The sequence below is a fragment of the Hypanus sabinus genome, unplaced genomic scaffold, assembly GCF_030144855.1.
Source record: "Hypanus sabinus isolate sHypSab1 unplaced genomic scaffold, sHypSab1.hap1 scaffold_154, whole genome shotgun sequence".
Lineage (NCBI taxonomy): Eukaryota > Metazoa > Chordata > Chondrichthyes > Myliobatiformes > Dasyatidae > Hypanus > Hypanus sabinus.
This window is the reverse complement of record NW_026779616.1, coordinates 91,371-163,459: the sequence shown is the minus strand read 5'-3', so window position 1 is coordinate 163,459 and position 72,089 is coordinate 91,371. Positions and strand designations below refer to the sequence as shown.

The 72,089-nt window shown below is 43.2% G+C and overlaps 1 long non-coding RNA gene across 1 annotated transcript; it reads right to left on the bottom strand.

Annotated features, from left to right (window-relative positions):
* Positions 1-36,029: 36,029 nt before the first annotated feature.
* On the bottom strand, positions 36,030-54,713 carry LOC132387113 (uncharacterized). The gene is made up of 3 exons (XR_009509769.1): positions 54,204-54,713; positions 43,542-43,634; positions 36,030-36,141 (listed from the first exon to the last, which is right to left on the bottom strand). It is a non-coding gene; the product is annotated as an uncharacterized LOC132387113 (long non-coding RNA).
* Positions 54,714-72,089: the final 17,376 nt, after the last annotated feature.

Genomic DNA, 72,089 nt, shown 5'->3' with positions numbered 1-72,089 from the left:
GAGACTTTCCCCTGCTTGGTAATTTGCACCCCTCTCCTCCCATCCAGAAGCATCCAAAGTGGTCTACCTGTTATTGAACGGATTGGCCGCAAGGGGTGTCTGCACTGGCTCTGGTCTAAAGTGGTCTAACGCATCTTTCCGCACATCTACCCTCATCCCATCCGCCCACCACCCCACTCGGGATGAAGTTTTGTCCATACAAACGATCGGCCTGTTCACACAGAATAGAGCAAAGGCTCAGAAACGAGAGATCAATATCCGTTTGAAGGGAGCTGGTTGGTGTAACACTGGACGTCACCTCTCCCCCTTCCTCGCCATACTTCTATATAAACAGTGAGAGGGGGACGTGTAAAGGAGGAAGACGGTTAATGGAAGCGGGGTGGACCTGCAGGGGATCAAGCAGATCAGGGAGACGTGGAGAGGTGTTGGAGAAGGAGGAGATGACGAAGACGGCACGCAGCGCAGTGAACGGAGGGTTGCTAGAGTCAAGAAGTGTGGAAGAAGAATGCGGTGGCGGAAACGGAGAGGGCTGCAGAGGAAGTCGTGGCGGACGGTGACAAGGATCGTCGTCTGGGAAGGAGGGTTGACGAGAAACAGGAGGCCGAAATCTCAATGATCCAGAAACACCTTCTTCCCTTCCGCTGGCATTTTCTTGAATGTATGAGCACCACCTCCACATTTTTTGCGGCATTTATTAGCTTGTTGCATTTGTCGGTAATTTTTACATATTAGCGCCCCACTGATCCTTCAAAAGAACAAATCTCAGGTGGTCTACGTCACAGATAATAAAACAGACCGTGAATCCGGTAGAGAAGATGCGATACTGGTGGACAGGATATTTGACACGCTGCCCTTCATCAGTCAGGGCACTGAGTACGGGAGTCGGAGGTCACGTTGCAGTTGCAAATGACGTCGGTCAGGCCGCACATGGAGTATGGAGTTTAGTTCTGCTTGCCTTGCTCTGAGAAAAATCTCAACGAACTGGAAAGATTACAGAGGGAGAATTCCGAAGTTTCTGCCAGGATTTTAGGAGCTGAGTTATGGTGCAGTCGGAAATTTTCAGGCTTTATTTTGTGACCATGTAGAGCTGTACAAAACTACAAGGGGGCACGGATAAGGCGAATACATGCACTCTTATTCCACAGGACTGGGGTATCGAGAACATTGACGCGCATGATTGAGGTGAGAGTAGCTGAAGACAGAAGCGGGAGAGCGAGTTGAGTTCGATAAAAGGGAAAGAGAGGGATTGGGAGAGTGTGTAGAGGGGGAATAGAGAATCGAGAGAGAGACAGGGATAGAAGAGGAAGAGTTCGGGGAAAGGGAGGCGAGATGCGGGAGGGAGAAAATGCGGATGAAATGGAAGAGGCGTGAGTGGAGTGGGATGAGAGAGAGTGTTCAGAGGAACGAAGGTGAAGAGTGGGCGAGATGGTGGGTAAGATTGCGATAGAGGGAAAGATAATAAGGCAAGGGTGAGAGGCAGAGCTGATGATGTAATGTGAGTCGGTGAGATAAAGACGGTTTTGCCACTTGTTTAAGTCGACCCTATTGACTGTTGACAGAGATCCTGGATCTTTTCAGAAAGATCTGAGCACAGAAGCGCCGACTTCTCGCAGATGAAGCAACGCTTATCCTCACTGCAATGTTCAAAGTGAGGGTACCATCCACATTCAATGCATTCGAAGACTCCAGCCTTCATTTGGAACACGATATTCGAGGCCACTCTCCTATCAAGAAGGGGTAAGCAATATCAGCGTACCTTCAGCAGGCAGCCGTGTGTTAGTCCCCAAAATCACTGACGCCCACTCTCGCCAACGACCTGCGGCACCCCAAAATTTCCCACAATCCCACTTTCCCAGCACAGCCCTATGTCAGTATCCAGAATTTTCACAATGGTCCACTTTCTCCCTGCAGCCCTTTGTCAGTCCCCAAAATATTCCCACAGCGTCAGTCTCTCCCAAGGCCCCATGTCAGTCCTCAAAATGCTGCCACATCTTCAATGTCTCCCCACAGGCCTGTGTTTTCTGCCTAAGTACTCAGACTCACCACTCCCACCACACAGATCAGTGTCAGTCCAAACTACACTGCCTGACTCTCTCCCCACAGCCCCGTGCCGGAACCCAAAATAATCCCACTGCTCAACCCTCTTCTTAGAGACCTGTGTCAATCACCAAAACACCTCCCGCTTCCCATGATCTCCCCACGGACGTGTCTCAGTCCCCAGAGTACTCCCACTGAACTATTCTCTCCCCTCAGATCTGTGTGTGTCCCCTATGTACACCCCTCCCTCATTCCCTCACCACAGACATGTGCTAGGCCCCAAAGTGTTCCCACTGCCTCACTCTCTCCTACAACCTGGGTCAGTTCCCAAAAGAGCTCTGCAGCTCCAGTCTCTCCCCACAGACCCGTGTTAGTCCCCAAAATACGTGTACATCCCACTTTCACTCCAAGACCCCGCGCGAGTCCCCACGATAAACCCAATGCCTAGCCTTCTCCCTAAAGATCTGTGGCAACCACCAAAACACTCCCACTTCGCACTCTCTTCCCACAGCCCATGTCAGTTCCCACATTAATTCAACTGCACACACTCTACAAAGCCAATTGCACACGCTCTCCATACAGCCCTTATCAGTCCGCAAACTAATATCACTGCCCACTCCTTCTAGCAAACAGCGTCAGTCCCCAAACTAATCTCACTGCCCACTCCCCTCTCGCAGTCTGTGTCAGTCCCCAAACTAATCTCACTGCCCACTCCCCTCTCGCAGACTGTGTCAGTCCCCAAACTAATCTCACTGCCCACTCCCCTCTCGCAGTCTGTGTCAGTCCCCAAACTAATCTCACTGCCCACTCCCCTCTCGCAGTCTGTGTCAGTCCCCAAACTAATCTCACTGCCCACTCCCCTCTCGCAGACTGTGTCAGTCCCCAAACTAAACACATTGCCCACTCCCTTCACTCAGCCTGCACCGATCCCCGACTCACTCTTTTCTCAGAAACTTACCATACCACAAATCTCACCCATAGTTGCATTTTCCAATCCAGTTTGAACTGCCTTGGTCGCGGACAGATTTCTCAACAAAATTCTGTGAAAATAAATTACTATCATTAAAGTTTGAATTTAAGGAGCGTCACGTTACGTCTGACAAAGGGAGAGCGCGAAGGGATGGTGTGGAAGGAACTCTGTATCTCACACCAGTAGAATGTGATGGCAAGATACAGGGAGCCTCACTCTGTGTCTGAACCGGGGAGTGTGTAATGCGACGGTGTGGAGGGAGATTCACTCTGTGCCTGACCCCGGGAGAGTGTGATAGGACGGTGTGGTGGGAGATCACTCTGTGTCTGACACCGGGAGTGTGTGATGGGACGTACTGGAGGGAGACTCACTCTGTGTCTGAACCGGGGAGTGTGTGATGCGACGGTGTGGAGTGAGCTTCACTTTGTGTCTGATCAAGGGAGTGTGAGTTGGGACGGTGATGCTGGAGCCTATCTCTGACTTTGAGCCCCGGAGTGTGTGATGAGACCGTACGGAGGGAGCTCTGTCTCTCTCTCTCTCTCTCTCTCTCTCTCTCTCTATCTATCTATCTATCTATCTATCTATCTATCTATATATATACTGCTCTTCAGTTCATCTGACAAATACCTCTTCCTGGCTTGAACTGATTTCAAGTAGATTCGATTTAGAGTTGCAGCAATGCAGATCGGCCTCAGTGTACGATCTTTCAATCGTGGATATGTAATAAAGCCGGTCTTCATTTCTTTTTTTTTAAACTTTTTTTATTGCATTTTTAAATGGTTACAAAGTAAAATATGAAAAAACAATGTATATAACCCTTACCCCCTCCACTTAACCCCTCCCCCCTAACTGCCCTATAGAAAAAAAAGAGAAAGAAAGAAAAAAAAGAAAGAAAGAAAGAATGCCTTGTTGTTGGAAGATCTCCACATGCTCCATGGAATTCGTAATAACTTTAATATGTATATTTATTTCTTTCCCCTAATAAGCAATTGTTTCATCTTCAGAGCATCTATAGATTTAATCCTGTCTTTTGTAAATAAGGGCTCCAAATTTTCAGAAATGTTTCATATTTATCTCTTAAATTATAAGTATTTTTTTCTAATGGAATACAACCATAGATTTCTTTCTTCCAAGAGTCTATACTTAAATGTGTATCCGATTTCCAAGTAACTGCAATAGCTTTTTTGGCTACTGCCAGTGCAATTTTTATAAATTCTTTCTGATACTTATTTAGTTTCGGTTTTATCCCTTCAATATCACCTAGTAAAAATAATATTGGATTATGAGGAAATGGTGTTCCTGTAATTTGTTCCAGTAAAAGTTTTAAATTTGTCCAAAAAGGTTGAATTTTAGAGCAAGACCATGTCGAATGTAAAAAAGTACCAGTTTCCTGGTTACATCGGAAACACTGATCCGATAAATTTTGATTTAATTTTTTTTATTTTTTTTGGTGTAATATATAATTGATGTAGAAAATTATACTGCGCTAATCTTAACCGAACATTTATTGTATTTGTCATACTATCAAGACACAGTCTTGACCAATTTGTTTCTTCAATTTTAATATTCAAATCACTTTCCCATTATTGTCTTGACTTATGGACTCCTTGTTTAAATACCTGTCTTTGAATCAAATTATACATACAAGATATATTTTTTTTATTATTTCCTTTTTGAATTAAAATTTCTATTTCATTAGATTTCGGCAATAACATTGTTTGACCTATTTTTTCTCTTAAATAAGCCCTTAATTGAAAGTAACAAAATAAAGTGTTATTTGATATTTTTTATTTATTCTTTAATTGATCAAATGACATTAATATACCTCCTTCAAAACAATTCCCTATATATCTAATCCCATTTTGAATCCAATTATATAAAAGTTGATTGTCCATTGTGAAAGGAATAAGTCTATTTTGAATTAAAGATCTCTTTGCTAATAAAGATTTTTTTGTCTCATCATCAACATTTATCTTATTCCATAAATCAATCAAATGTTTTAATATAGGAGATTCTTTCTTTTCCCGTATCCATTTAGATTCCCATTTGTATATAAAATCTTCTGGTACGTTTTCTCCTACTTTATCTAATTCTATTCTAATCCATGCCGCTTTTATCTTTCTCGAAAAAAGATGCAATAAATCTAAGTTGATTTGCTTTATAATAATTCCTAAAATTTGGAAGTGTAATCCTCCTGGATCAAATTTCCATGTCAATTTTTCCAACGATATTCTTGACATCTTACCTTTCCAGAGGAATTTCCTCACATATTTGTTTAACTCTTGAAAAAACTTCTGGGGTAATTGTATTGGTAATGATTGAAATAAATATTGTAATCTAGGGAATATATTCATTTTTATAGTATTTACTCTACCTACTAATGTTATTGGTAATGCCATCCATTTTTCAAGATCTTCCTGAATTTTTTTCAAAAGTGGTAAATAATTTAATTTGTATAAGTTTTTTATATCATTATCAACTCTTATACCTAAATATTTTATACCATTTGCTGGCCATCTAAATTGAGTTATTAATCGACATTGATTATAATCTCCTTTAGTAAGAGGTAAAATTTCACTTTTATCCCAATTTATTTTATAACCCGATATTTTCCCATATTTTTCTCATCTATAAGATAATTTGCGTAGTGAATGTAATGGATTTGTTAAATAAAGTAGAACATCATCAGCAAATAAGTTAATCTTGTATTCTTCCTGATTAACTCTGAAACCCTTAATATCTGGGTCCATTCTAATTAATTCAGCTAGTGGTTCTATTTCCAATCTATCAAATGCTTTTTCTGCATCTAAAGCAACTGCCACACTCATTTCCTCCCTCTTTTGTGCTAGATGGATTATACTAAATAACCGAGTTACATTATCTGCCGATTGTCTATTTTTGCTAAATCCTGTTTGATCCATATGCACTAATTTTGGTAAGCATTTAGATAATCTATTAGATAAGATTTTTGCTGTTATTTTATAATCGGTGTTTAATAAATAAGTAGGTCTATATGATGTTGGTTTTAAAAGGTCTCTATCTTTTTTTGGCAATTCTATTAAAATAGCTGTTGAAAAAGATTATGTAAGTTTATGCGTTCTTTCCACTTGATATATTAACTCCATAAAAGGAGGAATTAATAAATCTTTAAACTTTTTTATAAAATTCAGGTTGAAAACCATCTTCTCCTGGAGATTTATTACTTTGAAGTGATCCCAAAGCTTCTTCAACTTCCTTCAATGTAAAAGGCATACCTAATCCCTTCTGTTCTTCTGTATTTAATTTTGGAAGAGTTATTTGTGATAAAAATTCTTCTATCTTAACGTCATCATTCTTTGATTCTGAATGATACAACTCAGAATAAAAATTCTTAAAAGCCTCATTAATTTCTAGAGGTTTATAAGTAATTTCATTCACTTTTGTTCGAATTGCATTTATTGTTTTAGAAATCTGATCTGTTTTTAACTGCCATGCAAGAAATTCACCTAGTTCATAACATCTCTGTTTAGATCTCATAATTGCTTTTTCTGTTCGATATGTCTGGAGTGTATTATGTTTTAACTTCTTATTAATAAGTTGCCTTCGTTTTTCTTCTGTCATATTTCTTTGAGATTTTTTTTCTAATTTTATAATCTATTTTTCCAATTGATCTATTTCCATCTTATATTCCTTCTTAATTTTAGAAGTATAACATTATCTGGCCTCTCAAATATGCTATCATTGCTTCCCACAATATAAATTTATCATCAACTGAATGTAAATTTGTATCTAAAAAGAACTGTATCTGCTTTTTCATAAAATCACAAAAATCTTGACGTTTTAGTAGAATTGAATTAAATCTCCATCTATAAATTGATTCCTCTTTATCTATCATTATCATTGTCATTATTAAAGGAGAGTGATCAGACAATATTCTTGCTTTATATTCCACATTTTTCACTCTATCGAGTATTTGTTGATAATAGGAAAAAATCTATCCTTGAATATGTTTTATGTCTATTTGAATAAAATGAATAATCCCTTTCTTTTGGATTGATTCTTCTCCATATATCAATCAAATTTAAATCTTTCATCAATGATAGAGTTAATTTTGCTACTTTTGATTTTGTAATAGCCTTTGTTGATCTATCTAAAACTGGATCTAAACAAAATATTAAAATCTCCACCTATTAATATTTTATCATGTGCATTATCCAAATTCAAAAAGACCTCCTATATAAATTTTACATCATTTTCATTTGGTGCATAAATATTCATAAGAGTCCATAGTTCTGAAAAAAAATTGACAATGTATAATTAAATATCTTCCTGCCGAATCAATTAATATATTTTTTATTTTAATTGGTAAATTTTTATTAACCAAAATTGCAACTCCTCTTGCCTTTGAGTTAAGTGAAACTGCAATAACATTTCCAAGCCAGTCTCATTTTAATTTCTAATGTTCTATATCCGTTAAATGAGTTTCTTGTAAGAAAGCAATATCTATTTTCATTTTTTTATTATATGTTAAAATTCTTTTTCTTTTTATTGGTCCATTAAGCCCACTAACATTAAAACTTAAAAAAAAACAATAAATTAGTCATTATTTTTATTTATGTCACTCCAATCTATAATAATACCTAATCTTTCAACTTTCATTGCATCCTGGGAAATCTTTTTAGAAGTCACCATGTTGCTATGTGTGTCCCCACCAATCATCCAGGCAAAACAATAGAAGAAAAATAGAAAATAAAGAAAAAAACAAAATACCCCCTTACTAATGTTGTGAAAGAAAAAAAACACATTACCCCCCCCCCCTATTGTACGGGTCATGGCAATCGCCATGATTACACACGTGAATCCCGTAGTAACCGATTCAAAGCTCCGCAGCCCCCCGCAACATAAAAAGTATATATAAAAAAACATACTATTCTCAATTAATATTTCTAAAATTTTACTTTTCTCCCTTATATCGTCCTTAAATATCCATCAGTTCCATTTGCTTTCTCTGTCTTCGTCTTTAACCATTACATTTAGAAATCGCTACGTTTAATTAACGAAGAGATGGAAGTTTTTGTGCAAACACCGCCGCATCTTGATAATTAGAAAAAAATCTTTTTCCTTCCTCCAAAAAATTTATCAGTGTTGCTGGGTGACGCATTAAAAACTTATAACCTTTTCCCCATAAAACACTTTTAGCTGGATTAAATTCTTTCTTTCTCTTCAAAAGGTTATAACTTATATCAGGATAAAAAAGAACTGGTTTCCCTGCTATCATCAACGGACCATTTCTTCTTTTAGCACCCTGGACAGCCGCCCTCAAAATCTTTTCTTTATCCTGGTATCTTAAACATCTTATCAAAATTGATCGCGGATTTTGATCATCTTGAGATCTTGGTCTTAAGGCTCTGTGCACCCTTTCAATCTCAATTAAAGTTTCTTCTCCCATTTCCAATTTCTCAGGAATCCATTTTTGAAAAAAAAAATATTGGGTCTTCTCCTTCGGTACCTTCTTTAAGTCCAACAATTTTAATATTGTTGCGTCTACTAAAATTTTCAAGCTTATCAATTTTTCCCACGAGTTGTTTTCTTTCTGATGTCCAGGCATCATTATCATCTTACATCTTCTTCATTCTTCCATCCATTTCTTCCATTTTGACGTCCAAATCTGTAATTTTCTTTTCCATTTTTTCCTGTTTCTTTGTCATTTTATCAAACATAGCCTCCATATTTGTTATTGTTTTCTTTAATTACTTTTTGGTTACTTTTAATTACTTTTAATGCATTTAATTTATGCATTATTTGCCTCAACATCTTTTTTTGTATTTTCAGAGGAACTTTCATCTTCTTCTTCTTCTTCTCCATCTTCGTCTGATTTTTCCAGAGAGTCCGCCTCACTCTCAGACTCGATTCACTGTCGGTTTCAGTCGTTGCTGGATTTTGTAGTTCTGGTTGCTCTCTTTTGCGCATGCTCGTTCCTTTACGCTTGCGCAGTTCTCGTTGATCTTTTCCTTTAGAAATGGCCGATGCTGCCGCAGTCTCCTTTTCTGTTTCACCGGTGGTGTGTTGTACCCGAGTCCGCGGTTCTTCAGTAGAAGTAGGCCTTGATTCTGTTCCAACTTGAGCGGTCTTCGCGGTAGCAGTTTTCTTCGCCCTCTGTTTATGAGGCATAGCTTAAAACAATCCAAAGTAATTTATAAGTAACCTTAAAAAAGTATTAATTAACTTTTCTTCACTTAAACATTAATTTATTAACTTTTTTACGGGAGGACTGGGTTCCAGCGTCCCGATCCTATGTCATCACGTGACGTCCCCCCCCGCCCCCCCCCCCCTTCCCGGTCTTCATTTCTGATCCAGTCCTTGGAACAAGCATGCTCTGGAATTCAGGAACAAGGAACAGTGATTCTCCCTCTGCCCGTCTGGGAGTCAGTCATTGAATCGTTAACCCCTCCACACCGTCCCATCACACACTCCCGGGGCCAGACACAGAGTGAATCTTCCTCCACACTGTCCCATCACACAATCCCGGGGTCAGACACAGAGTGAATCTCCCTCCACACCGTCCCATCACACACTCCCGGTGTCAGACGCAGAGTGAATCTCCCTCCACACCGTTCCATCACACACTAACGTGGTCAGACACAGAATGAATCTCCCTCCACACCGTCCCATCACACACTCCCGGGGTCAGACACAGAGTGAATCTCCCTCCACACCGTCCCATCACACACTCCAGGGGTCAGACACGGAGTGAATTTCTCTCCACACCGTCCCATCACAAAACTCCCGGGGTCAGACGCTGAGTGAATCTCCCTCCACCCCGTTCCATCACACACTCTCGTTGTCAGTCACGGAATAAATCTCCCTCCACACCGTCCCATCACACAATCCCGAGGTCAGACACAGCGTGAATCTCGATCCATACCATCCCATCACACAGTACCGGGGCCAGACACAGAGTAAATCTCTCTCCACACCGTCCTATCACAGTCTCCCGGGGTCAGACACAGAGTGAATTTCCCTCCACACCATCCCAGCACACAATCCCGGGGTCAGACACAGAGTGAATCTCCCTCCACACCGTCCCATCACACAATCCCGGTGTCAGACACAGAGTGAATCTCTCTCCACACCTTCCCATCACACACTCCCGGGGTCAGACACAGAGTGAATCTCCCTCCACCCCGTCCAATCACACACTCCCGGGGTCAGACACAGAGTGAATCTCCCTCCACCCCGTTCCATCACACACTCCCGGGGTCAGACACAGAGTGAATCTCCCTCCACCCCGTCCCATCACACACTCCCGGGGTCAGACACAGAGTGAATCTCCCTCCACCCCGTCCCATCACACACTCCCGGGGTCAGACACAGAGTGAATCTCCCTCCACCCCGTCCCATCACACACTCCCGGGGTCAGACACAGAGTGAATCTCCCTCCACACCATCCCAGCACACAATCCCGGGGTCAGACACAGAGTGAATCTCTCTCCACCTCCCGTCACACACTCCCGGGGTCAGACACAGAGTGAATCTCCCTCCACACCGTCCCATCACACACTCCCGGGATCAGACACAGAGGGAATCTCCCTCCGAACCACCATGAGAGGCCTTGTTGAAAGCTTTTCAAATTCGACTAATACAATATCCAACCCGGGCTTCATCAATCAACCATTTTTCATAAACAATGTGATCAGGTTTGTAAACTATAATCTCACCCACACAAAGCCATTTTGCAAACCTCAAAAAAATATGCCTTTACCGATGTGAGTTGAGTCTATGAGTAAGAATTAATGTAAAGACTGATGCACGAGTCAACCATTTACCGGACGTACAAAAAAGCTGGATGAGCTCAGCAGGGCCGGCAGCATCAGTTGAAAAAAGCAGTCAATGTTTCTGGTCGAGAACCTTCGTCAGGTCTAATGAAGCAGGGGGCAGGGGCCCTATGAAGAAGATGGCGGAAAACCAATCAGAGGAAAGATCAAGGGGTGGGGAGGGGAAGCAGGGAGGGGTTAGGCAGGAGAGGAGAAGAAGTTATCTAAGGGAAAAGCACAATGGGTTGTTGACCCCACCAGACCACCACACCAGCCTCCGGAACCAGCATATTATCCTACGCAACTTCCGCCACCTTCAACAGGACCCCACCACTAAGGACATCGTTCCCTCTCTACCCCTCTCTGCTTTTCGCAGGGATCGTTCGCACGCATCTATCCGAACTTCTCTTAAATATTGAAATCAAACTTGCATGCAACACTCATTCTGGCAGCTCGTTCCAACACTCTCACAACCGTCTGAGTGAAGAATTTTCCTTTCCTGTTCTCCTTAAACTTTCACCCATCATCCTTAACTCATGCGCTCTGGTTGTAGTACCTCCCAACCCCCATGGAAAAAGCCGACTTGCATTCACCCAATCACTGGGACTTCACCTCTGCAGGGGTGATCGATACCAAAGGGATAGTTTGCATCTTCACTAGAAAGGGGTGGTGGTCAGTATCCTGAGGTTCTGCGCTGTTTTTTCACCACACGTTTTCTGACAAACGATCATCACAATTGGCAAACAAGAGGAAATCTACAGCTGCTGGAACTTCGAGCAACAAACTCAAAATGCTGGAGGAGCTTCGCAGGTCAGGCAGCATCTTTGAAAAAAAAAGTACTTCTTCTGTTAATGCTGTCTGGCCTGCTGAGTTCTTCAAGCAATTTGTGTGTGTAGACCATCGTACGTTATAGTCTGTAACTTCCTTTTGGAATTGAAGACAATTCGATGTGGCTGAACCGAGGCGAGATAGCCGATCCTTTGCTGAGAGCAAGGAAGACACAAGCTTCGATCGGTGTCAGCACCGTGCGAAAGCCAGTTGCAGGTGCTGAGGTTTGGGCAAGATTGAGTCTGTGTTTTACTTTAGTAGCAATGTTAGATCTGTGAAGGGAGCACTGGTCTGAACTGCCCAGAGAAATTACTCTTGCCAATGGAACTGTTTTGAACGCTGACATTAAATTTCTTATAATGGACTGCACGAATCCTAATCTCTGAAACAACTTCACGAGAATGAGTGTGAAGTCCGTTATTGCATCTACGGGGTAATGGGATCAGATTTAGCTAACTGTACGGACAATAGCTATGTCACCAGTAATATCACAACTTCTGCTGATGGCAGTTACAGATTCGGCTGGCAGGCTGAACAAACGCTGTCAAGGGGTTATTACAATTCGGCATATGTAGTACCAAATAGATACCATCTGCCAGCGTTGAAGGATGAAGGAGACTGAGCAACGTTACTGGATTGCAGTGTTCCTGTTCTGGGACCGTGGATAGACATGAAAAGCCAGAGAAAGCAGCACCTCCTAGTGGCCCCATATTTTAATTCCGCGTCCCATTCCCATTCTGATATGTCTATCCACGACTCCTCTACTGGCACGATGAAGCCACACTCAGGTTAGAGGAACAACACCGCATATTCCGTCTGGGTAGCCTCCAACCTGATGGAATGAACATAGATTTTTTCAAACCCGTTAATAAACTTCCTCCCTTTCTTAGCCCATCCCTGATCGATTTATTCCCCACCCTCCCTTTTTACGGAGACACTAATCTTACCTCCACTAATGCCCACCTTTAAGTACTCACCCTGGCATTTTAAAGCTGCACCTTGTCATATTTGATACTTGCACCCTGGGTAAGTGATTCTGCTTGTCTACGCCTCTCTTAGTTTTATAAAGTTCTACCATTTCACCTGTCAGCCTCCTTCACTTCGTGGAAAACAGTCCAAGTCAGTATGATCTTTCCTTGTAACTGAATCCCGCGGTCCATGTAACATTCCTGTGAATCATTTTTGCATCGTTTCAGCTGAACCACATCCTTCCTCTCGTGGTGACCAGAACTGCACAGGGTACTCCTGGTGTGGTTTCATTATTGATTTGTACAACTGTAATATGATATCCCAGCTCCTCTCAAAGCCTTTTGCCGATGAAGGCAAGCATGACGTGCACCTTCTTCACAACCTTGTCTACCTGTGTTGGCACCTTCATGAAATTATGTACCTGTACCCCAAATCTTTCTTTTCGTCAACAATCCTCAGGAACCTATTATTCTCTGTCTGTGTCATAACCTGCTTTAACTTTGCAAAATCCATCATTGTGCATTTGTCTGACACTGTAACAAAACCTCTCTATTTCTCTACAGCAATAAATATCAATGAACCATTCACCTCTGAACCTTGGTCATATATGATTTTATGAACCACTCACTACACCCATCTCTAATTCGTTGTGCAGGAGAACACATTGACGCCTCTCTATTTCTCTCATTGACAATTTATCTCTACATAAATAATTGTCTGACTTTTGTTTCCTCCTGCTTCTCTGCATGCCATCACACTTTACCACATTAAGCTTCATTTACCAAGTATTCTTCTCACCAGCTTCCCCATGTCTTGTTGGAGAGACCAGATGTTCAAACACAACACGTCCCCTCATCACGTTCCCCATCATTGACACCGTGGATTCCGCACATTCTGCCCTTTCATCGGGTCATTAATATCAATAAGTCATTGATGATCCCTGGAAAACTCCACCAATTATATCCTCCTTACACGTTATTCTGTCTCAGTATGATAACCTGACTTCAATCAATATTAACACACTTCCTTCCCAGCACAGAGCTCTTGTCTTGTGCACTTGCCTTACATGTGGTAAATGCCCCTGAAAGTACAAAGACACACTTCTCCAACTTCCCCTATAAAGTCTCAAAACTCTGGTATCACACAAAATGCTGGTGGAACGCAACAGGCGAGGCAGCATCTATAGGGAGAAGGGCTGTCGAAGTTTCGGGCCGAGACCCTTCGTCAGGACTAACTGAACGGAAAGATAGTAAGAGATTTGAAAGTGGGGGGGGAATTCAAAATGTCAGGAGAAGACCGGAGGGGGTGGGGTGAAGCTGAGAGCCAGAGAGGTGATTGGTAAAAGGGTTACAGAGCTCGAGAAGGGAAAGGATCATGGGACGGGATGCCGAGTGAGAAGGAAAAGGGGAGGGGAGCACCAGAGGGAGATGGAGAACAGGCAGAGTGATGCGCAGAGAGAGAAAGAAAAAATAAAGGGAGAAAGGGGAAAAAAACTAAATATGTCAGGGATGGGGTAAGAAGGTGCATTAACGGAAGTTAGAGAAGTCAATGTTCATGCCATCAGGTTGGAGGCTAACCAGCTGGTATATAAGGTGTTATTCCTCCAACCTGAGTGTGGGGTGAAGGGTCTCGGCCCGAAACGTCGACAGTGCTTCTCCTAATAGATGCTGCCTGGCCTGCTGTGTTCCACCAGCATTTTCTGTGTGTTGTTTTAATATTCAGTAACCCAGGTTACAGGGTCCAAGACCAGGTTCCAGATGGACAGGGTGGTGAAGAGGGGTTTGGAACACTGTCCTTCAGTCAGGGCACCGAATATAGAAGCTGGGAAGAAATGGTGCAGATGCACACCACGTTGGTTTCGCCGCATTTTGCAAATAGTGTTTAGTTCAGGTCGCCCTGCTGTATGACAGACACCAATCACCTGGAAAGAGTGCAGAGGAGATTTACTGGGATGTGACTGGATCTCAAAGGACTGAATTGTGAAAGGTGTTTTGGACAATTTTCCCTGGAATGTCAGAGAATGAGTGCTGGTATTGCAGAGGTGTATTGCAGTGTGGGTCGAATAAAACAGTCTTTCTGCCAGTGTTGGGGAATCAGGAACCGGAAGGCATTGGTGTAAGAGGAGATCTAATAGGAACCTGAAGGGCAACATTTCCAAGCACAGGCTGGACAGCAAATGGAATGAGCTACTGGGGGAGTGGTTGAATGAGGTACATCGAAGCAGTACTCGGACAGGCTAATGGGACGGAAAGGTTTTGAAGGATATGGGTCAGAAGGTGGGAAATGGGACGGAGGATAACATTGTTCATAATATCGTTGTGAGGCGGTTACAGACCAGAAGCTCAGATGGGAATTTTGGTCAGTGTGGACCATTTGAGCTGAAGACTTGTTTCTGTGCTGTGTGAATCTGACTGTAAACCCTCTTGGTTTAGTTCAATGACATTAAACTTTTCTAAATGACTTGTCATTTCTTCACAGATTATAGACTCCAGTACAGTTACCTACTTTGTTTTCCTTTCTCTTCCACCCTTCAGCAATGGTTTTCAGCTCCACTGGGACCTTTCTGTAACAGTGATTTTTGACAGATTCCAATGTCTCTACTTTCTCTCCAGCCTTCCTGTGAAACCGTCTGGTGCAGGTCGTTGGGAACTGGATATTTTTGCTTTTAGTCCCATTAGTTTATCACCCCTGATGGTGATTGCTACACATTATGGCACAGCATTGAAATGTCACCGTTAGATATCTGTAGGATGTTTGCTGTGTCCCCACTGAAAACACTAATGGAAATTATTGAGTTAACTAATCTGTTTTTCCTTGATATTTTTATCTTTTGTCGCATCATGAGTTACTGGAAAAATCCCGACTGTTTTGTCCACCCTGTCTTTGCCTCTTTGTTTGTTCTCTGAGTTAATATTTACCTTGAACTCTTTTAACCACAGACTGTTGTTTGCTCCCTGTGATTCCTCTGTCTGATCGGGATAAATGTCGGCTCTAACGAACCTTCTCCTTAAACATCTGCCACTGCTCATATTCAGGATCCTTCACCGCAAGAACTCTCTGTAATACCACCTCTTTACACAGATTACAACTGAAATGGCATGTTCCTGGGTAAATAAACTACTGTATGAAACTGTCTCTGACCATTCCACAAATTCCTCTTCCACTGAACCAGTCTGATTATTTTAATCAATAAACAAACAGAAGCAAACACACAGAGAATGTTGGAGGAACTCAGCAACCAGTCGACAGCTCGGGCTGGGAACCTTCATTCTGATTAAAGAGAAAGAGACAAAAGCCAGAATTAGGTGATGGGGGAGGAGTAGAAGGACAAGTGAGTGCGGGAGGGGTCTGGTTTCTGGAGGAACGATTATGTGAAGAGCTGAGTGACAGGCAGAAAAGGCAAAGAGATGAAGAGAAAGGAATCTAACAGGAGAGACGCAGGACCACGGGATTACACAAAAGAGATGGAGAGCCAGACAGAATTGATGAGGAGGTCATGGCGGTGCGTGAGGGGAAGTGAAGGAGTAAAAAGCCACCAGAATGGGGCGGGGGGATCCGAAGGAACGCTGAGGTGGAGTGGGCGGAAGAAGCACAGGATATTCATTTCTTGAATTTGAAGAAATCAATGTTCATGCCGTCGAGATTGGAGGCTACACAATCGGAATATGAGTCGTTGCTCATTCAACATATACTTGGCCTCATCGCAGCAGGAGAGGGGGCCATAGTCAGACATGCTGTTGATGGCCCTCCGCTGGTCAGGTTCGACCATGGATATTGTACCTTCGCGGATGAAAGTCAATATGCAAGTCAGGGAAGTACGATACATAAAGCAAGCTGTTGCCCATGCAGGGGTGAATGCTCTCCACGCAGCTGATGAATCCAGAGCAATGGTCGAGACCGATGCAGTCAGGCACCAGAGGTGTCGCAGAATTAGCGGTGTGTCTCGAAGTAGGGATGACCGTCTCTAATGACATTTGAAATATTTCTGTCACAGCCCAAGCTGTATCTACACTAACTTCCCTCAAGGTCCAATGGAAAATCCTGTCAGGACCCAAAGGCTTTTGCCATTTTATATTCGTTAAAAGCGCCAGTACTTCCTCTTTTTTACTCATCATAGTTTCCACAACTACCATACTTGTTTCCCTTATCTTACACGATACAATTTACTTCTCCTTATTGAATACCGAAGAAAATAAATTGTTCAAAATCGACCCCATCTCTTTTGGCTCCACATATAGCTGTCCACTCTGATTCTCTAAGGGACCAATTTTCTCCCTTACTATCCTTTTGCTATTGATATAACTGTAGAAACCTTTAGGATTTATTTTCACCATACTTGCCAAAGCAACCTCGTATCTTCTTTTAGCGTTTCTATTTTCTTCCTTAAGAAAATTTATTTATATTCTTTATATTCCTCAAACACGTCATTTACACCATGCTGCCTATATTTATTATAGATCTTTCTCTTTTTCGAAATAATCTTCCAATGTCCCTTGAAAACCATGGCTCTCTCAAACATCTCACACTCTCTCATACCCGGACTCCAGCACCATCAATACTGGTTCAAAAGACCATGTAATGGCCCCCCGTCGATCTCGGCTGCCACAGCAACCCAGGGCATATTCAAAATCCGGACTCCAGCACCATCAATGCTGGTTCCAAAGACCATGGAATGGCCCCGCCGTCGATCTCGGCTGCCACAGCAACCCAGGGCATATTCAAAACCCGGACTCCAGCATCATCAATGCCAGTTCCAACGACCATGGACACCTTCAACGCAATTGCGCAGACCCCAACTGCGACTCCAGCCTTGAACACCAGGCCGGGTCTTCACGTGCAGCGGTTGTGACTCCTGTCTGACCTTCCCCAAGCACCACTCTGCATTCTCCTCTCCCTCAATCCCATCGTCAGCTCCTGGACCCTCAGAGGCTCCACCTTCCTCTCACCCTAATCCTCCCCTCTCCACCGACTTCACCAGCCTCTCCCCTGTGATCTTATCTCTCACCCGTGCCGGGAATTTACCATCCCCTCCGACATTCAACTCCCTGAGGCAGAGTGCTCTGTCCTCAGTAAAGACCTCATCTTTGTGCTCCTTCGCCCACACCTCAGCGAGTTCGACGTACGCCATGATGCTGAACTTTTCTTCCGCCGGCTCCGTCTACGAGCCTAATTCTTCGGCAAGGACTCCCACCCCCACCGATGACCCGTCTTCAACCAAACTCCTCTTCATCAACACCCCGCTCTGGTCTTCTGCCTGCTCTGGATCTCTTTATTGCTAGCTGCTGACGGAACATCAACCATCTGGACTTCCACTTGTTCCACTTCCAACCTCACTTCTTCCGAAAGCTCTGCTCTCCGCTCCAACCCCAAACTCAGTATCAAACCCGCTGATAAGGGGGCGCTGTCGTGGCCTTGTGTACTGACTTCTACATGGCCGAGGCACAGCGACAACTCACTGATACCTCCTCTTACTTACACCTCGATCATGACCCTACTAAGGAGCACCAGGCCACTGTCTCCCACACCATCACCAACCTTGTCAGCTCAGGGGAGCTCCCATCCCCTGCCACCAATCTCATAGTTCCCACACCCTGTACTTCCCGTCTCAGCCTCCTGCACAAGATCCACAAATCCACATGCCTGTCCAGGTAGACCTATTGTCTCAGCTTGCTTCTGCCCCACCGGACTCATTTCTGCGTATCCTGACACTGTTTTATCCAACCTTGTTCAATCCCTTCCCACCTATGTTCGTGACACTTCTCATGTTCTGAATTTTTTCAGTGATTTTTAGTTCTATTGCCCCCCACTGCTATATTTTCGCCATAGACGTGCAGTCCCTATATACCTCCATCCCCCACCAAGAAGGTCTTAAAGCTCTCCGATTATTTTTGGATTCCAGACCAAACCAATTCCCGTCTATCACCACTCAACTCCGTCTAGAGGAATTCGTTCTCACTCTCAATAATTTGTCCTTTGGCTCCTGCCACTTCCTCCATACCAAAGGTGCAGCCAGGGGCACCCGCATGGGTCCCATCTACGTCAGCCTTTCTGTTGGCTTTGTGGAGCAGTCCATGTTCCAAGCCTATACGAGTATCTGCCCCCCTCTTTTCCTTCGCTACATCGACGACTGCATTGGTGCTGCTTTCTGCACGCATGCTGAACACGTTGATTTCATTAACTTTCCCTCCAACTTCCATCCTGTTCTCAAATTTACCTGGTCCATTTCCGACACCTCCCTCCCCTTTCTTGATCTTCCTGTCTCCATCTCTGGAGACGGCTTATCTACACATATCTTCTATAAGCCGACTGAATCTTACAGCTACCTGGACTATTTGAATTCCCACCATGTTTCTTGCAAAAATGTCATCCCCTCTTCGCAATTCCTGCGTCTCCGCCGCATCTGCTCTCGGGATGAGGCTTTTCATTCCAGGACGAAGAAGATGTCTTCCTTTTTCTATATACCGTCTGGGCAGCATCCAACTTGATGGCATGAACATTGACTTCTCTAACTTTCGTTAATGCCCCTCGCCTTCTTACCCTAGCCCTGATTTAGTTATTTCCCCCCCCCCCCCGCCACTTTTTGTTCTCTCTCTGTCCATCACGCTGCCTGTTCTCCATCTCACTCTGGTGTTCCTCTCCACCTTTCTTTCTCCCTAGGCCTCCCGTCCCATGTTCCTTTCCCTTCTCCAGCCCTGTATCCCTTTTGCCAATCAGCTCTCTAGCTTTTTGCTTCAACCCACGCGCTCAGGTCTTTTCTTATATTTTTGCATTCCCCCCTCCACCTCCTATTTTCAAATCACTATCTTTTCTTTCAGTTAGTCCTGACGAATGGTCTCGGCCCGAAACATCGACAATGCTTCTTTCTATACATGCTGCCTGGCCTTCTGCGTTCCACCTTCATCTTGTGTGTGTTTCTCGAATTAGCAGCATCTGCAGATTTCCTTGTGTTTACATTGATTTCTTACAATTTTAAAGGTAAGGTTGCTATTAATTGATACCAAATTATTCAAAGGAAAATGTTCATTCTTATGAAAATTTATTTTATGTCCTGAAAACTGGCAAAAACAGGAGAATGAAGGAAGTACGAAAGGTAATGAAGTCTTAACATTAAAAATATAAAGCAAAAGGTCATCGGCATAATGCAAAAGTTCTAAAGAAAGGACATATTTGACACAGCTTTGTGGACCAAGGAGCCTGTATTGTGCTGTTGCAATTCTATGTTCTCTATATTCCTATTCTACCTGTTTCCTCAACACTACATGCCCTTCCACGAATCTTTCTAACATCTGAAACTTGGCAACACAACCATCTATTCTATCATTTAAGTCATTATATACAGCAAAAAAAAAAAGAAGTGATCCCAACACCGACCACTGCGGAACACCACTGGCCACTGGCAGGTAACCGGAAAAGGAGCATTTTATTCCCAATTGCTGCCTCTTACCAATCAGCCAATGACCTAACAATGTTAATAACATTCTAGTAAAAACGTGGGCTCTTACTTTGGTAATCAGCCATCTGTGTGGTAACTTGTCAAAGGCCTTCCTAACGTCCAGATAAACAAAATCTGCTGCATCCCATGTATCTATCCTACTTGTATTCTCCTCAAAGAATTCCAACAGGAAGACGTGAATTATTCAAAGAGTAAATAAATAGACTAAGCTCAGAGATAGTGCTTAGCCGATGACGAATTATTTTGACACAACTAAAGCATCCATTTATCACTGACTGAAGAGTCGTGGAAGATTGAAGATTGTCACCATCCAGACTTTAGGTGATCCTAACCCTCTGTGCAATTCCCAATCTACAATACAAGGTCAGCAATATTCATTTGTTACTGAAAGCTTGGAGCCATAAACATGGAATAAAATAAACATTTAACATTGAATCGGATAGAAAACCTGATTCATAAAGGTTTGGATACAGGAGGAAGTGGTTTATGATGAATGTTAAATTGTGCCAATGCTTAAAATAAGGGATAGCAAAAAATAAAGGCCTGAAAGAGGACCACAAGCTTTAGGTTTGGAGGCCATTGTGCCTCAATGACCCTGAGTTCTATGTTGTCTGGAGACACGGGCTTCCGCTTTGGCTCTCGGCAGTATCAGCCGTACCAAATAGGTCAAAAAGTAGAGGCCAGGCTAAGAGAGGTCCACGGGTCTGGGCGTTCAGCCAAGGAATAACAACTCTGACTGGTAAGACCAAACTGCTCCAGAAACAGCAATGAAGAATTATTCTAGATCTGAGTGTAATGCTTCTCCTCAGTCTCCACGTGGGATGTGTACTGGACTGCACTGAAACCCAAGAGGAAGCTACTGACATGGTGAAGAAAGCCCTGACCACGGCCAGAGAAGAAAGACATTTATTTCTGCCCTAACTGTCAGTAGTGTAATTGGCAGAAAATATAAATAAAATAGTTGCACTTGGACTTTTAGCATTTTTCATTCTCAAATTATAACAGCTCAGAAGTGGTAGTCGGATGCAGCAAATTGAAGTACTTTATTACACAGAAGGAAACAACTCCAATGTCATGATGAACATCCTCTTATCATTAGTCGTGTGCTCTGAATCATTCACCAGGAAATGCTGATGGATATTTGCCATACACACACATACTCATTGCAGAAATCAAAATCATATTTCTGGAGGTGTATTTCCTCAGCATCAGCTTGGCCTACAATTGAGACTAGATACAATTGGAAAGGAAGCTGAAATGTTTTCTCTGGAACACCAGAGACTGAGGCGGGATCAGATAAAAGTTTATAAGATTAAAAGAGGCACAGATAGATTAGACGGGGAGTATCTGTTTCCCGGGGTTGAAATGTCAAATACCAAAGGGTACGCATCTAGAGTGAGAAGGCATGGGTTCAAAGGGCACATGAGAGGTAGGCTTTTGACTCAGAGAGTTGTGGATGACTGGAATGCATTGTTCTTACGAGCTCTTAACAGATCTTTACTTACCAAACGGTTGCATGCTGTGTTCTGGACAGCTATGTGGGAATATGCATCTCAGACTTCCGCACATATTTTCCTGTGAATTGACAAGAAACAAAGAACAGTGAATTCAGCTTGCAGCTCCGTTATCTCAGACTATTGAATTTGTTGCCCATGGAAGAATTCCACAGCATGCTTTCTGGAGTGCTGTTGCACTGAAAAGGGTTCAGGTATGAGGACAGGTGACAGAAAATAGTTGAGAGAATAACACACCCCAATCCTCATGGAGGGATCAGAAATTAAATGAGGGAGCTAAGTTCCTGGGTGTGAATATATCCGAGGACCTAACCTGGACCCAACATATTTATGCTGTTGTAAAGAAGGTATTTCGGCGGCTATATTTCAATAGAAATTTGAGTAGATTTTGAATGTCACCAAAAACGCTATACTTTCTTGGAAGCTTGACAAAATTTGACATGTTAGCTGAAACATTTACAAATTTCCACAGATGTATGTTAGAGAGTATATTGACTGGTTTTCTCGTGGCCTGATATGGAAACATCAATGCCATTGTACGGAAAAGCCTGTCAGTAGTAGTAAATATGACCCAGTCCGTCATTGGTAAACCAAACCCACTAATCCCTCCTACCTAAACCATGTCCAAATCCCTCCATCTTCCTGCATCAGATCACCTCTCAGTCTCTGGAGTTGCAGTGAAAACAACTATTTTATTACCCCTCTTGTGATAGTACACACCCTTTAACTGAGGCAGCATCCTGGTAAACATACTCTGCACCCTCTACAGAGCCTCCACATCCTTCCAAGTGTGGGGCCACCAGAACTTTATGCAGTGATCCTGACGTGGCCCAACGAGAGTTTTACCAAGTGGGAACATGAATTTTGAACTCAATACCTCGACAAATAAATGAAAGCATTCTGTAAGCTTCTCTGAAGCAACATATCAACCTGTGTAGCTGCATTCAACTAGCAATGAATGGGGATGCCATGATCTCTGCTCAGCAACACTCTAAAAGACCTTGTCCATAACAGCGTTCTGTCTCTTTGCATTTGCCCTGCAGAGTTGCAGTTCCTCACATTTCTCTGGGTCAAATTCCATCTGCCATTTCTCAGCCTATATCTGCAACTGATCTATATTTTGTTGTATTTATTGCCACTCCCTTGTACTATCCACAGCTCCGTCAATCCTGGTATCATCTGCTAATTTACTAACGAATCCATCTACATTTTCATCCAGGACATCTAGAGACATTACAAGCAGCAGAGGTCCCATAATAGATCGCTGTGAAACTCCACTAATCGAAGACCTCCAGCTCCAATGTTTTCATTCAACCACTCCTCCTGTCTCTTATGCGAAAGCCAGTACTGACTCCAAACAGCCAATTCCCTGCCAACCACATGCATCTGAATTTTCTGGATTACCATCCAAAAAGACTTTGCCCAGCGCCTGAGTAAAATCAATGTAGATACACGCACTGCCTACCCTTATCAAGCTCTATGTAAATAGCTTCTATTTGGATAAACAAGTTTGCCAAGAATAATCAATTGAAGGTGACCATGAACAAACAGGTCCTGACTCAGTGTCGTCAGTCGGGGGTCGTATGTGCGCACTGTCCCTGGGATCAAATCCACATATTTAGACATCAAAGTTAACACTATTGCTGCCAGAAGAAGTGAGAAACAAGATACACTTAAACATCATCCATAACATTTCCAATCTGTTGAACCCATTTCCCTGCAATTTAGTGAAAGACTGTCTATAGCCGTAGTTATGTGTCTTGTCAGGACCTCAGTCCGAGCATGATTCAGCTGTACCCTGTCCAATCAAATCATCTCCATTCCTCCCCAAAAGTGGGACCAAAGTATCATGAATATCAGCAATCTTCCTCCAGTCTTTGAGGCACACTTTTAACTCCCTAATCTAATTGATCCTGTAACAAGCGCACGCACTTTACATAACAATGCAGAGTATATTAACCTTTTGATTCTGATTCCTATATTTATTTCTTAGCTGCTTAGCAGTCACTTTTCAGTGGTTATCCTATTTGCTGGACTCACCTGGACCAGGACCACTGATCATTTTTTTTCTCCCACCCCAAATTCCTCCGCAGTTCAGATGTGATGCCCCAAATCTATTATTTACTTATTTATTGAGATGCAAGATGGAACAAGGACTTCCATCCCCTCAAGCTGCGCCACCTAGTAAACCAAGGTACAAGCTGTGTAATCACAGGACAATTTGTAATGATCAATTCCCAAGCCTATCGGTCTTTGAACCGTGAAAAGAAACTCGATCAGTCGGGAATATCCCAAGCTTTCCACTCAGTGGATGTAAAGAGACTCCGAGCATGATGGGACTGGAATTGTTCTCCAAACTCCGGAACGTCCCAGTCGCCCCACTCTTTGAGAAATGTGAAAGGCAGAAGATAGGAAAGAAGGGGCCAGATAATCAGACTTTAGTGGTAGGGACGATGTTGGAGTTGATTGTAAAGGATGTGGTTTAGGGATTCTGGGAGGCACGAATAGCTTGTCGGAGGCATGGTTTCCTTGAGAAAACCATGCCTGACTAATCTGTTGGAATTCTTTGAAGAAAGAAAAAAATAAGATAGACAAATATGTTGATGTTGTGTCGATATAGATAAGTTGATGTTGTGGACATAGATTTTCAGAAGGCTTTTCACAAGCTGCCACACATAAGGCTGTTTAACAAACTATAAACCCATGGTATTATTGAAAAGATACCAGCACGGATTCAAGAAGTGCTGCTTACCAGGAGGAAAAGAGCGGGGAGAATGGGATCCTTTTCTGATTCATTACCTTGACTATTGGTGTTCCTCATGGCTTTGTGTTGTGACCAATTTTTTTTTATTATATGAGAATGATTTGAATGATGGGATTGATGGACCTGATGGAATTGATGGCCTTGTTGCAAAGTTTGCAGACGATACAAAGATAAGTGAATCGGCAGTAGATTTGAAAGAATAGGGAAGATACAGAAGAATTCGACACATTAAGGGAATGGTCAAATAAGTGGCAGATGAATCCAATGTTGAGAGGTTTATGGTTGTAAACTTTGTTAGAAGAAATGAAAGTTTTACTGCTTTCTAAATGGAAATAAAACATAAAAATCTGAAGTGCAAAAGCATTTGGGATTCCTGTGCAGCATTTGAAAACTTAATTTGTTGGTTGATTCTGTGGTCAGGAAGGTAAATGCCGTGTAAAATTTTATTTCAAGAGAATCAGAATATAAAACCGAGGATTGAATGTCTTGTAATATGAAGAGCATTTAGAACATAGAACATGGAAAACTTCCTGCACAATGCAGGTCCTTTGGCCCACAATGGTTTACCGAACATTTTTTTGAATTTTGAATTTACCCCGGATTACACATAGCCCTCTATTTTTTCTAAACTCCATGTTCCATCCCAGGAGTCTCTTCAAATACCCTATTGTATCCTCCTGCACCATTCCACAAACTCATCCCTCACTGCTTAAAATACGTACCCCTGACATCTCCTCTGTATCTACTTCCAAACACCTTCAAAATGTGCCCTCACACATTAGCCTTTTCAGCCCTGGGATAAGACCTCTGACTATCTGCACAAACAAAGCCCCTGATCATCTTATACACCTCTATTATGTCACCACCCATCCTTCGTTGCTCTGAGAAGAAAAGGACAAGATCATTCAATCTATTCTCAATGGGCATGCTCCTCACTACCGGGACCATCCTCGTAAATCTCCTCTGCACCCTCTCTGTAGTCTCCACATTCTTCCTTTTGTGCAGCGACCAGAACTGGACACAGTATTCCAAGTGGGGTCTGACAGGGGTACTATATAGCTGCAATATTAACCTCTCGGCTCTTGATCTCAATCCCACAGTTGGTGAAGGCCAATGCACCGTATGTCTCATCAACCACAGTCAACCTGAACAGCAGCTTTGAGTGTCCTATGGACTTGGACCCCAAGATCCCTCTGTTCCTCCACACTGCCAAGAATTTTACTATTAATACTATATTCTGACATCATAATTCACCTACCAAAATGAACCACCTCACATTATCTTTGTTGAACTCCATCTGCCAACTCTCAGCCCAGTTTTGCACCATATCAATGTTCTGCTGTGATATCTGACAGCTTTCCACACTATCCACAACACGCCCAACCTCTGTGACATCAGCAAATTTACTAAATCCTCTTCCACTTCCTCATCTAGACCATTTATAAAAATCAGAATGAGAAGGGCGTCTAGAACAGGTCCCTGAGGCACACCACTGGTCGCCGAACTCTATGCAGAATATGACTCGTTTAAAATCACACTTTTCCATCTGTGGGCAAGCTAGTTCTGGATGCTCAAAGCAATGTCCCTTGGATCCCATGCCTGCTTAGTTTCTCCATAAGCTTTCCATGGGATATCATATGAATTGCATTACTAAAGTCCATATACACTAAATTTTCCGCTCTACCTTAATCAATATATTTAGTTACATCCTCAAAAAATTCAATCAGACTCGTAAGGCACAACCTTCTTTGACAAAGCCATGCTTTTAATTTATAATCATATTATACCTCTCCATATGTTTATAAATTAGACCTCACGGGATCTCTCCACCAAAGTACTAACCATCAACTGAAGTAAGACTCACTGGTCTTCAATTTCCCGGGCTAACTCTGCTTCCTTTGTTGAATAATGGAACAAGATCTGCAACACTCCAATCCTCCGGAACTACTTCTGTCCCCATTCATGAAGCAAATATCATTGCCATGGGCTCCACCCCTCGCCTTCCACAGTCGCCTGTGTTCCATTCACACGTATCCCCCGGCACTCTTTATTGGTCCTATTCTCTCACGTCTTATCCCCTTGCTATTCCTGTCCTTGTAGAATGCCTTGGGGTTTTCCTTTATCATGCTCATCAATCCTTCACCTGGCCGCTTCTGGCCTCAATCTTCTAGATCTCAATCATTATCTAGTCTTTCGCACCTTTCATGAGCTTTTGCTCTCCTCTTGATTAGAGTTACAACAGCATTTGTACCCCATGGTTCCTGTCCCGTACCATCCTCTCCCTGTCTCATTAGAACACATCTCTTCAGGAATCCACACAAACATCCACTGAACATTTACCACATTTCTGCCATACATTTCCTGATAACATCTGCTCCCAATTCAAGCTTCCACGTTCCTACCGGATAGCATGATATTTCCCCCTACTCTTATTAAACGTTTTCCTAACTTATCTGTTCCTATCTCTCTCCAATGTTATGGTAAAGGAGATAGAATTGTGATTTCTATCTCCAAAATGCTCTACAACTGAGAGACCTGACACCTGACTAGGTTCATTTCCCAATACTCGATCAAGTACAGCCTCTCCTCATGTAGGCTTATCATCATATTTTGGCAAGAAACTTTCCTGAACCCGCCTAACAATGCCACTCCATCTGAACCCCTTGCTCGATGGAGATGCTAATTAACATTTGGGAAATTAAAATCGCCCACTAAGTCAACCCTGTTATTATTGCATCTTTGATGTCCCTGTCATCTGAGTCACAGGGGCAGACTCTGTGTCAGAAGTGCCACCATAGTTGCTTCCCCCATAGACTGTCTCCCCCAACAGTACTCTGCATTGTTTTCAAAGCATTTTCATAGCACCAGACATGTTAGACTGCCACCAACATAATAGTACCCTCACCCCATAACCAACATTTCTACTTCATATCCAAGATCCACAAACCCGCCTGGTTCAATGAATTTCTCCCAGAGCCATGAACAGTGAGATCTCTTCCTAAAGGTAAATGCCTTTTCAAAATACACTTGGCCTCTGTTTGTTAACCCTGATTTTTCCAGAGCCCAATTTATACTCAAAAGTATCAGAGGCAAAGTGGATCTACCTCAGTCTGCACAGGTGAATTTGACTTTCCTCCACTTCTGTAATTTGTGCATTGTTAACCTGCACCGACAAACACACTAGCTCAACAGGTTCAGTAATTCAAGTTCAAGTACAGACAACCAAATAAAGAAATGTTCCTCCAAACCATGGTGCACTCAGAAAACATATACCCACAAAGCACAGCACATAAAACACACCATTGTCACAAATAAATGGCTAAAATAAAATTCACAATACATGCAGTGGGCAGCACGGGTGAATTGTAAAGAGTAAACAGTAAACAATAAACAGCTCACATTGCTCGTGATGAGACCTTGGTGGTGCGAGGATATTTATTAGGTTCTCAGCCTGAGGGAAGAAGCTGTTACCCAGTCTGGCAGTCGTAGACTTGATGCTCCAGCATTTAATTCCTAAAGATTGTGGGTGTCAAAGAGATTGGCGGATGTGTGGTACGAGACCTGAACAAATTCAACTTCGTTATTTCACGAATGCTGCCCTCAAACGTTGTTAACATTCATTCTGTCTTTGTTCCTTGAGCGTATCCTGTCAACCAGCGAGTCCAGAATTATTGTTGTCATGGAGAATGGCTGGGAACAGAAGCAGTTCTTGCAGTCTCCATTTCTCTAAGTTCATCTTTCTCCCTCCATGATACGTCAGTCTTCCATCAGCTGAATAACAGAACTGAGCAGCAACAAGATAAGCAAGGCCACATGGTCGACAGGCACCAGTAGAACACACAAAGGGTGAAATATACATTGATCAATTTGTACTTTTTATGACTGCACAGAAAATATATTGGAATACGATGCACAGTTTCGATGTAAGTGAACAATTGGTGAGGTGTAGAAGAGGATATTTTAGGTCCGAATGTAAATGTCTGGGTCAATACGAGTGGCATTCAGATCTGTCACTGAAAGGGTAGCGATGAGCGTACTGGAAATATAGGTGCAGCAGATAAACACCAGTAACATTTTTAAACCTGATGTGGATGTAAGGCAAAGAACACCATGAATCTATCAAGTTCAGACAGTGACCAGCCTCTGATCTCTGCTGGACAGTGGAACAGGTTTAGTAGTCCCACAGGAAACACTGAGATTCTAAAGTGTTTGAGATTATCACTCATCATTCTCTCAAAATCTACATTATGCAAGCTGTCCTCTTACTACAATTTTTCTCTGGAGAACCTGCTCAGAATGGCCTAGGACAATTAATCTGGGTATGTTCCCATCTTGGCCCACAGACACTTCATAACGCCAGTCCATGGGGTTAATTCAGTATTAAGCCCGAAAGCTGAGTGCTGCTTACTATATATAAAGTCACACTCGATAACGGAGTCAGCTCACAGGGGAGCTGGAAGCACCAGTGACAGTAGATCAGTTTGACAATTGATTCTCTGCACTGGTTTGCCAGCTGACTGCACATCAGCTTGACTCAAAAGAGCACAGGGCCAGTTCCAGAGCGAGCAGCTGCTCTGCTGACATCGGCAGCTTTTTCCACAAACTCAGTTTTAAAGATTCATCGGCTGAAAACACATGTCCACTATTACAAAAAGAAAATAATCTGAACTACTTAATAAAATAGATTTGGAGAAATATACTGCACAGAAAACAGGCACTTCGGCCAAACACATCCACGCTGAGCAAGTTACCTGAATGAGCTTCTTATTTGCCCTCAATGACCCTCTAAACCTTTCTAATCAATGCACATGTCCAAATGTCTTCTAAATGGTAAAAACATGTCTATTAACTTAGTTTGTACTTAGTAAATCTGAGATGAATTTAGCCAGGGGATTTCCCAGCTTGTGAACTGGGAAGATCTGTGGAATGTCACTCTCTCTTTTTGGACTCTATGGAAAGTCTATGGTGGAGCACAGGGGCCGTCGGCTGAGTCCAATGCAGGATTTACAGTTGTCCAGTTATGGGGATTTCCCTCCACAGATACGTATTAGTCGCAATTAGAGATCAGACTTGACATCTATTGCACAAAGACCAGCTCGTTCAATTCATACAAAGTCTGCAGGGTAACATAGTATTCCTCAGCTGACGAGAAATAAATCTCAATAATTTATTCACGATGCCCGATGACCTACCTTTTTCCCTTCAGGAGCTGGGGTTTGGATTCAAAGATATTAAGTGGTGTAAAGTGCTGACCACTGATTTGCTACGTGGAAGTGGGTGAGATGATTCTGCATTGACAGAAAAGCTGACGTCATCCTGTTACGTATTCCGGCAACAATGAATATATGTTCGGCAAGGGGTTCTGTATAACAAATAACACGTTTATTAAACACAGAAAACAAACCCCCCCAAAAGTAACCAAACACTAACGTAACCGGAAACAGCTGCTGTGCGGCAGCTCAAACAGTCCTTAAAGCGATATTGCAAAAACAGTTCTTGAAAGTAGTATTGCCAAAAGTTCGATATGCTCACAGTTCAGCTAAAAGGAGAGACTTTATAAGACTATTTAAATTTTCTTTCACGTCGCTTCACTTCGATACCCGATGTCGAACTTCTCCCACGACGAATTTACAAAATGGAACGGCTTAAAGGCACTGACCTTTCCTTTATCACACTGTCCTCAATCTCCGGCTTTCCCGCAGAGATTAACACGTGAACAGTCCACGAAATCCTTTCGATTAAGGATTAAATAAGGTCGAACCCGTTTCACCGTCGAAATAGATCCTCCTCGATCTTCGATCTTCACTCTCCACTGATTTCGGAACTAGCAGTATTTCAAGAACCTGCTGGCAATGATCTTTTAAGCTTTTGGCATTTGATAAAACTTCACCCTTCAGCTAAACTGCGTCATCCCATTAAATCACGCAGTGGCATGAAATCAACTTGACAAATCCAGCCACGAGCTGCCCCTCCTCACAGGGTGGGGTCTTCCTTTTATAACCAGTAAAAAAAAACTGTCACATGATCTCTACTGGCGGGAAAATGACGTCATTTCACCATCACAAGACCATTACCTCAAGTCCAGTACAGCTTCAACCCCTGTCAAGTGACAAGGGTACCACTGTCATGTCACGAGTACGTAACCATCCATTCGTGGAATATACTGTTTTTAACTTTCCATTTGTTTTACAGTACCCAGTGAAAAACATCCACTTCATGTGACAGAAGCCATAACAGATCATAAGTCTGTTGGTTATTCAAACTTTATCTGGAGACCTAATAGAGAAATCCCATCCTTACCCATTCTGGTTTTTCATCACTCTCATCCCTACATCTAGACTCCTGACTCTTATCTGCCTCCTGACAAGCCTTTTGATAGTATCAAGTCTCCAGGAGCTTGTCAGGACGGGGACAGGATTGGACCCGAATGCAGAACGCAGGCACTGAAGTACTAGGGGTAGGACAGGATGGGGATGCCGTGGCATGCAGGGGCTTATGCAGGCGGGGCTGGATCCCCGATTTCGTGATAGGGCAGGAGGATCCCAGAGCTCGTGGCGGGCCGCATGGATCCCGGGCAGGGCCACCTCCCAGGCTAAAAACACGGAGGCATCTGCAAGGAGCGGACACCTGGGCAGGTGCGGGGCACAACCCTTAGTGAGCAATGGGTGGAAAGGGCAGAATCCCCACCGGGCAGCGGCAGTCCAGCCGGGCCTGCCTGAGGGAGGCAAGGAATCAGAAGAAAGCTGCGTCCACGTGAGCAGTAGGGCTACCGTGATACACCGGTTTATTGGGAAGGGCAACCAACAGCGTGACAGCGCAGGCAAGGCGACTAAGGCGGAACAGCGGGACCAGCGCACACGAGAGAAGCAGTGGAACAAGTCCAACCGGACAGAACATATGCAGAAGAGGCCGGCAACAGGGCAAAACAGGATTCCGAGCAGGCCGGCAACCAGGGAAAGAGCAGAATTCAGAGCCGGCAGCCCAGGTACAGATCGGGTTAAACCGGCTTCGGAGTAGGACAACCCACACCCAGGCTCAGTCCCCGAGTCCCTTATAAACACCTGCCCCCTATTAGGCTACAGCTGTCCCTCCTTAAGTCAAGACGATCCAATGGCTGCGGGTGACAGGAGGGCTGGCTGGAGGAAGAGAAGAATGCTTAGATTCATGGTACTTTGCTTCCACTATTGCGGAAGGATGGAGATGATTTGATTGGACAAGTTCCAGCTGAAACATGCTAGGTCTGAAGTCCTGACAAATCACATAACTAGGGCTGTGGACAGTATTTCACTAAATAGCAGGGAAGTGGGTTCAACAGATTGGAATTGGAATGTTTTTATTATTGCCATAGGTACCGCAATAGTAAATGTTTTTGCATGTATACCCTTGAGACAAATCAAATCATATCGTTACACAGTGTAATGAGGTAGGATAAGGTAAAACATTAATAATGCAGAAGGTGTAGAATAATGTGCAGAATAATTACAATAGAATTAAGGAAAAGTATGGATTAAATAATAGCATCCATGACATCACTGACGAGCGCTGCCTCAAAAAGGCAGCATCCATCATGAAGGACCACCACCACCCAGGACATGCCTTCTTCCCATTTCTACCATCATGGAGGAGGTACAGGAGCCTGAAGGCACACACTCAATAGTTCAGCGACAGCCTCTTCCCATCTGACATCGGATTTCTTACTTATTTAACTTTTTTATACTATTTTTATAGAAATCTAACTGTGATTTACTGGTTTTATTATAATGTATTACGATGTACTTCTCGAGCATAACACATTTCAAGACATATAGCAGTGATATTAAACCTAATTCTTTTTGTGAATATTAAAGAGGATACAAAGAGTACTTTTACAGATGTATAAACAGTAAAAGAGAGTGTAGAATGGATATTGGACCTCTGGGAAATGACACTGGAGAAGTTGTCAGATACACTGAAACGGCAGAGAACTGTACACGTACTTTGTGTCAGTCTCCAATGTTTTCCGACATGAAGAGATGCCAGAAATTGAAGCCTGGGCGGCATTGAGTATCATCACTTTTAATAAGGAGATATTGCTTGGAGAGTTGTAAATCCTGACGGTGGATGGACAAGACATCACGGATTCGCAAAAAGAGGCTGAAGCGATTGTGAAGGCATTCATAGTGCAAGAATAATTAGTCAGGAATTGCTCCCCGTGACCGGGAAATCACAAATGTCACTCTACTCCTGAGGAACACAGGAAGGAAAAAGATAGGAAATTATTGGTTGCTGACCAAGATTGCAGTGGACGGTGCAATTTGAGAGTCCATGCTACGGATGAGGTATAAGTGCATCTTGGTTCTTACTTCTCCTAACAGTAAGAGTGTTCACTTTGATTTTGTAAATATGTGGATTTCATCTCCAGGCACAGTGAGTATATAAGATCCCCATTTGAATACACTAAGATATGAACTGTTTGTTCATAGTCACGGTGCATTGATTACTCTTCACAAACATGTTTATCCAAATATTTGCGCCATTGCAAAATACTCCATTTGAGGTTGTTCCCCTCCCTGAATCACAATATATAGGGGACAACCACCGAAATCTGATACAGCAGCTCAAAGAAAGCAACTTCGATTTCTTCGTTACAGGTAAATCTGATTTGTCTGAGTCTTTCTGAAATAATTATTGACAAGCATTAAATGGAGATGGCTTCATTGGTAAATTGGCAGATGATTAAACAATTGATGGAGCTGTGGATAGTGTGGAGGACTGGCAATAAATACAGCAAAATGTAGATCAATTGCAGATATAGGCTGGGAAATGGCAAATGGAATTTGACCCAGATAAATGTGACGAATTGCACCTCAGTAAGGCAAACGCAAGACAGAACACTGTTATGGGCAAGGTCCTTTGGTGTTGCTGAGCAGAGAGATCATGGCATCCTAGTTCATTGCTAGTTGTAAGTAGCTACACAAGTTGGTATGTTGTTTAGAAATAGGCTTACAACCTGCTTGCATTTATTATTCAAATAATTTAGCTCAATAGTCATGTTCCTACTTTGTAAGACTCTCGTTGGGACACATCTGGATGACTGCATACAGTACTGGTCGCCCCACACTTGGAAGGATGTGGAGGCGTTGGAGAGGGTGAAGAATATGTTTACCAGGATGCTGCTTCATTTAGAGGGTGTGTGCTATCACAGGAGGCGTAATAAAATGTTGTTTCCACTGGAGCTCCAAAGGCTGAGGGGTAATCTGATAGAGGATTGCAGGAAGATGGAGGGTATGGACATGGTATAGGCAGGAAGTATTAGTGTTTGGGTGTTTTTGATTTGCTTTATAGCTAGTTCATCACAACATTGTGGCCCAAATGGCCTGGTGCTGTGCTGTACTCGTCATTGTTCTATGTTCTCAAAGCATTTTCATAGCAAACTGACATGTTTGACTGTTAGTTTGTAGCTGTTGGTTAAATCCTTTGCAATTTACAACTTGCTATTTCTAAACTCAAGGTCAAGATTCCAATTAGAATTTTAAATTTCTCACAATATCATTAGACATGTTGGCTCCTAAACTACACAAGCAGCAATGACGTTAAATTAGTTTCGACATTCCATGTTCATGAGATGTTCTTCTGCACACCATTGATTTAACATGTCGTAATTTGAGTTAATAGCACCTTTCTGTCACCTTAAACAGTCTGACATATCACAGAAACAAATATTTTCACCCATAGAACTGCCAAAGATCAGATGACTTATCTTTAAACGCTGGAATCTCTTGTACATGAAAGTCGCTGAAGGTTCTGAGATTCTCAAACCACCCTGCCTGGCACATGTGATCAATCCATGGTCAAGGTCACTACGATCTCATTTCTCTTCTATGCTGATGTTTGGTCTCAACAGCAAATGAATCTCCTGACCATTCCTGCATGCTTTTATGCATTAAGTTACATCGAAAATTTTGGATGATGAGATATCGGCACTAACAAGTGTAGTGGGATGTACGGCTGTCCATAATAAAGTGGCCATTGAATGTATTATGCTCTGATTGGGCTGTCCTGAACCATTTCTCTGTCATTGAGGTATTTTAGAAGTACAGTTTCTGATAAATTGAAAAAACAGCATCCAATCTCACTCATGCAGCAATGTTACGACAATGTGTTTGATAATGACACTGATAGAAAGGACAAGGACTGAACACCAGGGAGAACTTGCCCATCTTTTCCAAGGTACATGGAAATCACTCAAGAGGCTTTAACAACTCTGCCTGGATTGCTTCAGAGCTGCATTGAAATAGCATCCTAGAATTTGAACTGTTCACAAGATTGGACCTTGAACCCATTCTATAGCCTCAAGGGAAGAATCACACCACCTGGTCACACTTGACACTGATACGAACTCAGCATAAAAACAACTTTAGGGAAATGGAAAACAATCAGCTCAGCAAAGGCAGCAGTACAGGAACTTGCAGCTCATACGGAATGGAATCTAAATTCATACTCTCTGTGATTAAAGAAGAGAATAGTAATTTTAATGTTATTCTATCTACAATTGAAGGGTGTTCTAAAGTAGTCTTCAAGGCTACTAGAGTCTGTACTTCTGCAGATAATCTATTACCTTGTGACAGGTATCTGATTGTACAAGACAATATGTGGGAACTGAATTCAGCACAGATATACTATAGCCTATTGTTGAACACACACAACTTAATCTACAAAAATACAGTATTGCCTTTAAAACTGATCTGATTTACTGTCCCAGCTATCCAACGATAAGTCATTCTTGTCATATAGAAGTCTGTCTGTATTCACTTTACCTGTATTCTCAGTTTTCTGAAATATTCTACCTCTCAATTTGTAGTTTCCAAAAGTCATAGGAGCAGAATTAGGCCATTTAAACCCAAAGGGTTTGCCCCACCATTCCATTTTGGCTGATTTATTATCCCTCTCAACCCCATTTGCTTCCCCTGGTCAGGAAACTTTCACAAACATACTAATGAATAATCTATCAATCTCCACTTTACACATCCCCAATCACTTAGCTTCACAGCTGTCTGTGGCAAGCAATTCCACAGATTCACCACCTTCTGGCTCGAGAAATCCCTCCTCATCCCTGTTGTAAAGTGACATACTTTTACTCCAAGGCTGTACCGTCTGGTCCCAAACTCCACCACCACAAAATACATCCTCTTTACTTCAACTCTATCTAGGTCTTTCAATATCCATAAGCTTTCAATGTCCTTCTTTTCTCTTTACCAGAGCTATCAAAAGTGAGATACCTTCCTCCAGATAATGGCCTTCCAAAAAACACTTGTCGTCCTGGTGTTTCTCCTGCTGCTTGTTAACACTGAGTTTTCCAAAGCCCAAATGCCCAGACGTCTTGAATCCAGATTAAACAGTAATGCAGAGGGAATTTCTTCACAGGTAGGATTGTCTTACCTCCACTTCTTTAACAGTGTTCATTGTTGAATTTTCTTTACAGATATACAACCAAACGAAACAGCATTCCTCTACAACGTGCTCCAACCACAGAACATTGATCGCACAAAGCACATAAAACTAAATATTGTCAAAAATAAGTGAATAAAATATAATTCACAATGCATGCAGTGTGCAGCACATTAAAAGAACAACTAACAGTAAAGAGCTTACTGTCTTGTGATGAGAGGTCGGGAGTGGCAGGGCATTCATTGGTTTTGTAACCTAATGAAAGAAGCTATTACCCAGTCTAGCAGTCATAGTCCTCAAGCTCCAGTGCCTCCTTCCCGATGATTATAGGTCAAAGAGATTGGGAGATATGTGCCAGGGATCCTCAATGATGCTTTGGGCTTTGACTAAATCAAATGTGTCAGATCATTAATATTCCAAACAACATTTTATTTAAAGTCAAACATCTATTTTTTGATATAATGAACATACTGAAATGCAATAAAAAACATTAATTTTTCCAAGTCAAATTGAGTTTATTCTTATTATCATAAGTTCAGTGAGGTACGGATTCAGTACCAAGGAAAATTTGCATGCAGCAACATCACAAAGATGAAGGGACAGACAGCACACAGAATATAGATTATGCATTAGCTCTTCCTTAAGTCATGCCATATGCAATAAAGTCGAGTTGCCATCATGAGTATATATTTTCAGAAGTTAATTGGCTGGAATAGTAATGAATGGGAGATTGGTTTGACTAGACAAAATAGATGAATGTTACTTGAGGCAGGCATCCCCAACAGGGCTGAAAACAACGTCAATTACAATTTCCCACGAGAAGTTACTCACGGACAGTTATAGAAAATCGTGTTGGTCTTGCAATGGAAATGTTCCCATGATACTTCAGGGTTTATTCATCGAGAAGATACTTTGATTGATGCAAAAGTGGGGTGGGAGGTGGACGGGGTAATATTTTGGAAATATTTTCTGAGGAGCTGTCTGGTCAAATTAAATAGTGAGAACTGGTGCCGAATACTTTCCTGTGTTCAATGGTGGGTGAGGTTCACCAATGACGGGCTGGGCCATATTTAGTATATATTACAGGCTTTTCCGTACAATGGCATTGATGCTTCCATATCAGGCCAAGATGAAACCAGTCAATAAACTCTCTAACAGACATCTGTAGAAATTGGTCAATGTTTCAGATAATAATTCAAATTTTGTCAAGCTTCCAAGAAAGCATAGCATTTTTGGTGACATTCCAAATCTCCTCAAATTCCTATTGAAATATAGCCGCCGTCACACCTTCTTTACAGCTGTATCAATATGTTGGGTCCAGGTTAGCTCCTCGGACATACTGGCCCCCAGGAACTTTAAATGGCTCCCTCACTGCATTTCTGATCCCTCCATGAGGATTGGTGTGTGTCATTCACTCAACTATAATCTGTCATCTGTCCTCATATCCGAACTCTATATTCTCAAACCCGACCTCCGGAAAACACGGTGAGGAATTCTTCCATGGGCAAGAAAGTCAATGGTCTGAGATAACTGAGCTGCAAGTTGAATTCACAATTCTTTGTTTCTTGTCAATTCACAGGAAAATATGAGCGAAAGTCTGAGAAGCAGATTCCGACCAGGCAACAGGTGACTTTGTGGTTTGTTAGAAGTAAAGGTCTGTTAAGATCTATTAAGAACTGTGCATTCCAGTGATCCACTACTCTCTGAATAAATAAAACCCTACGCCTCACATGCCCTTTGAACACACGCCTTCTCACTTTAAATGCCTGCCCTTTGATATTTGACATTTCAACCACGGGAATCAGATACTCCCTGTCTACTCTATCTATGCCTCTTTTAAACTTATAAACCTTCATCGGAATTCCCCTCAGGCTATGGTGCTCCAGAGGAAACAACTCACCGTCCTTTCCAATTGTATCCAGTCTCAATTGTAAGCCAGACTGACGCTGTGGAAATACAGCTCCAGAAATATGATTTTTATTTCTGCAAGGAGCATGTGTGTGTGTGGCAAATATCCATCGACATTTCCTGGTACATGCTTCAGAGCATCGACTGATGATAAGAGGATGTTCACCATGACACTGGAGTAAACTCTAGATGTCTCATTCTCCTGTGTAGTAAAGGACTTCAATTTGCTGCATCCTACTACAAGTTCTGAGTTATCATAATTCAAAAATGAGCAATGCTAAAAGTTCACGTGCAACGGTTGTATTTATATTTTCTGCCCATTACACTACTGGTGTTTTTGGCAGCAATAAAGGTCTTCCTTCTCTGGCTGTGTTCAGTGCTTCCTTCATCATGTCAGTGTTACGCCTGTGACAATAGACAATAGGTGCAGTAGACCATTCAGCCCTACAAGCCTGCACCGCCATTTTGAAATCATGGCTGATCAATTACTATCAATACCCTGTTCCTGCTTTGTCCCCATATCTCTTGATTCCCTTATCCATGATACCTATCTAGCTCCTTCTTGAAAGCATCCAGAGAATTGGCCTCCACTATCTTTCAAGGCAGTGCATTCCAGACCCCCACAACTCTCTGGGAGAAGAAGCTTTTCCTTAACTCTGTCCTAAATGACCTACCCCTTATTATCAAACCATGCCCTCTGGTACTGGACTCTCCCAGCATCTGGAACATATTTCCTGCCTCTATCTAGTCCAATCTCTTAATAATCTTACATGCTTCAATCAGAACCCCTCTCAATCTCCTTAATTCCAGCGTGTACAAGCCCAGTCTCTCTAACCTCTCTGCGTAAGACTGGACACCACAGGAATTAACCTCGTGAATCTACGCTGCACTTCCTCTACAGCCAGGATGTCCTTCCTTAACCCTGAAGACCAAAACTGTACACAATACTCCAGGTGAGATCTCATCAGGGCTCTGTACAAATGCAGGATGATTTCCTTGCTCTTGTACTCAATTCCCTTTGCAATAAAGGCCAACATTCCATTAGCCTTCTTCACTGCCTGCTGTACTTGCTCATTCACCTTCAGTGACTGATGAACAAGGACTCCGAGATCTCTTTGTATTGCTCCCTTACCCAACTCTAAACCGTTCAGATAATAATCTACCTTCCTGTTCTTACTCCCAAAGTGGATAACTTCACACTTATTCACATTAAACGCCATCTGCCTAGTATCTGCCCACTCACCCAGCCTATCCAAGTCACCCTGAATTCTCCCAGCATCCTCATCACATGTCGTACTGCCATCCAGCTTAGTATCATCAGCAAATTTGCTGATGTTATTTTTTATGCCTTCATCCAAATCATTAACGTAAGTGGTAAACAGCTGTGGTCCCAATACCGAGCCCTGTGGCACCCCACTAGTCACCACCTGCCATTCCGAGAAACACACATTCACACCTACCCTTTGCTTTCTATCTGCCAACCAGTGTTCTATCCATGTCAATGCCTTCCCCCCGATGCCATGAGCTTTGATTTTACCCACCAATCTTCTATGTGGGACCTTATCAAATGCCTTCTGAAAATCAAGGTACACTACATCCACTGCATCTCCCCCGTCTAACTTCCTGGTTACATCCTCGAAAAACTCCAACAGATTAGTCAAGCATGATTCACCCTTGGTAAATCCATGCTGGCTTGGCCCAATCCTATCACTGCTATCTAGATATGCCACAATTTCATCCTTAATAATGGACTCCAGCATCTTTCCCACCACTGATGTCAGGCTGACAGGCCGATAGTTCTCTGTTTTCTCCCTCTTCCTTTTTGAGAATTGCAAGATCGCTATTAAGTCAGGGTAGTAGACCCAGGAAATGAGAGAGAGAAGTTTGGAATGTCCTGGCCCCCAGCGATACAAAGCCACGGAAAAGGTCATTGTTTCTTGGAGGCGGAATTGTGTATTGAATACTATGCTTCGTGGATGCCCTCAGGCAACGTGGGCAGGTTAGGGGATGGCATCATTCCACCCTGAGTGACATCTGAGACCCTATGAGTGGGGATAAAAGAGGGTCTGGGGAACAGCTCCTTGAGACGCACCAGAAGAAAGGCTAGAACTCCTGTAACAGCGTAATAGTGAAAGCCGGCGGAAAAGCCCACGTAGAAATATAGAAATATAAAACCATAAATAATTAAATAATAATAAATTATGCCGTGGAAATAATCAGTGATTCATAGTCATTTTATTCGTGACAACATTAATTCGTTATCAGCTAAGCACTGTTTCTGAGTTTAGTCTATTCATTTACTATATTAATAATTCACATGTCAAGACAAGACAAGGTAAAGGAGCAGAAGTAGGCCATTCGGCCCCTTGAGTCTGCTCCGCCACTTCACCATGAGCTTAAGTATTCTCCCATCTCCAATTTCCGACTTTTTCCCCATATTCCTTGATACCCTGACTAATTAGATTCCCATCAATCTCCTCCTTAAACACCCTCAATTATTGGGCCTCCACATTGCATGTGGCAACGAATTCCATAATTCCACGACCATGATGCCTCAAACAGAATTACAGGACAATGAGTTCCAATCAATTTGCAATCAATGCCCACATTACACAATAATCTGTTTTGCTTTGGTATCATACTACAAACTTTCTCAATGTTTCTGTTGACATGTCACTCATTAAGTGAATACCAAATCGTCAGTCCTGTTGAAGTGATTTGAAGTGCTTTGTAATTTAATTAAAATTGTCATTTGATAACGTATATTGATAACTTTCAACAAAAGTAATCAGTCTATAATATTAGCTAAGCAGAGTCTGCTGTGTCACATATCGGGGAATGTTTCTGTTCTCTTGATAAAACTAGATCTATGTAAAGGCAACAAAGGAGCACATTATGAACTTTAATTAATATTGTATAATACAATAGTTGTATCTAGTCTCAATTGTAAGCCAAGCTGACACTGAGGAAATACAGCTCCAGAAATAAGATTTTTAGTTCTGCAAGGAGTATGTGTGTGTGGCAAATATCAAGCAGCATTTCCTGGTGCATGATTCAGAGCACACGACTGACGATAAGAGGATGTTCACCACGACATTGGAGTAAACTCCAGATGTCTCTTTCTTCTGTGCAGTAAAGGAATTAAATTTTCTGCATCCTACTACAAGTTCAGAGTTATCATAATTCGAAAATGAACAAAGCTGAAAGTCAAATGAAACTGTTCTATTTATATTTTCTGCCCATTACACTACCGGTGTTTTTGGCAGCAATAAAGGTCTTCCTCTCTGGTTGTGTCCAGGGCTTCCTTCATCATGTCAGTACTTCCACTTAGTTTTCTCTACTGTCTAGTATGCATTTCATGTGGAGACTCAGGAATACAGTTACATTCAGATGTAGAATTATTCTTTATTGCTTTTCCAGACCAGTTTTGATTTACCAGTCTGAATTTTTATTGCTGAACTGAAACCCTGAACGGGCAGGACCCATGGACATCTCTTCGCCTGGCCTCTACTTATTGACCTGTTAGGTATGGCTGATACTACCAAGAGCTAAAGCAGAAGGCCCTGACTCCAGACAACATAGAACTCAGGGTCATTGAGGCACATGGTCCTTCAAACCTGATGACATGTCTGTGGTCTTCTTGCAGCCCTTTATTTATTGCCATCCCTTATTTCAAGCATTGGCACAATTTAACATTCATCATAATCCACTTCCTCTTGTTCCAAACCTTTATGTGTCAGTTTTTTTTATCCTATTCAATATTAATCATTTGTTGTATTCCAGGTTTTAAGGTACTATGCTTTCAGTAACAAATGAATATTTCTGAACTTGTGTTGTAGATGGCGAGCTGCCCAAAAGGAACGAGCACTCCCAGCAATGATCCATCGGAAGGAATTCAGTCTGCCAGAAACTTCAGTCAGACAGACGGACTGAACGACATACTTTATTGATCCCGAAGGAAATTGGGTCTCGTTACATTCACACTAAGCAGGAATTGTGTAGAAATATAGCAATATTTAACCAGAAATAATTAAATAATTATAAATTATGCCAAGTAGAAATAATCAGTGATTCATAGTCACTTTATTTGTGACAACATTAATTCGTCATGAGCTAAGTACTGTCTCTGTTATAGTCTATTCGTTTACTCTATTAATAATTCATATTACATTTCAAGCAAGGTAAAGGTGCAGAAGGAGGCCATTCGACCCATTGAGTCTGCTCTGCCACTCCACCATGAGCTGAACTATTCTCCCATCTAGATCCAATTTCCGACTTTTTCCCCATATCCCTTGATACACTGACTAATTAGATACCTATCAATCTCCTCCTTAAGCACCTTCAATGATTGGGCCTCCACACTGTATGTGGCAACGAATTCCATAATTCCACCACCATCTGGCTAAAAATATGTACCTTTTGCGATAATTTGATGAGAATGCCAGTAGGATAGATAAAGGGGATGCAGTGTATTTTGTATATCTGGGCGTTATGAGGTCCTTTGACACAAGTGCCACACAGAAGGCTGCGCATTTAATTAAGAGCCCATGGTATTACAAGAATGTTGCTAACATGGGTAGTACATTGGCTGATTGGTAGGAGGCAGCGAGTGGGAATAAATGGATCCTGTTCTGGTTGGCTGCCAGTGGCTAGTGGTGATCCGCAGGGTTCCTATGGGGCCACTTACTTTTATGCTGTATATGATGACTTAGATGAAGGAATAGATGGCTTTCCTGCCAGGTTTGCAGATATTAGGAATATTGGTGGAGGGACATGAAATGTTGAGGAAACAGATATGATAGAAACATAGAAACACGGAACTACTGCACAATACAGGCCCTCCAGCCTACAAAGCTGTGCCGAACATGTCCTTACCTTAGAAATTTTGCATTATGCCGATGACCTTTTGCTTTATATTCCTAATGTTGAGACTTTATTAGCTATCGTACATTCTTTTGTCTCCAGATTTAGTCAATATTCAGGATAAGAGTGAACTTATTCTATTGAATCATTTAGTATCAATTAATACTAACCTTCCTTTTAAAATTGTAAGAAATAAACTTACTTATTTGGATGGAACAATTACTAAGAACCATAAATAGTTATTTAAAGAAAATTTCGGCCTTGGACCCCAAGATCCCTCTGATCCTCCTCACTGCCAAGAGTCTAGGCATTAACTCTACATTCTGCCATCATATTTGACCTACCAAAATGAACCAGGCCACACTTATCTGGGTTGAACTCCATCTACCATTTCTCAGCCCAGTTTTGCATCTTATTAATGCCTCATCTCATTAAATTACCTCGTCTCAGTCATTTATAAAAATCACGAAGAGTTGGAGTCCCAGAATAGATCCCCGAGGCACAACACTGGACTCTGGCCTCCATGCAGAATATGACCCGTCTCCAAGCACATTTTGCCTTCTTGGGGTAAGTCAGTTCAGGATCCACAAAGCAGTGTCTCCTTGGATCCCATGTATCCTTACTTTCTCATGGGGTTGAGGAGGAGATAAAACAAAGGATCATCAGTGATTGAATGGCAGAGCTGATTCAATGGGCCAGATTATCTCATTCTGCTCTTATGTCATATGGTCTTAAATAAGTACGTCTAAAATTAATTATTTATAATAATTTTGTGTTTAATGGGGACAATCTCAAGAGCACAGATATTAGGTATGGTGAATAAATGTTGCCAATATCAGTAGTAACCACTTCCAGTCTTACAATAAATGCTAATGAAGAACACATTGTTTGTATGCTTCATTGATTGTTAATTATTATTACAAGTGTTACACTATTTCACATTTCTTTAACACACATTATACAGTGTTGAACTTCTATTGGCTGGAACTTTTGGTAGTGACACTAAGTTTCTGACCTTGTGCTGTTGATCAGATTTAACCCAGATGCTCACTGTAACTTGCGGAGAAGATATTCCTGATGTCACTTTCAGGGTCTATGGTGCAGCTGTCTGAAAAAAATGAACAGCACAAATGTCATTATTGTAATCGACATACGGCAACATACATCATCTCCAATATCTATATGATTTTCACTCCAATGGAAGAACTGCAGGAACGAGACTGCAGGATTTTCTGGGATTTGAAATCAGATGGTGTCATTCTCGTAAATGCTTATGTAGTGTTCTCGCACAGCTGTAAAATAACTCTGAACTAAACACCAAGCATAAACCAATCAATGAGGCGGTCCCAGTAAGATTAACCATTTACTGTTCACTCTTCCACATTAAGGTATGGTGAAAACTGTTGATAAAACAATACAAAAAACATACTGTATTTGTTTCCTTCTTGACATCACATTTACATCATAAACACTTGCAAAAGTAAAACGACAACAACAATCTTACATTGAAGTGCAACATACAGTCAGAATCTACCCATGCCATTGACTGGCTTTAAATACATTTCAACACAAACTATCCGCAACGCTTTAAATAACAAAAAACATAAACTTTATCAATCATCATTACTTTTAACAGAATCAGCGTTAACATTTTTAATTCAACATATCGATTATCTCATGAACTTAGGGCGTTGATTCACTAATGTTTCTCGTGCGTAGAAAGAAAACTTTTCTCGCACTGATACTGTACACATAAGCCCCCTCCTTCCTGTTTCTCCAAACCGGTATTCTCCCACAACACACGGCGAAACCGGGAGTGACGTCATCGCATGCCGCTATATATCACAGAAAACGAATTTACTTTAAACAACCTTAACTTTAACTAGAAAATGATAACAAACAAATTACTAAAGCAAAAGTATAATAAACTAAACAAATGCCTTAAAGGCAACACAGCTTAAGATCTCAAATGACTGCTCCGAAGATAAAATAATTGGTTATTTGGGGAAAGAAACAAGTATATATAATAAAGTTATTACGAACTCCGTGGAGCATGTGGGGATCTTCAGATATACAGGCACTCTCGCTTTCTTTCTTTTTTTTCATTTTCTTTTTTTCTGTAGGGTTGTTAGAGGGGAGGGGCTAAGGGTATATTTGTTTTTCTTTCTGTAATTATTTGAAAACGCAATAAAAAACGTTTTAAAAAGAGGATCATTAAAAAAGGTCATTTAGTACAGAGTTATGGAAAAACTTCTTCTCCAAGAGAGTTGTGGGGGTCTGGAATGCACTGCCTCGGAAGGTAGTGGAGGCTTTCAAGGAGCTAAATAGGTATCTTATGGATAGGGGAATCAAGGGATTAGGGGACAAGGCAGGAACAGGGTATTGATAGTAATTGATCAGGCATGATCTCAAAATGGCGGTGCAGGCTCGAAGGGCTGAATGGTCTACTTCTGCACCTATTGTCTATTGTCACAGGCGTAACACTGACATGATGAAGGAAGCCCTGAACACAGCCAAAGAAGGAAGACCTTTATTGCTGCCAAAACACCAGTAGTGTAATGGGCAGAAAATTTAAATAGAACAGTTGCACCTGAACTTTTAGCATTGCTCATTTTCGAATTATGATAACTCAGAACCTGTAGTAGGATGCAGCAAATTGAAGTCCTTTACTACACAGGAGAAGGAGACATCTGGAGTTTACTCCAGTGTCATGGTGAGCATCCTCTTATCATCAGTCGATGCTCTGAAGCATGTACCAGGAAATGTCGACGAATATTTGCCACACACACACATGCTCCTTGCAGAAATAAAAATCATATTTCTGGAGCTGTATTTCCACAGCGTCAGTCTGGCTTACAATTGAGACTGGATACAATTGGAAAGGACGGTGAGTTGTTTCCTCTGGAGCACCATAGCCTGAGGGGAATTCCGATGAAGATTTATAAGTTTAAAAGAGGCATAGATAGAGTAGACAGGGAGTATCTGATTCCCGGGGTTGAAATGTCAAATACCAAAGGGCAGGCATTTACAGTGAGAAGGCGTGTGTTCAAAGGGCATGTGATGGGTAGGGTTTTATTTATTCAGAGAGTAGTGGATCACTGGAATGCACTGTTCTTAATAGATCTTAACAGACCTTTACTTCTAACAAACCACAAAGTCACCTATTGTGTCGTGGGAATCTGATTCTCAGACTTTCGCTCATATTTGAATTGACAATTAACAAAGAATTGTGAAGTCAACTTGCTGCTCAGTTATCTCAGACTATTGACTTTTTGCCCATGGAAGAATTCCTCAACGTGTTTTCCGGAGTTCGGGTATGAGGACAGATGACACATAATAGTTGAGTGAATGACACACACTGATCCTCATGGAGGAATCAGAAATGCAGTGAGGGAGCTATTTTAAGATCCTGGGTGCCAGTATGTCCGAGGAGCTAACCTGGACCCAAAATATTGATACAGCTGTAAAGAAGGTGTGACGGCGACTATATTTCAATAGGAATTTGAGGAGATTTGGAATGTCACCAAAAACGCTATGCTTTCTTGGAAGCTTGACAAAATTTGAATTATTATCTGAAACGTTGATTAATTTTTACAGATGTCTGTTAGAGAGTTTATTGACTAGTTTCATCTTGGCCTGATATGGAAGCATCAATGCCATTGTACGGAAAAGCCTGTAATATGTACTAAATATGGCCCAGTCCGTCATTGGTGAACCTCACCCACCATTGAATACAGGAAAGTATTCGGCACCAGTTCTCACTATTTAGTTTGACCAGTCAGCTCCTCAGAAAATATTTCCAAAATATTACCCCGTCCACCTCCCACCCCTCTTGTGCATCAATCAAAGTATCTTCTCGATGAATAAACCCTGAACTATCATGGGAACATTTCCATTACAAGACCTACACGATTTTGTATAACTGTCCGTGAGTAACGTCTCGTGGGAAATCGTAATTGACAATGTTTTCAGCACTCTTGGGGATGCCTGCCTCAAGTGACATTCATCTATTTTGTCTAGTCAAACCAATCTCCCATTCATTACTATTCCAGCCAATTAACTTCTGAAAATATATACTCATGATGGCAAATCGACTTTATTGCATATGGCATGACTTAAGGTAGACCTAATGCATAATCTATATTCTGTGTGCTGTCTGTCCCTTCATCTTTGTGATGTTGCTGCATGCAAATTTTCCTTGGTACTGAACCCGTACCTCACTGAACTTATGATAACAAGATTAAACTCAATTTGACTTGGAAAAATTAATGTTTTATATTGCATTTCAGTATGTACATTATATCAAAAAATAGATGTTTGACTTTAAATAAAATGTTGTTTGGAATATTAATGATCTGACACATTTGATTTAGTCAAAGCCCAAAGCATCATTGAGGATCCCTGGCACATATCTCCCAATCTCTTTGACCTATAATCATCGAGAAGGAGGCATTGCAGCTTGAGGACTAAGACTGCTAGACTGGGTAATAGGCTTCTTCCATTAGGTTACAAAACCAATGAATGCCCTGCCACAACCGACCTCTCATCACAGGACAGTGAGCTCTCTACTGTTAGTTGTTTTTTTTTTAAATGTGCTGCACACTGCATGCATTGTGAGTTATATTTTATGCACTTATTTTTGACAATATTTAGTTTTATGTGCTTTGTGCGATCAATGATCTGTGGTTGGAGCAAGTTGCAGAGGAATGTTGTTTCGTTTGGTTAAAGAAGTGGAGCTAAGACAATCCTACCTGTGAAGAAATTCCCTCTGCATTACTGTTTAATCTGATATCAAGTCGTCTGACCCCTCGGGCTTTGGAAAACTCAGTGTTAACAATCAGCAGGAGAAACACCAGGACGACAAGAGTTTTTTGGAAGGCAATTATCTGGAGGAAGAAATCTCACTTTTGATAGCTCTGGTAAAGAGAAAAGAAGGACATTGAAAGCTTATGGATATTGGAAGACCTAGATAGAGTTGAAGTAGAGAGGATGTATTTTGTGGTGGGGGAGTTTGGGACCAGACGGTACACCCTTGGAGTAGAAGTATGTCCCTTTACAACAGGAATGAGGAGGAATTTCTCGAGCCAGAAGGTGGTGAATCTGTGGAATTGCTTGCCACAGACAGCTGTGAAGCTATGTAATTGGGGATGGGTAAAGCGGTGGTTGATAGATTATTCATTAATATGTTTGGGATAGGTTCCGGAGCAGGGGAAGCAAATGGGGTTGAGAGGGATAATAAATCATCCAAAATGGAATGATGGGCAGACCCGTTGGTTCTAAATGGCCTAATTCTGCTCCTATGACTTTTGGAAACTACAGATTGAGAGGGAGGATATTTCAGAAAACTGAGAATACAGGTAAAATGAATACAGACATACTACTATATGACAAGAATGACTTATCTTTGGATAGCTGGGACAGTAAATCAGATCAGTTTTAAAGGCAATAATGTATTTTTCTAGTTTAAATTGTGTGTGTGCAACAATGGGCTATAGTATATCTGTGCTGAATTCGGTTCACATATTGTCTTGTACAATCGGACACTGTCACTGAAGGTAATAGATTATCTGCAGAAGTACAGACTCTGGTAGCCTTGAAGACAACTTTAGGACACCTTTCAATTGTAGATAGAATAATATTAAATTTACTATTCTCTTCTTTAATCACAGAGAGTATGAATTTAGATTCCATTCCGTATGAGCTGCAAGTTCCTGTACTGCTGCCTTTGCTGAGCTGATTGTTTTCCATTTCCCTAAAGTTGTTTCTATGCTGAGTTCTTAACAGTGTCAAGAGTGACAAGGTGGTGTGATTATTTCCTTGAGGCTATAGCGTGGGTTTGAGGTCCAATCGAGTGAACAGTTCAAATTCTAGGATGCTATTTCAATGCCATCCTGAATGAATCCAGGCAGATATGTTAAAGCCTCTTGAGTGATTTCCATATACCTTGGAAAAGATGGGCAAGTTCTCCCTGGTTTTGAGTCATTTTCCTTTCTATCAGGGCATAACATTGCTGCATGTGTGAGGTTGGTTGCTGTGTTTCCAATTTATCAGAAACTCTACTTCTAAAATACCTCAATGACAGAGAAATGGTTCAGGACAGCCCAAGCAGAGCATAGTACATTCAGTGGCCACTTTATTAGGAACACCCGTACATCCCATTACACTTGTTAGTGCCGATATCTCATCATCCAATATTGTCGATGAAACTTAATGCATAAAAGCATGCAAGAATGGTCAAGAGATTCATTTGTTGTTGAGACCAAACATCACCATAGGAGAGAAATGAGATCTTAGTGACTTTGACCATGGATTGATCATTTGTACCAGGCAAGGTGGATTGAGAATATCAGAGCCTTCAGCGACTTTCATGTACAAGAGTTTAAAGCGTTTAAAGATAAGTCATTTGATCATTGGCAGTTCTATCAGTGAAAACGTTTGTTTCTGTGATATGTCAGACTGTTTAAGCTGACAGAAAGGTGCTATTAAATTACCACATGTTAAATCAATGGTGTGCAGAAGAACATCTCATGAACATGGAAAGACGAAACTAATTTAACGTCATTGCTGCTTGTGTGGTTTAAGATCCAAAATGTCTAATGATATTGTGAGAGATTTAAAATACTAAATGGAATCTTTACCTTGAGTTTAGATATAGCAAATTGTAAATCGCAAAGGATTTAACCAACAGCTACAAGGTAACTGTCAAATGGGTCAGTTTGCTATGAAAATGCTTTGAGAACATAGAACAATGAAGAGTACAGCACAACAGCAGGCCATTAGGGCCACAATGTTGTGATGAACTAGCTATAAAGCAAATCAAAAACACCCAAACACTAATCCTTCCTGCCTATACCATGTCCATACCCTCCATCTTCCTGCAATCCTCTATCAGATTACCCCTCAGCCTTTGGAGCTCCAGTGGAAACAACATTTTATTACGCCTCCTGTGACAGCACACACCCTCTAAATGAAGCAGCATCCTGGTAAACATATTCTTCACCCTCTCCAAATCCTCCACATCCTTCCAAGTGTGGGGCGACCAGTACTGTATGCAGTCATCCAGATGTGGCCCAACGAGAGTCTTACAAAGTAGGAACATGACTATTGAGCTAAATGCTTCGAATAATAAATGCAAGCATGTTGTAAGTCTATTTCTAAACAACATACCAACTTGTGTAGCTACTTACAACTAGCAATGAACTAGGATGCCATGATCTCTCTGCTCAGCAACACCAAAGGACCTTGCCCATATCAGTGTTCTGTCTTGCGTTTGCCTTACTGAGGTGCAATTCGTCACATTTATCTGGGTCAAATTCCATTTGCCATTTCCCAGCCTATATCTGCAATTGATCTACATTTTGCTGTATTTATTGCCAGTTCTCCACACTATCCACAGCTCCAGCAATTGTTGCATCATCTGCCAATTTACCAATGAAGCCATCTCCATTTAATGCTTGACAATAATTATTTCAGAAAGACTCAGAAAAATCAGAGGTACCTGTAACAAAGAAATGGAAGTTGCTTTCTTTGAGCTGCTGTATCAGATTTAGGTGGTTGTCCCCTATATATTGTGATTCAGGGAGGGGAGGAACCTCAAGTGGAGTATTTTGCAATGGCGCAAATAGTTTCTATTTGGATAGACATGTTTGTGAAGAGTAATCAATGCACTGTGACTATGAACAATCAGTTCATATCTGAGTGTATTCAAATGGGGATTTTATATCCTCACTGTGCCTGAAGATGAAATCCACATATTTACAAATCAAAGTGAACACTCTTACTGTCAGGAGAAGTAAGAAGTAAGAAGTAATGTTTTCTTTTCTTCTTGACCAGCCTTTGTACACCAGAGTTTCTGCACACTACCATCACTTCCGTGTCTCATGGGAACGTAACTATTGCAGAACTTCACTCAAGTATTCCCTGAACATTTGCCACACTACCGTACTTTTCCTTGAGAGCATTTGTTTCCAAATTCCTGCCTGATAGCCTCATAATTCCCCTTATTCCAATTAAATTCTTTTCTAACTTGTCTGCTCCGATATCTCGCCAATGATATTGTAAAGGAGATAGGATTATATTCACTATCTCCAAAATGCTCTCCTACTGAGAGATCTGACACCTGACCAAGTTCATTTCCCAATACCAAATCAAGTGCAGCCTCTCCTCTTGTAGGCTTAACTACGTATTGTGTCAAGAAGCCTTCCAGAACACACCTAACAAACTCCACCTCATAAAAACCCTTGCTCTAGAGAGATGCTAATCTATATTTGGCAAATTAAAATTTCCCATCATGACAACTCTGTTATTCTTACACCTTTCCGGAATCTCTTTCCCTATCTGCTCCTCGATATTGCTGGTAATATAGGCTCTCCCCTTCTCTGTTCACTGTTTTGGGTGATTTTCACTGATTTTGAAGGGCCGTGCCTCACACAGCCAGACTGTTGCAATACAATGCTCTCCTCTAAGGTATGAGCAGAATGGTGGGTAAATATTCGATGGAGCAGAAACAAGTGGGGTCAGCAAAAAGGAGGCTCTAGATGTGATGGAGGCTCGAGTTGATGGGGAGTAGAAAGAGGGAACCAGAGCAGGAGGATGAGGCTACAAATGAAAGTTCAGCAACATCTGGAAACTGATTGACTGAAAAAAAAAGAGGTTTATGTTTGCAAAATGCTGGCGGGTCTCAGTAGCCCCAGCAGCATCTATGCAGAGGAATAAACCGTGAATATTTTGGGCCCAAACACTTCATCCTACCTAGACTGTTTATTTCTCTGCTGAGATGCTGCCTGACTTGCTGAGCTCCTGCAGTACTTTGTGTGTTACTTTGCAGTTTATTCTCAGCATCTGCCGAACCTCGAGTTTCATATCTGCAGTGGGACTTTGACAGTTGTCATACAGAATGCCTGTTGATATTGAGTAATAAAGAGGAGAAAATCTGCAGTTATTGAAATCCAAGGAGAACACACAAAATGCTAGAGAAACTCTGCAGGCCAGGCAGCGTCTGTGGATAAAAGTACAGTTTACATTTTGGGCCAAGATTCTTCAGTAGGACTGGGGAACAAACAATGAGGAGTAAATTTAAAGGTGGGGGAGGGGGAGAGAAACACAAAGTGATAACTGGAACTGGGAGAGGGAGAGATGAAGTAAGGAGCTGGGAAGTTCATTGGTGAAAGACCTACAGGGCTGGAGAAGGGCAAGTCTGATAGGAGAGAACAGAAGGTCGTGGAAGAAAGAAAAGTGGGGGGGGGGGGGAGAAACACCCGAGGGAGGTGATGGGCAGGCGACAAGAGGGAAAAGTGAATGGGGATTGATGAGGGAGGGGAGGCATGACCGGAAGATCAAGAAATCGATGTTCATGCCATCAGATTGGAGGCTGACCAGCAAGAATACAAGGTGTTGTTCCTCCTACCTGAGTGTGGCCTCATCGCGACAATATAGGAGGCGATGGATTGACATTTCCACTGACTATTTTGTTTCTGGAAGCTTGCTGTGTTGAAGTAGATGCTGAGATTTCTGCATAAAAACATTGACTGCTTTTGGGACATGTGCTGTTGAACCAGCACTTGTCCCCTCAAACTAATCCAGTATATTAACAACAACATGTCCCCTTCCTTTTCCAAAAAATAATTCAACCACTCTAATACCATATATCCCATATGTTTACACAAATGGGAAATCAGGAATATTGGTCTATAACTAGGAGGATCCAACAGGGGTTTACCAGGATCCGGAATAGACACTACAATTGCAATTTTCCATGAGGAGGGAAGATGGCCTGAATGCCAAATAGGATTCAAAAATGTAATATTATCTCCAAAGAGCTCTGGCCATACGTTTAAACATGCAATAACTTATATCATCCTTTCCTGGAGCCGTCAGCCCTGTATTAATAATCGTTTTCCTAAATTCACACAAATAAAACTCTACATCACTGTCATTGCTACAGCAGGTTTCCAACACGTCTGGGTATTCACTTAACAGCTTATCCCTACATTGTTTAGTCTCTTCATTATTTTGATTATGAGTTACAGCAAATGACCAAGCCAGTAACTAAACCCTCTCTGTTTCAGTCACAATTGTATCACCTTCTTTAATCAATACTGGGAACCCTATGAATCCCTCACCCTCACTTTCTTAATCATTCCCCTAACACCTCCAAGTTTAATAGTCCTTCGAATTCTAGCACAATATGACCTCTAGTAAATATTTTTCACAACCTTCATTACTTTCCTCACCACGGCCTGTGACCTGTTACACTTAATAAGATCACGCGGACAGTGATACTTCTTAACTTTCCAAAATGCCACATTTTTCTCAATAATTGCCTCTGCACACTCCTCCGTCCACCATGGTACAGCTTTTCTCCTATTAATGCACTTTTTAATATGAGTCTCTTCCAGCAAATTTGAGGAATAACGTGACAACCTTTCTTTGCAGAAATCGACATCATGCTCTCCATTCCATCCACACAGATGTTCCATTCATCACATAAAACATTAAAACTTCTCCAATTTGCTTTACCGAAATTCCACCTCCTCAAAGTGGCATCTTGGTCTAAACCCAGGCTTATAAATAGAGGAAAATGATCACTCCCCAATGTTTCATCTCCCATGACATACCACTCACTCACTGCAGCATGAATGTTTGAAACCAAAGTTAAATTTACAGCAATTTCAGAACTATTATGAACATTAAATCTCATAACTCTCCCACCAGTTAGACACAGTGAAATATCTAAAACTCTTCTGCAATCAAACCAGCACCATCATTCTGAGAACAAGCCCACAGTGAAGTCTATGCATTAAAATCCCCAACCATACATCCCTTAGTGAGCTGGAGCTACATATACTCTCCAAGACATCAATCGAAAGCTTTCCACCATGGTTATAATAATATACCTCTTTAATGTCGCTCCCTGTTGAATCAAATACTTCTACAAGTGTCTCATACATTTCATTCACATCCACAACTGTATGCCTTCTCCCTTTCTGTATAAAATTTGCAATAGCACCTTCTCTACCAAATAATCTATCACGCCTAATTACAATATAATCCTGGAAGGAAGAATTTAAATGTGGGAAACCAGGTTTCCGGAATACATACAACGTCAGATAGATTTGATAAATCAGAAATTCTGGCTTCCGGAAATATGCGTGTTCTCCCTTCATATACAGTCGGGAGAAATGTAGCAGGACGTTTATGATTGGTGAAACAGATTTAAACTAAGTGTAGTTAATATTGCCACGGTGTCTGGAGATTTAGTTCACTGATTTCTTTCAATTGATAAATGTTCGCGGACGGTCATTGTGTAAACTCAAGTCAGTTTACCAGCGGATGGCCCTTCAGAAAGTGGAGCTTTAACAAATACAGTCTGAACAAACCGTGAGTGTTCAGCTCTCGTGTTGGAATGGGGTTAAGAGAAGTAACCAAAATGGGACAAAACTCAAAGAACCGCATTCTCCACGGTAATTAAACCAGAAGCAACAATTAGTGTCTTCTTCAGAGAAACCTGATGACCGAGAGGAAATGACAGGGAAGGGGTGCGTCACGATTCCGTGCCTGTGCAGTACGCAGGAATGTAACAGAGAAATCTGGATTCTGCTGAATAGTGGACAGCAATTTCTGAGTAACGGAGATAAGATTCTGAATGAGCGCATCATAAAGCAATTTTCAAACTTACCTCAAGTCCATGTCGCAATATTCTTTTAATGAAACCGTGAGTGGCTCTTAAAAGATCCTTTGATTTTCCCGTTTGTTTTGTCAGTAAACTTGTCTTCAGTTGGAGCTGGTGTACTTGGTCACCGCCATTGTCCCTTCGGACACGGCGTGTTTAGCCAGCTCCCCGGGCAGCAGCAGGCGCACGGCTGGATCTCCCGGGAGCTGATGGTGGACCGCTTGTTGTAGTCGGCCAGGCGGTAAGCCCCACCCGCGATGCGCTCGAAGATATCGTTCACGAATGAATTCATGATGCTCATGGCCTTGGAGGAGATGCCGGTGTCGGGGTGAACCTGCTTCATCACTTTGTAACTCTCCTTCCTCGACCTCTTGCGCTTCTTGCCAGACTTGCTCGCCGGTTTGGACGGAGCTTTCTTGGCGCCCTTCTTGGGAGCGGGTTTCGGTGGATCAGGCACTTCCCCGTCGGTTTCAAACACAATAATAATCAGAAACTGTTCGGAGCCCGGACTAAATGGGCAGCGCACAAAATGGTATGTTAATTAGAATGGCGACGCTGAGCATTCCGATTGGCTGCTTGGAGAAAGGAATCACCAAGCGGAACGCTGGGGGATGGGAAGCGGCACCAATGTGTGACGGTTCGCGCTGCGTTTAATACAGGAGGAAGGACAGAGGGCAGAGACAGGCGGGGGTGCGGGCTGCAATTGAAAAGGGAAACGCAAATTTAAAAGCAGTACGAAAATAAAATTAGATGAAATATTGTAAAATTAAACACGAAGACGTTCAGTTCATGACACAGGGCAGCAGGAGAGCGAAGGAGAGATTTGGACATTTCAAAGTAAAGTTCAAATCGAGTTTATTTATGCACACAGGTGAAAGGAACAACGGATTTGTAGCAGCATCACAGACACATTTCATCTGACACAACATTGACAAGAAACACTGGAATTAAATATAAATTATACCAACATATTCAAATAGACAGAGGACTATCAGAACAAAATCAAAATAACAAAGAGATTATGCGGGCAGTCGGAGAATCACCCCTTTTGTGTTTCTTCATCTCGTCACTCTCGATTCAGTGTCACGCTACGCTGCCACATTGATCCGGCACATGCCTTCATCCACCAGGTCCAACACTTGCCTTTGTTGGATCTTACTCCTCCTTACACTAGTCTTCGAGTTTGTGGGTGTGTGGCCAGGGTTAGAAAGGGTGGGTGCCACTTCTTAGGATTGGGTTTGAGGGTAGGGCTTGTGGATGTATATGTGAGGCTGGAAGAGATAAAGCTGTGGAGTTTAGTATGGTGAGATATGTGGGACTATGGTGGATAGGGTAGTGTAGTGGAGCCAATTTAATCTAGCCGATGCCTTTCATTAACGTGGCCTGACTCCCATTTGGCTTAAAGAACCGGGTGTGCAAAGGGACACATCATCAGTACTGCAACCTGGAGTCATTGGGGGTTTCGGGTCGTTAATCATGAGACTCTCTTGCCCAGGTGACCGAGCCAGGGTTGATCAGACCCAGCTTGTGTTTATCCCATGGACCAAGATAATGTGAAGCACTGTAATTCTGCATGTTGTGGGTATTTTCGAACTTGTTACTTGGCTGTATTTTGACCAATTGGAGAGTACAATGTTCTGAGGCCTTGATATCAGGCTTTACCTCCTCGTAAGGTTCCACTTTCCTGCTTTAAATTTACATCTGTCTTTATTTTGCATCTGTGTGCCTGGGATAGCATGGGTTAATGATTGAGGTTTGCAGATTTGTCCATAATTCCAAAATACAAAAATCTCTGAAATCCAGAACTTTTTCTGCTGACATGACGTCACAAATGGAGAATTTTACCAGGATTAAATGGCTTGTCATATGAAAAGCGTTTCATAGCTCTGGGCCTCTCTCCCCGTGACATTGAAGAAAGAAGGGTTACCAAATTGAAACCTATCAAATAGTGGAAGGGCTTGATTGAGTAGATGTGGAGAGGATTTTTCCTGTGGTGGGAGTGTCTAAAGCCAGACCACACAGCTTCAAAATAGAATATCCTTTCAGAATGGAGAGGAGGAGGAATTCCTTCAGCCAGAGAGTGGTGAATCGGTGGAATTTTTGCCACAGGCAGCAGGAGAGGCCAAATCACTGGGTATAGGCAGAGATTCATAGATTCTTTAGTGGTCAGGGCATAAAGGGATACAAGGGCAGATAAGAGGTAAGAGGATAAATTGATCAGTGATGATGAAATGGCAGAGCGGGCTCGATGGCCTAAATGGCTGAATTCTGCTCCTATATCTTGTGGTCTTATGGACTGAGTGACGAAAACTCTCCCAGAGACTGGTGATCTCAGCTTTGACACAACCCAGCACCTGAGGCTCCAGATAACTTATACAGCAAATACAAAAGTTCTTCATTTTCTGATTAAAGAGATATCATTCCATTTCCATCCTGAATGCATGTCACCTCATTCTGATGTGAATGAGTAATGATGCTTTGGGCTGAGAACCTTCACCCTGAGATCTGATGGAAGGGTCTTGGCCCGAAGTGTCAACTGTTTACTCTTTGTCATACAGGCTGCCTGTACTGATGAGTTCCACAAGCATCTTGTGTTGCTTTGGATTTCCAGCATCAGCAGATTCTCTCGTGTTTGCGATTTACACCTCATTCTGAGGGTATTTTCCTCAATGATGGAACTCTCATTCAGGGGAAAGATCCTCTTTGCCTACTGCCTGTCACATCCTGAAAGAATCTAACAGATTTCCTCGTTTTCTCATTAACTGCAAGGAATACAGACCCAGCCCACTCACTGTCCTCTCACATAACCAACCCTCCATCCCTGGAACCAGCCCAGTCGGTGCGGGGAACAGTCACTCCACTCCCTCTATTGCAGGGATATCCTTCCTGAGGAAGTGTGACCAAACACGGACCCTGCATTCAAGGTGTGCTCTCACCAGGACCCTACAGAACCCACTGAGATATCTGTACCCCTCTTCTCCACTCCTCCTGGATCACAGGACAAAATACTGTTTGCCCCTCTCATTACTTGTTGTATCTGCATGTTAACTCAAGTGATTTGTTTACAATGACACCCAGGTCCCTTTGAACATCCCCATGTGGAAATGATTCTTACAGTTTGATCCTGGGAATAGGTGATCTCACTTTTCCCCACATTCTATTCCATCCGCCTCATCCTCAACCATTCACTCTCCTCTCTACTTCCCCCAAACCTTCTCACTACTGACACTGTCCGTCCCGCTCTGCCAGAGCAACAGACGTTGTCGCTGAGTTGTGCAGCACAGAAACAGTCCCTTCAGCCCAACATATCCATGCTGCCAAAGTGGACAAACAAAACCATTCTCAGTTACCTACATTTGGCCCATGTCCCTGTGAAACTTCCCTCTCCACAGTGCAAGAGATATTGCAATGGTGCCGACCTATGCCATCACTGTAGGTAGTTTGTTCCATGTAAATAGCGCCTTCTGTGTACAAAACCTGCTCCTCATGGTCCCATTTAAATCTTCCCTCTCTCACTTTATACCTGGAATCTCTAGCGTCCAACTCCATGACCCTGGAGATAACAGATTCACTACTGAACATATCAATGTCTGCCATTATTTTATCAACCTCTCTAATGTCACATACACTCTGATGAGGAATTTCCAGCCTATCCAGCCTCCTGTTAAATCCCTTTTGCACACTCTCCAGTTTAATGTCACCCTCTAATCACAGGGCAACTATAAATGTACGTCATGCTCCAAGAGTCGTTTCCCCAAGGTTGGTAGAGCTGTAATGTGACGTCACGGCCGAGTGACCAATACTCTCCCGATGAATGCTGGTGTGGCAAACACCTTCTTCACCGTCCTGCCTACCTGTGTTTACGCTTTGAAGGAATTCGATATCTGCACCCCGATATCTCTGTTTTACAGCACTCCCAGGGACCGACCATTCCCCACGGCAGTTCTGCCCTGGTTCGTGAATGACAATGGAACATCTCTTGTTCTTGTTTGCAGGCTCGAAGGGCAGAATGGACTACTCCTGCACCTATTTTCCATGTTTCTATCTCACATTCCTCAAATCACTGAGCTCATTGATCACCGTCCTGTTGTATTGCTAGTTACATTTTTTCACTCTTTAAAGGGATCTGCATATTTGCTGAGCCGGGCATTGACATTGTCAGCCGAGTCTTTAATGAATGAACTGCAGCAGCAGACCTGACTCAGCTCCCAGGCTTTTCCTTGCAGCGATACACGCACAGTGCTGGGGAAACTCAGCAGGCCAGGCAGCATCTGTGACCGACGTTTCAGGCCGAGACCCTCCAGAATCTGAACAATGTTTGGTTTTCCTTCGATCCTTTCCCAAGTTACTGGATAACATAACCCATCCTCCAATCCTCTGCCACCACTCCTGCCCAAGAAACACACAGAGAGACAGAGCGGGGAGGTGAGGGGACAGAGTCAGAGTGACGGACAGAGCCGAGAGCGGCCTCTCATCGTCCAGCTCCGCCTTCACTTTACTAGGCCCGGCAATTTCCAATGGTTTATCCGAAACACAGAGCTCCAGAGAGGGGAAAGAAAACTCCCTCACATACCACGTGCATAGTGAAAGATTCCTAGGAATTTACTGGCTGTCGGACTTCGCAATCAGAATACAGTGTGATTGGCGCAGGGTTAATTTCAAATCGCCCGCCAATTTCCCAGCACCCAGCAACGGTGCTTGATTACTTTTTCATGTTATTTACCATTAATTGTATCATGGATTAATCTGCTTCAAAAGTAACTAAGCCAGATATATCGATAAAAATACTTAAAAGGTTGTGGACACGGCTCCCTCTGTGAGGTGTTGGGTGGCTCTTAGAAGAGTCTTTGTGTTGTTCTCCGCCTTCACTTTACTAGGCCCGGCAATTTCCTATCCGCAGCACAGCGCTCGAGCGGAAAAAAAACCTCCCTCACACAACACGTACACACTGAAGGTTTTCTGGAATTTTGCTGATTCTCATGCTTTAAATTATAGGAAGTGCTTTTCCGTTCCGCAAATACCCGATAAACTCGGTCTGCCGCTCCCCGGCCCCGTGACCAGTGCGAGCGCCCTCACACACAGCAGTTGGTGGGCGAGGGTGCCGTCACTTCCAGTGATAAGAGGGTTAATTCATCAGAACAATTGTTCCTCTGGGTCGCGAGGGAAATGAAAGTCCGGTCACATTAAGGAGCAGGATAAGACTGATATTAGGATATATAGACCACGCATCTGGCGCCTTCTAAACCCCAGGTAAAGTGGTGGCTGAGGAGCTGGTGTGAGGTAGTTGATGCACCATCAATAACTCACTCTGAGACGAAAGGCGAGATATCGGCTTTAATTGACTGAAGAAGGAACCAGCAGCGAGTGACCATCATACTACATCCTGGAGAATGAGGCAGAGGATCAGACCTCGATCGCCTTTATACAGGGGCCTGTGGGAGGAGCGTGTCCAGACAGGCACATAGTTCACCACATTCACCCCCCCCCCACTTTGTTTAAACGTGTACCCATGTGGCGAAGTTTCTTACAGGTCACGTCTATCAGGTGGTCGAATCTGTCGCTGCGATCTACGTAGCACCGGCTGTGATTGCACCGATGCCGGCGATATTGGTGATTGCACAGGAGACGGAGGTTGTGCTGGTTCCAGCTCATGCATGTGCGAGGCACCTGGTATATAGGTGTCATGAGGAGTCTATGTAGGGCCTGGGGAGCGCGGTGTCACCTCGGGTACAGGGTTCATAGTTACCGGAGAGTGTTCAGGGTAGTGGTCTGCTGCACCTGCGGGCGCCAGGTCGCGGATGGAGACCGTGTCCTCCCGCCCATCAGGTAGAACCACGTAGGCATACTGGGGGTTCGCATGCAGAAGGTGAACCCTCTCGACCAGCGGGGAGTATTTATTGCTGCTCACATGTTTCCGGAGCAGCACTGGCCCCCGGGACGTCAGCCAAACAGGTAGAGTGGTCCCAGTGACAGACTTCCTGGGAAAAGAGAATAGGAGTTCGTGAGGGGGGGTTGGGGCCGCCATCCAACCACCTGGGCACTCCAAGGGCTTGTGCTTGGCTCAATGATCCCCTCCCTGAGCAGCCACTGCCCCTCTGACTGAGTGAAGGCCCTGTCCCCCGCACTGTACCGCCTGCTTTTAGTCGTCACAGGTTTACAGTCGGGGTCAGGTTGGCTGACAGCGGTGGGGGAGGGACCTGGAGAGTGGAGAGACTGCAAGTGGTGTCGGTAGCGCAGCTGTCGTGCTGGATGGGATCTGTGTGCCGCTGTGTGTGTGTGTGGTCAGCAGTGATGAAGTTCCACAGAACTGAGGATTCCGGACAGTGAGTGGTGGGAGGGGCCCGTCATATACCACAGTCACACTTTCGGGATGGCTCTGGAAGTCCAGCCCCAATAGCACAGGTGCGCACAGATTAGGCATGACTAGCAGCGCAAAGTTCCGATATGCTGTGCCTTGCACCACCAATGTCGCTACACAACCCGCCCGGATGTCTGTGGAATGCGAACCAGAAGCCAAATGGATCTTCTGACTTACTGGCCGTGTTGCGAGTCCGCAGCGTTGCACTGTGTCCGGGTGAATAAAACTCTTAGTGCTGCCCGTGTCAAACAGGCATGTAGTCCTGTGCCCCTCCACCCGGATGTCCATCATTGAACTTGCAAGCTGGAGTGGGGCGCTTTGGTCGAGGGTCACAGTGGCCAGAGACGAGCCGTCGGGGTACCCGGTAAGCATCCGAGGGTCGGGGGAGGGGTATGGTGACGCCGACAAAGATGGCCGCCCAGATCCGGGGTACCCGGTAAGCATCCGAGGGTCGGGGGAGGGGTATGGTGACGCCGACAAAGATGGCCGCTCACATCCGGGGTACCCGGAAAGCATCCGAGGGTCGGGGGTGGGGCATGCTGAAGCGGACAAAGAAGACCGCCAACATCCGGGCATGCCAGATGGCGGCCCCCACGTCTCACTAGCAGCGCTGCACTCCGCTCGCAGTTTAGACTTACAGACCTCGGCGAAATGGCCCCGCTTTCCGCAGCTGGAGCAGGTCGTTTCTCGCGCTGGACAGCGTTTTCGGGGGTGCATTTTGAGGCCGCAGAAATAACAAAGCACAGGCTTCTGACGGGCCACCGCCATGGTCGGGTTCGGGGAGCTGGTGGAATCGCACTGGCAGCGGCGATTTCGCGCGCGGGAGCCGGCGGTGGCGGGGTCGGAGGCGTCCACGGAACCGGCGGGGAATCGAGCGACTGGACAACGTCAGCGTAGTGCAGCGCAGCTTCCAGAGCGTTGGCCGTCTCGATCGCCGAGCGTAAGGTAAGATCGGAGTGATCCAGCAGTCGCTGGCGCACGTACACTGACCTCAGTCCCGTCACAAAGGCGTCTCGCACCAGCAGCTCCGCATGCTGTTCTGCCGCGAGCGTCTTGCAGTCACAAGCTCGGACGAGTGTCTGTAGTGCTCGGAGAAACTCCGCGCTCGATTCTCCAGGCCGCTGTAGCTAAACGATGTCACATGCCGCACGTACTGTCTGTTGAGGGCGTCCAGTGCCCGTTCGTAGGTCGGCAGGTCCCGGCTAATGGAATAAACTTTTGGAGTGACCCTCGAGAGGAGAATTCTGTGCATAACGGCGGTTTCAGTTTTACGAACCTCCTCCAAGTATGATTGGAAGCATGCAAGCCAGTGTTCAAAAGCGAGAGCTGCGTCAGGGTCTTGAGTGTCCAAATCCAACCTTTCCGGATGTAAAACGGTTTCCATGTTTTAAAACTTTCAGTCAATAAAATTGATGCACCATCAATAACTCACTCTGAGACGAAAGGCGAGATATCGGCTTTTATTGACTGAAGAAGGAACCAGCAGCGAGTGACCATCATACTACATCCTGGAGAATGAGGCAGAGGATCAGACCTCGATCGCCTTTATACAGGGGTCTGTGGGAGGAGCCACAGGAGCAGTCAGAAGGGGGCGTGTCCAGACAGGCACATAGTTCACCACAGTGGTTGAGGCTTCAGCTACAACGCCTCTCAAAGGGAAGATGGAACGAGTACATCGAGAGGGGTGCTTTCTTCCTGCTACACGGAAGGGGTTAAACGAGCAGGAATGAGGTCCTACGAAGTGATTTTCGGGAACTCAGAAAAAAGCAGGACTTCCAGCATTGCAATCTCGGAATTCTGCCACAAACTATGTGCTGGTGTGGTGAGAATTCCATAACTTTAATATGTTGATGATGATCTGATGCAGGAGCGAGGGCTTCAGATTCATGGATCAATGGGCTCCCTTCCAGGCAGGTGGGAGACCGGGACAAACAAGGCCATTTGCATCTGAACCGGAGGGGAACCAAATTCCTCACCAGGAGGTTTAATGGTGTCACTTGACAGAGTTTGAACTCGAGTAGTAAGTGGGAGAATATACGTATGACAAGACCGTCTGGAAAGAACGAGAGCTAATAAACATGCTGGAACTGATGGGCTGAAATGAGTTTATTTCAACATTATGTTGTCGGAGGGATAAGGCTGGCAGCTCAACATTCCTGGCTTTCATTGTCTTACACGTGAGTTGGGGTAGGGTGGATTTAGCAGGAGCAGAGGTTACCCCACTGGGAATGTCCCAACGAACTGGAAGGCTCACTTGCAGAGGCAATCTGCAGTTACACTGATAGGATTATCATATTGGACCCCAATGACCAGTGCAGGGACTTTTATCTTCCCTAGAATTGATTGGATCTTGCTCAATACTAAGATGCACAAGATTTCTTCACTGAATCTGAAGAGTGTTTGAAACGTTATGTACAGAGCCCAACCAGAGGAGACAACAGACAGGAGGAATTAGTTTTGGGAAATGAGCCAGGCCAGCTGACAGCTAAGAGTCAGTGAATATTCTGGGATCTTATTTTCTTTCTTAGTGATGAGGAAGAATAAAATCAGATCTTGTATGAAGGTACTGAATTGCAGGAGTGCAAGTTAGTAGGGAGTAAGACAGAAGCCAAGGGACATTGATTGGGAGCAGCCACCGTCAGACAAGTCCACATCTGACGTGCGGGAGCTGTTTAAAGACCAGCAGATCCGAGTTTGAAATTGAGGTACAGGATTTATCCACATTTGAAAAGGCATGGCTTGCTTAGTGACAATCAGCATGGTTTTGTGTGGGCAGATCACGCTTGACAAAATTGATCGAGGTTTCGGTGGTGGTGATACAGATTATTAGATATAGGAGTAGAATTAAGCCATTTGGCGTATCGAGTCTGCTCTGTCATTTCATATTGGCTGATACATTTTTCCTCTCAGCCCCAATCTCCTGCCTTCTCCCTGTACCCCTTCCAGTACTGACCATTCAAGAATCCATCAAGCTCTGCCTTAAATACCTAAAGTCCTGGCCTCCACAGCTGCCGCCTGTGGCAATGAATTCCGCAGATTCAACATCTCTAAAGAAATTCCTCCTCATCTCCAATCTGAAAGGGAGCCCCTCTCTTCTGAGGCTGTGACCTCTGGTCTTAGACACTCCCAGCCTCTCCATATCAACTTTATCAAGGCCTTTCACCATTTGATAGGTTTCAATTAGTCATCACTCATTGTTCTAACTTCCAGGGAATAAAGGCCCAGAGCCATCAATCACTCTTCATATGACAAGCTGTTTAATCCTGGAATCATTTGTGAGAATCTTTTTTGAAACCCATCCAGTTCCATCTCATCCTTCCTAAGATAAAGGGCCCAAAACTGCTCCCAATACTCCAGGTGAGACCTCACCAGTACTTCATAAAGTCTCATCATTACATCCTTGCTTTTATATTCTAATCCTCTTGAAATGAATGCTAACATCATATTTGCCTTCCTCACCACAGACTCAACCTGCAAATTAACCTTTAGAGAACCAGCACAATGACTCCAAAATCCCTCTGCAACTCATTTTTGTATCTTCTCTCCATTTAGAAAATAGTCAACCCTAATATCTCTTTAACTGAAGTGCATGACCATACACTTCCCAGTTCTGTATTCCATCTGCCACTTCTTTGCCCATTCTCTTCATCCATCTGTCCTTCTCTATTTCCTCAGAAATACCTGCACCTCCACTTGTCTCTTCATATCATCTGCAAGTTTTGCAACAAATCCATCAAATCCATCGTCAATTTGGATAGGCATACAGACAGGAAGGGAATGGAGGGTTATGGGCTGAGTGCAGGTCGCTGGGATCAGGTGGGAGTAAGTGTTCGGCATAGACTAAAATGGCCGAGGTGGCCTGTTTCCGGGCTGTAATTGTTATACGGTTGTAAGAGACAGGTGGAGGCGCAGGTATTTTTCAGGAAATAGGGAAGGACTAGCAGATGAAGAGAATGGGCAAAGAAATCATTGACAGATAACGTAAAAAGAATCAGTCCCAACACCTTGGTGCTTGATGAAGGCAAGACTGTGACCATGATCTCTGTAGACCTTAGTGGGATTCAATATAGATTTTAATTTCAATTCAGAAATGGATTCCTCATAGAAGTCTATGTAGGGCTGGAAGTCCGTGTGCAGAGGTGATCCACGAGGCCTGATGCTGGGAATTAAGTTGTTTCTGATATATATCAATGTTTGGATGAAAATGTTGATGGGAGGTTTACAAGTTTACATGTGACAGCAAGATTGGTGGAATTGTGGACAGTGTAACTATTGATCAATGCACACAGTGGGACTTAGATCACAAACATATGCAGAGTAATTGCAGAATGAACTTAATCTGGGAGAGAATGTGTTATTGCACTTTGGGAGATCAAATGGAAGAAGGAAGTATAATGTTAATGATTGACCCCTTCACAGCATTGATGAAACGAGTGATCTTGGGGATCTTGGGATCCAGGCACATAGTTCTCAGAACGTGGCAAAACAACGGGTTAAGGTATACGGAATGCTGGTCCCCACTGGTCAGGGTGTGGAGTATAAGAGTAAGGGAGTCCTGTATTAAGACAGGCATACAAACGTACAGGGAATGGACCACGTCCAGGTAGGTCAACTTCTGGCAGAGTGAAGGATTAGAGGGACCTTGGGGTCTGAGTCCATAGGATGCTCAAAGCAGATGCCCAGGTTGACTCCGCGGTTAAGAAGGCGTATGGTGTATTGGCCTTCATCAATCGTGGGAATGAATTTAGGAGCTGAGAGGTAATGTTGCAGCTATACGTGACCATGGTCAGACCCCACTTGGAGTACTGTGCTCAGTTCTGGTTGCCTCTCTACAGGAAAAATGTGGAAGCCATTGAAAGGGTGCAGAGGAGATTTACTAGGATGTTGCCTGGAATGGGGAGCTTGCCTTATGAGAATAGGTTGAATCAACATGGTCTTTTCTCCTTGGAGCGAAGGAGGATGAGAGCTGACCTGATATAGTTGTACAAGATGATGAGAGGCATTGATCATGTGGATAGTCAGAGACTTTTTCCCAGGGCTGAAATGGCTGCCCCAAGAGGACACAGGTTTAAGGTGCTGGGGAGTAGGTACAGAGGAAATGCCAGGGTTAAGTTTTTTTTTACTCAGAGAGTGGTGAGTGCGTGGAATGGGCTGCCGGCAATGGCGGTGGAGGCGGATACGATAGGGTCTTTTAAGAGGCTTTTAGATAGGTACATGGAGCTTAGCAAAATAGAGGGCTATAGTTAAGCCTGGTAATTTCTGAGGTAGGGGCAGGTTTGGCACAACATTGTGGGCTGAAATGCCTGTACTGTGCTGTAGGATTTTTTGTTTCTATGACTGAACTGGACCAAGGGTATTGAGTGAATTGAAAATATTCTTGTATCAATCTCCTGACGCACTTTTGAATAAGCTTTTATGCAGAGCTACTAGGAGTGTTCTTTTGTCTTCATGGTCTAGTTTTTGCGGGGATACTGACTACCAACAGTAGTGTAATTTTATTGCAATCAATTGAAACACCTTGACTGCACATGGTGATCTCCATTTAACTGATAATGTAACTCCTAAAACCAACTGGCTGCACCAGAGATGATTTGGTGTGTGACATTAATGGGGGTGAATACATATACAGACAATTATTTTGTGTTTTATATCTGTAATTAATTTAGAGCACTTTGTAGAGATCTGTTTTCACTTTGACACAAGAGACTTATTCTGTTGATCAGTAAGAAAAAGCCAAATTTAATCTGCTGTGACTCAATATTGTAAAACAATAAAACATGAAAACTTCCAAGGGGCATGAATACCTTTCATATGCACTTTACATGTAGGGACAGTGATGAGAAAGGGGAGGGAAAGAAGACACGGGGAGGAATGGTCTCAAGATCCCCAGGAGCTCCTCCCGATGGGATAAAACACAAAAAGTGAAATATCCAAGAGAGATGAGAATGGAGCTGTGATGTTCAGGAGAGATATAAACAGAAGCAGATTGGAGTACTGCTGCATCGAGTAACTTTGCTCTGAGTGCTGCAACAACCACGATCTGCCGGTGGCAACCCATTCCAACTGAGTTTCCCATTCACATACCAGCATATCGGTGTCTTACAGCTGTCTTAATCTGTGATGGGTTGGTTATGGGGCAAGCTCCCACTTCCCATTAAATGCTCCCAACGGTGTGCGCCTCAAATTGCCTCCGTCAGCTAAAGCCAGCTGCTGACATTAACATTTGGCTTAGCTACTAAGCCCGACGGAACTGTTTCTAGTGTTGGGGGAAGGTGCAAATCTGTTTAGGAGCATCATATAACCAACTGCTATGGGCAGATGGGCTCTTCAACCATGCTTGGCAGCTTATCTAGTGGAAGGAAAACCCTGACCTCAAACCTGGACCCTCAATCTGGCTCTGGAGTTCTCCCTCATTGTGATCACATCTTCACAGACCCTTCACCACCAGGACTCTCTGTAATCCCACCTCATTACACAGATTACATCTGAAATGTCCTGTTCCTGGGTAAGATACTGCTGTAAGAAACTGTCTCTGACAACTCCACTAATTCCTCTTCCACTGTACCTGTTGGATTAGTTTAATCAATACACAGACTGAAGCAAACACTCATAAAATGCTGGAGGAACTCAGCAAACAGTCGACATTTCGGGCTGCGAACCTTCATCGGGATGAGACAGAAAGGGACAATAGCCAGAATAAGGTGGTGGGGGAGGGGGAGGAGGACAAGTGAGTGGGGTGTGTGGTTTGTGGAGGTATGATGATGTGAGGAGCTGGGTGACAGACAGAAAAGACAAAGAGAGGAAGAGAAAGTAATCTAATAGGTCAGAATGTTGGACCACGTGATGACATGAAGGAGCTGAAGAACCTGAGAGAGATGATGGGCGGGTCATGAGGCTGTGTGAGGAGAAGTGAAGGGGTTAAATGGCAACAGAATGAGGGAAACAGAGTGCAGTGATATCCGGAATTGGAGAAATCAATGTTCATGTCATCAGGATTGGAGGCTACACAGTCATAATATGAGGTGTTGTTTGGCTAGCCTCTATTTGGCCTCATCGTGGGAAGAGAGAAGGCTACAGACAGACCTGTTGGTAATGGCGCACTGCTGGTCAGGGTCGACCATTGATATTGTACCCTCACTGTGAAAGTCAATATACAAGCCAGGGTAGTACTATACGTAAAGCAAGCTGTTGCCCATGCAGTGGCTCCTGCTCTCCATGCAGCTGATGAATTCACAGCAACAGCAGAGACCGATGGAGTCAGGCACCCGAGTAGTCGCATGATTACCAGCTTGCATTGAACATAGGACCGACAGGGAATTAGTGTTCACAGTGGGGACACAGATATCTGATGGTGACATTTCAACATTGTGCAATAATGTGTAATAACCGCCATCACGAGGGAGAAGCTAACAGGACAAAAAACAAACATTACCAGGTCCCAAGGACCGGCACTGAAGGCTGGAGAGAAAGTAGAGACACTGAAGTCTGTCAAAACTCACTGTGTTACAGAAGGTCCCAGTGGAGTTGAAAACCATTGTTGAATAAGGGTGGAAGATAAAAAGCAAGTGACTGTCGTCCAGTTAGCTTCACTTCAGCTACTGGAGTCTATAATCTGTGAAGAAATAACAAGTCATTTGGAAAAGTCTAATGCACTGAACTAAGTCAACAGGGCTTACAGTTAGATTCTTACAGGAACCCCTCAGCCCAAATGGTCCACACTGACCAAAGTTCCCATCTGAGCTTGTGGTCAGTAACCCCCTCACCACCACATTATGAACAAGGCTATCCTCCACCTTGTCCCATTTCCTTGCATTTAGCCCATATCCTTGAAAACTTTTCCTTTCCATCTACCTGTCCAATTACTTTTTTAATGTATATGACTCAAACACTCCCCTTGACAGCTCATTCCATTTACTGATCAGCCTGTGTGTGTGGAAAAGTTGCCCTTCAGGTTCCTATTCAATCTCATCTCAAACCAATGCCCTCCAGTTCCTGATTCCCCTACCCTGGCAAAAAGTTTGTTATTTGACCCAACCCAGGCCCCTTATAATTTTATGCACCTCTGCAATATCGCCACTCATTCTCCAACATTCCCGGGAAAATTGTCCAAAATACTTTCCACAAATCAGTCTTTCGAGATCCAGTAACATCCCCGTAAATCACCTCTGCACTCTTTCCAGCTCAGTGGTGGCAGTCATATAGCACAGTTACAAAAGCTAAACACTATTTATGAAATGCGGCTAAACCAACATGTTGTACAACTGCACCATTTCATCCCAGCTTCTATTTTCGGTGCCCTGACTGAAGGTTAGTGTTCCAAAAGCCTCTTCACCGCCCTGTCCATCTGGAACCTGGTTTTTGTCTCTGTAACCTGAGTTACTGAATGTTAAGTCATGTTTGACAAACATACCAGAGATTAGAGACTTTACAGGGGAAGTTGGAGAAGTAGAGATTTTGGATTGTCAGGAGCCATTTGCCAAGGAGCCACATGAAAGCTGGTGCACAAGACCAGATCTCAGTCCTGGGATGGAAGTGAGTTAATATTGACTGAAGACTGGTTATGATACTGAGACAGAATAACAGGTCTGTTTCAGGTTGGGATGACATAACTACTGGAGTTTCCCAGCAACCTGCTTTGGACCCTCCATTATTTAATATTGATATTAATGACCTGGAGGAGTGGCAGAGGGTGAGGAATCCATGATTGTCAACGACAGGGAATGTGGTATGGGCATGTTCTGATTGGACATTTAGTCTCTCCAACAGGATATGGGGAAGCTAGTGAGCAGAATACTTGGTAAATGGAGTTTAATGTGTGAAGTGTGATGACGTGGTACGAGGAATCAAAAGTCACTACTATTTATGTGGAGATAAATTGTCAATGAGAGAAATAGAGAGGGGTCGAGGTGTTGCCTGCAAAACAAAATAGAGATGGGTGCAGTGAAGGTCCAAAGCAGGTTGCTGGGACACTCTGGTAGTTATGTCATAGGACCATATATGACCAAGGTTCAGAGGTGCATCGTTCATTCACATTTATTGCTGGGGCACTAAGGCAGAGAAACAGAGAAGTGTTGTTACAGAGTCAAACAAACACACAATAATGGATTTTGGGAAGTGAAAGCAGGTCAGGACATACCCAGTGAATGACAGAGTCCTCAGGAGTGTTAATGAAAAGATAAACCTGAGGCACAGGTTCATAGTTCCCGGAAAGTGCCAGCACAGGTAGTCAAGGTGTGGAAAAAGGTGCACGTCATGCTTAACTTCATCGGCAAAGACTCTGAGAAGAGTTGGGACGTCACATTACAGTTGTACAAATCAATAATTAAACCACACCAGGAGTACCCTGTGCAGTTCCGGTCACCACGACAGTAAGGATGTGACTAAGCTGGAAAGGTGCAGAAACGATTCACAGGAATGTTACCTGGACTGGGGCCTGGAGTTACAAGGAAAGATCAGACCGACTGGGACTGTTTTCCCTGGAGTGAGGGAGGCTGAGGGGAGACCAGACTGAAGTTTTTAGAACTTTGAGAGGTGCAGACAAGGTAGACAGTCCGAATCACTTCCCCAGGCTAGAAATATCAAATACGAGAAGGCACAGCTTTAAAATGGCAGGGTGAGAATTTAACGTTGGATTTCAGGGCAGGTAAGATTTCTGTTTCTGTACAGAGAGCGGAGAGGGCCAGGTTTCGGCTGCCATGGGGGGGGGTGGTGGTGTTGGAAGCAGATATGATAATGACATTTAATCGGGGTTTAGATAAGCCATAAATATTCAGAGAATTGAAGCACATGAATTATACACAGGCTGAAGAGATTTAGTTTCATTTGGCATCGTGTTCAGCAGAGACATCATGGGAAGAAGGGCTTCTTCCTGTGCTGTACTGTTCTGTGTTCTCGGTGAGCCTCAGTGACGGGGGAGTCTTTATCTGGGCTCACAGACAGAAGAAGGGCCTGTTCCTGTGCTGTACTGTTCTGTGTTCTTGGTGAGCCTTAGTGACGGGGGAGTCTTTAGCCGGGGTCACAGACAGACGTATCTGTGGCAAGGAGAGAGACTGTAGGATGGTGCATTACCTCCCTGGTACCAGAGCCAAGGATGTACCTGAACAATTACAGGCCATTCTGGAAGGGCAGGGTGAGCAACCAGAGGACGCGTCCATATCGGTTCAAACAAATGAGTCAAAGTCCTGCAAAGAGACTTAGAGAGTTCGGGAAAAAGTTAAGCAGAATCTCTTGGGGGGTGGTGGGGGTAATTCCAGCGTCACCTGCTAGCGAGGGAAGAAATAAACAGGTGGTACAGTTATATGTGTGGCTAACAAGCTGGTGCAGGTTAGTTACATAGATCATTGAGTTTTTTTCAGGAGAGGCGATGGGAAGAGTAGACAAACAAACAAATTGCAGTGTCTCAGTAGCAGATAAACAAAATTAGAAGTAAGAGAAAGAATAAAAAGTTACCACAAACAGTCTGACATGAGGGGTGTCATCACTTCCCCGGCTACAGGTTGACTCATTACAGAGCCCAGGGTCAGAATGACTTCATGCAGCGCTCCTTGGAGCAGCGCAGTGGTGTTAGTCTGATACTGAAGATGCTCCTCTGTTCAGCCAAGGAGGCATGCAGAGGGTGAGAAACATTGTCCAGAATTGTCAGGATTTTCTGTCGGGTCCTTTGTTCCACCATGGCCTCCAGTGTGTCTAGTTTCACTCCAATAACAGAGCCAGCCTTTCTAATCAGTTTATTCTCAGATGCCACTGGCCCAGTACACCACTGCATAGTTAGGCCAAGTTAATGAACACAGTGGCACCGAGGGTCTGAAGTGCGTTTGTATCAGTGCCGGGTGTGGAACAGTTAATGCAAACGTACTTAGAGTCAGAATTAGCACAGGGCACAGTGATTCAGCCATTACAGAGAAGGGCAGGACTGGGAGCTAAACATTCCAGGATTCAGGTTCCGACAGTCCAGAGGGAGGTGAATGAGGTTTGGGGAGCTGTACTGCTGATCAGGCAGAAGGTCACAAATTCAAGGTCATCCCGGAGGCTCCTCCAGTGAGACACTGTGCGTGGAACTCAGGAATGAGAAAGGTGAAATCACTGTGATGGGATTATACTGTAGGGCTCCCGATAACCAGTAAGAGAGAGGAACAGATATTTTGGCAGGTTTTGGACTGATGTAAAAACAACAGAGTATCTATAGTGAATAAACTCCCCAGAGTGACTGGGACTCCCTTATCATCTGAGGCTTGATTGAGGCATGATTTGTTAAGTGTTTTCAGCAAGGTTTCCTGAAACAGTATGTAGATGATCCACCAGGGAGGGAGAATTTCTTGACTTTGCCTTGGGAAATATGGGACTCACCAGGTTGTGGAAGGAACAACCAGTGTTCCAAGAGGAATTAGACAGGTCCTTCAGTGGAAATAACCTGCTGAGCTGTGGGAACAGAGTGGGGAATGGGACTGTAGAAACGTTGCAGCAGGTGTTGCTATAAACTTGATGGTCAAATAGTCCAGATCATCCCAGAATGATCATGTGACCAGTAATATTCT